General features: G+C 39.0%; 3 protein-coding genes across 5 annotated transcripts; 1 reads left to right on the forward strand and 2 right to left on the reverse strand.

Moving 5' to 3' along the window:
- Window positions 1-3,808: 3,808 nt before the first annotated feature.
- Window positions 3,809-12,198, reverse strand: LOC124290326 (ran-specific GTPase-activating protein-like). The gene is made up of 6 exons (XM_046727036.1): window positions 12,082-12,198; window positions 10,505-10,608; window positions 10,026-10,183; window positions 6,417-6,545; window positions 5,478-5,550; window positions 3,809-4,537 (listed from the first exon to the last, which is right to left on the reverse strand). The coding sequence occupies exons 1-6, from the start codon at window positions 12,094-12,096 to the stop codon at window positions 4,468-4,470; spliced, it is 549 nt and encodes a 182-aa protein (XP_046582992.1). The 5' UTR covers window positions 12,097-12,198; the 3' UTR covers window positions 3,809-4,467.
- Window positions 12,199-12,388: 190 nt separating this feature from the next.
- Window positions 12,389-37,846, forward strand: LOC124290324 (tRNA (uracil-5-)-methyltransferase homolog A-like). 3 transcript variants are annotated; one of them, XM_046727033.1, is made up of 20 exons: window positions 12,389-12,420; window positions 13,890-14,268; window positions 16,730-16,821; window positions 18,236-18,311; window positions 19,253-19,304; window positions 19,759-19,819; window positions 21,446-21,500; window positions 22,216-22,295; window positions 25,555-25,603; window positions 26,922-26,985; window positions 27,346-27,452; window positions 28,959-29,105; window positions 30,038-30,141; window positions 31,826-31,874; window positions 32,477-32,537; window positions 32,868-32,989; window positions 33,590-33,665; window positions 34,961-35,077; window positions 36,109-36,205; window positions 37,120-37,846. In XM_046727033.1, exons 2-20 carry the CDS (start codon window positions 14,002-14,004, stop codon window positions 37,568-37,570), a joined length of 2,127 nt encoding a protein of 708 aa, XP_046582989.1. In that variant the 5' UTR covers window positions 12,389-12,420; window positions 13,890-14,001; the 3' UTR covers window positions 37,571-37,846. The 3 variants fall into 3 exon arrangements, with proteins under 3 accessions (XP_046582989.1, XP_046582988.1, XP_046582990.1); XM_046727032.1 differs by lacking the exon at window positions 12,389-12,420 and adding an exon at window positions 12,427-12,537; XM_046727034.1 differs by lacking the exon at window positions 12,389-12,420 and adding an exon at window positions 12,587-12,787.
- Window positions 37,847-48,394: 10,548 nt separating this feature from the next.
- LOC124290359 (ceramide synthase-like) lies at window positions 48,395-59,363 on the reverse strand. The gene is made up of 5 exons (XM_046727066.1): window positions 59,213-59,363; window positions 54,955-55,038; window positions 53,221-53,425; window positions 50,117-50,212; window positions 48,395-49,090 (listed from the first exon to the last, which is right to left on the reverse strand). The coding sequence occupies exons 1-5, from the start codon at window positions 59,353-59,355 to the stop codon at window positions 48,818-48,820; spliced, it is 801 nt and encodes a 266-aa protein (XP_046583022.1). The 5' UTR covers window positions 59,356-59,363; the 3' UTR covers window positions 48,395-48,817.
- Window positions 59,364-72,089: the final 12,726 nt, after the last annotated feature.

The raw sequence follows: 72,089 nt of genomic DNA on the forward strand, positions 1-72,089 counted from the left end.
CCATGCTGTTGGGGTACGACACACAATCAACTGAAGTCAACTTGCCAACTTGCCAAGACTGCACAATCAATTTGGTCGCTTCCAAACACCACCATAGGTAGCTGGAGACTGACCTGGACATACCCATGGACTTAACCGTGAACCCATGAAGGTCCAGGTTAGAATTGATCTTCAGTAAACCATGCTTGTCGTAAGAGGCGACTAACGGAATCGGGTGGTCAGGCTCGCTGACTTGGTTGACACGTGCCATTGGTTCCCAATTGCATAGATCGATGCTCATGCTGTTGATCACAGGATTGTCTGGTCCAGACTCGATTATTTACAGACTGCTGTTATATTGCTGAGTGCGGCGTAAAACTGAACTCACTCACTCACTTAACCCTGACAAAGTCAACTTCGTAACATGTTCCTGCTGGATAATAAACATTCTCCAATTTTTTATGCAGACTTGCAGACTCAAATGTAAGTCATTCTGTAGCACCATCCCCGTTGTCCTATAATCAAGCACATCGAGTTTTGTTTGACACAGTTCTTACCAGTACTTCTAATACATTAGGGTGTATTTGTAGCTAAAGTACTCACGGAAATAAAAATAAAATGTGTATTGGCACCTACTTGCTTATTACTTCATTAAGATAGGTAATATATTTTTTTCAATATTTTTATTCAATTTTTTTTTTTTTAAATAGGTAATTTTAACAAATATTAAAATAAATGTTTTTCCCAACTAGGCCTTTTAATTTGGCCCTCTAATCATCATCTAAAATACCATTTAACAGGTACAAATAACAAAACTTTTCATATTATCAACTAGTTTAGAAACATGTTATAACTTACGTCACAATGGGTGGCAACAACTACCTGCAGCACTGTTTAGACTGGAAGATGTATTTGCATGTGTGTTCCCATAGCGTTGTGCAATTGACAAAGCTATAAATGAACTTTCAACAAGAGTACAAGCATGAAATATGTACTGAGAAAATCCCTGAATCAATTAAGATAAAAGAAATAAAGGATGAATGGTATATGATGTTTTTTTATCAAATATATTATGTACGCGAACCTATGGAGAGTACATCTCATTTGCTTTCATCAGAAACGTACATTTTGACTTCGATGAAATTTCAAGGGGTAAAAATGACTGTAATCTCATCTGTTTTGGATGATTTTACAAAGAAAGTGATAAAACATAAGTTGGGAAATAAATAGTCATAGAATATTTAACAATCAAACTTTAGTTGTGTTCAAAACTACGAAATAAACGCCAAAAACCATGTGTGGTACTTTATGTGTGACAGTGAAGCCAGAGGTGAGGTGAGGTGAGGTGAAATTGGGTTGAACGTCGTGCTTGAGAATATTTCGCTCATATGACGACATGCATGTGTGAGTATGTGTATGTGCTGCTGCTTGTACTAGCCCAGACTTAAGCTGGTTTTATAGTGCTAGCCCACTGAGATACCATGGCACAGTGAAGCATGAATACCCCACTCAGACACATTATAGTGATTCCGAGCCGACCAGTCCTTGTTGTACCCATTAATGCCGAGAGCCAGGCAGGGACCAACAAGTACCTATTTTAACGTCTTTTGGTGTGACGCGGTCGGGGATCGAACCAGCGACCTTCCGCTCTCCGGGCGGACGCTCTAACCACTACACCACGTAGGCGGTCCAGTGAAGCCAGAGAAGATATATGTCCCAGCTGCTGAAACAGACTATAGTCTGTCAAACGTCACGCGGGAACCATTATTCTCAGCTTCATGCTATCGGCTGAGTGGGTTAGATTGCTGACAAGCGATTAGGTGCCTGACTCTGAGAGTGTGGGTTTGAATTCCGGCTGGGACTTAACCTAACACAAATTACTAGAATCTGTACTTCACTGAGAAAGGGCAATCCCAAATATAACATACACTAAACTAATAACATCATTATTGTGCAATATTTCATATCAGAATTAACATATTTTTTGTATTCATGTAATATTATGATTCCTAACTAAACAGCACACTGTAGTAGCAGCAAGAACATCTCCCACCAATGACAAGCGTCAAACTTGCTTTCACTGGCTTTTTATACCAACAACACTGGTATTCGATAAGAAAACGTTGGGGATATTTATTTGGACATAAAATCTTTTTACAAAACACAGAAATGTTTAAAAATGAAATGTCTGATTTTAAGATCCAAGTTAGAATTGGTCTTCAGCAACCCATGCTTGTCATAAGAGGCGTCTTACGGGATCGTGTGGTCAGGCTCGTGGACATGGTTGGTACATGTCATCGTACAGACATGCCAACCCTTATGCTTATTACGATTAACATTTTGACCATTAAATTACGCCATTACACTTAATCTGCAAAAATTATACTTTTCTACTCGTTTTCCGAAAAGCAATAAAGTGGATAAAATTTCACAGGGAATTTGTTTCGTAACGCACTGGTGCAGGGGTTCAGAAACAGCCTTATACCGATAGGAATCGCTTACTCTTAGCATCACGCTCATTCCAATTAACTTGTATAAGGAATTTAAGTACTTTGTGTCACCTGACCAACAATTTTCTATGTATGGAACTTGATAGTGATTGGTCACGTGTATTTCAGTCTAGAATCTTTCCTATTCATGTGAATAAACCTTTTTAAAAGTAATTTTTTTAAAGTTGTCACCTTTCACTAAGTAAGTGTTTCAAGTATTACACTTTTGAGATCCAAATTACACTTAGGCCCAAAATAGGATTGGCATCTCTGCAACGTATCTCAATTGCGTAGAATGATGCTCATGTTGATCACTGGATTGTCTGGTCCAGACTTGATTATTTACACACCACCGCCATATAGCTGGCATATTGCCCGGGGCCTGTGTTACACAACAAACCAACTAACGTTGTGTTTGTGAAAAATACTGAAGCAGCTATCTTTGTTGATGGTTGCTTGCTTATCTTGTCATGACCACTTTTCGTTTTAACAGTTGAATACAAGTCAACAAATTGCCGAAACGAAAGAAAAGATGTACCTATCAAATGTGTGGTGTTCAACTCATCTGTAGTGCCCAAACTTTATAAGTGATCTACGAACCCATGAAGTTCTGGGTTAGACTTTGTGTGAACGCCGCACTCAGCAATATTCCAGGGGTAAGTAATTGAGTCAGGACCAGACAATCCAGTGATCAACATCATGAGCATCTTTCTATGCAGTTGACATCTGAAGGAATGTCAACCAAGTTGGTGAGTCTGACCACCCGATCCTGTTAGTCGCCTCTAAGGACAAATATAGATTGCTGAAGGCCACTTCTAACCTGGATCTTCACGGATTTGTCTTAGCGGCAGATGACATGTCAATTACTGGACTGTCTGGTCCAGAGTTGATTATTTATTAGACTGCCGTTATATAGCAGAAATATTACGGGGAGTGCTGCATCAAACAAACAAAAGCAGTCACCTTATAATACTCAGGAACAGACTATCCAGGGATTGACATAGCAACGATTCAATCCCCTGACACATGCAATTAACAGTCTTCTAACGACTAGAATAATTTGCTAGGGTTAAACTGCTGATCACGCATAATACCTATCGTCATGGTAACCACACAGCATGGCTGCTGATAAAACAATCTGTCAAAGAAAAGTGCCACTGCCTGTAACCATGGCAACAGTTCATCACAAGGATAATGCCAACAACAGGTGTTAACTATGAGTCAACACCATCAGAAGGTGACAGGACACGACTGACACGCTCCTATTCATCATGATCTACCTTCTACACAGCATTCTGTCACATGCACGGGACTATCAACTACACAGCAAAGACAATACCTTTCAGCATGATGCATTATTTATTCCATTACAAAATTCTGTAAAATTCCATTTAATATTTTGAAGTCAGGTTTTCCTCCAAAAATTGACCATTTTCTTCCTTTGCGGACACAACATTTGACGGAAATCCAACAATGAATCACCAATACTTTCCATGTGCACAAGTAACTAAAACACAAATATTTCAAGTTTTATTCAGATGTGTAATAAATTATCACTTGTGAATGTGCATGGGATCTTTAAAAGCAGGGAATATTTACAATAAACAGCACTGAACACCTTCGACCATCCAGCCAATACACGATTTAAATGACATGAATTTTACAAAAAAATATGATGTGAATGTTTTCACGAGTAATGCTTTCAGAACTGTCCATCCTATCTGGATCACTGGGCTGCACCAAGGTGGCTTCGAGGGTCACTAAAATGTTGGATTAAAATACCCTTTGTTCCACTGCAGAAACTGATCAGTCAGTTCCAGCTCCTGTAATGGAATTGTCTTGACCAGAGTTTGCTGTGGTTTCAACCACATGATAAAAATCTCCTCTCTAAAATCACTGTCCTTATCAATCAGTCTTCGTTTCACTTTTGTTTGAGACATCTGATGCTGCCTCCTCTTTCACTGACATATCACCAAGTTTTTCTGTCAATGTCTCAGCTTCACTGTCCTTGGATTTTTCCTTCGATTTCTCCTGTGAATCTTCTGTTGACTTCTGTTCTGAAACGCCATCTGCAAAAAACACACAAGATAACCATTCTGAGATCTGCAAGGCATGGCTGCGGCCAGTAAATAATTGAGTTTGGACCAGACACTCTAGCCATTGACATCGTGACCATCAACTCAAGCAATACATATGGAATGCAAGAACCAGCATGGGCATGACTGACCACTTTTTCCTGTTAGTCGCCTCTCACCAGGCACCCAGGGTGGGCTGGACAATTCCATAGCAAATCTACATTTTAACTGCTCCTGCATGATGTAAATGTGTAGAGTGATTTCAACCTAAAATAATATCTCTAACATTATCCAGCCAAGAATAGGGTCTGAACCAGATCAATGCCTTTCAGCACAATTAAAGCAAGCCAGCTTGGTCACAATGATTGAAACCAGAGTTTGCCAAAAAACCCGAAAAGCTGCAGGCACTAAGGACCCAGAACCATAAAAAGTTGTGGGTCCTGATCAGAATGTGAAGGCCCTATATTTCAGCTACAATACAAGTGTATGAAGTACGCAATGCATTCAGATAACTTGTTCGAGGTTAAAAGATCACATCCCAGTAACCTAAATTGCTTCCTCTGTTTCACTTACAGACAACAGCTGCTGATCGAGATAAAAACTAAAAGTTACTAAAGGATATTTTCTGAAAAAAATAATACTCTTAGTTCTTGAGGATGAAAAAGCTGTCGGCCACAAGGGCCTGCTGTTGGTCCGAGTGGTTTTCTGCCGGCTTCGGGCCTAAGGACTGACGATAATCTCGAACACTGATTGAAACCACCTCAAACCTTGTAACAGCATCAAATTAACTTTCTTTGTAACAGTTGCCTACCCACATTTAAATTAAAAAAATACCAATGCTTCCGTCCAGTTATAACAATTAAACTTGCTTCCAGTTTTAGTAAGAATCGTGTAAAATACCACAGGAACAAGTGCAAATCCAGCTTATTCTTACTTTGTGCTTTTTTTAACTGTTTCCTCCACTGACTTCTGTGATTCTTCAAATTTCTCCTTGAACTTCTGAGCATCTGCAAAGTTAACAAAACAATCATTTGAAACAAAAGAACTATTACATCCTGCAGACAATGTGTTCATTTTGGGATATGATTCACTAGGGCCCCATGAGCCATCAAAATATCAAAACAGGCCCATTAAAGAAAAGGGTGACCCGACATTTTTTCTGGATTTATGTTGTACAAAGTTAGTTGAACCATCATGGTTTGTATTTCTTTCTCACTTTATACAATGTAAATCAGCCTATAGACATGTTTCTATCCATTTAGTTTGATACATATTCTGACTTGAAATGGAACATAAATTCAGGGCTCCATATAAGGGCCGTATCGGAGTATGTACGGATAAGAAATATGCACGATACGGTAGGAAATAATTTGGAAAACGTAGCAGATACGCAGCATGACAATGGTCCTAGAATCATTTACAGACGTATTTATCTGAAAGAGTATTGTTTTATTGTTTATTGACCTGTTTACACAAGACTAGCAATGTTGTGGTGCATATACGACACAAAACACAAGATTACTGATACTCCATTACATTCCATTCAGTACTATAATTATTTTCCAGTACTCCCATATTGAAAAAATAAGGAGTACGTACTCCTGATGTTGAAAAATTATCTGGAGCCCTGTAAATTGGATTGTGCTACGCTTAGGGTCTTGCAATATAACTTTTCATAAAAATCAAACCATTCAAGCAGGAAAGCCTTTCTAATCAATGTAAATTTTCTTTAAAGGATATTTGATGAGAATTGAGATTGAAAACATACAGCTTTTCCAACTACTGTGCAGCTAAAAGAGTGAGTGAGAGTGATCTGGTATAAACAGTGTATAGAATAAGTGTTGTGTACGTTTCCGTTGTTTCAGGCACTTACTTTCAGCATTTGCAAATCTTATTGCTAGCAATTCGGGTTTGGACTCCTCATCTGCGAAATCTGCTGGTGTTGACCACACCCACGCCCGATCACTGCCACAGTTTGGTTTCAGTTCCATGAGAGGTGATACTGAAACAAAGCATTAAATAGTTGTGAGGAATCAGTTGTAAGCCCTTGATTTAGGACTGGATCATTCCATATGATAGCACATCAAAGCTACTTGGCAAGCATTATTTTGCTGTTTTTCAATGTTAAGTTCAGTAAAACTATATCACTCCCAACACACTTAGTTCAGCACTACATTTTTCAATATATTCACTGACCTCCCTCAATAGAGGTGACGATACAGAAATTTCACGATACGATACGTATTGCGATATCTTGGAACCATACGATTCGATACATCTCACGATATGCTAACCCTAATTTAGCTCAGTATTTTGGCCAAAACTGATGCAATAATTAGTATTTTTGGGGCCAAAATTAGCATTAATTTGCCAAAGAATTTTCAGATTCAATAAAGAAATATATAGGTATTCTTGTAATTAACACATAGATCTACATATAGTTTGATACTGAATATGTGGTCGAAATTTATTGTGTATGGTACGTATGCTACTTCATAATTAATGGTTTTTTCAAAATTCGTATATTTTTACTGCTATCGTAGTCACGTATTTCCTGTTGTTTTTTCATAACGAATATGATAAAATCGTATGGGTTGGCATCTGATAACTGTCAATTTCTAGTGAAAATTCAAAGTTTTTAGGCCAACGATACTTATCACGATATGAAAAAAAGCATCACGATTAGCGATACTATGATATCGTCACAGCTCTTATCACTCAATCCTCGCTATAGCTCTAAGTAGTATCAATCACAATATATGAAAGATTATAATGAGAGATTGGTTGTCATCTACATTACATGTGGGGAAAATGTCCAGCTGCCTGGTAGTTTGGACTTTCTGACCAATCTATAATTATTCTACCTCAATTATCACTATTAACTCTTTCAACACCAGTCAACCAGAGGCATTTACTGCCATGACACCGAGTTCCCAGAGACTCTAAGGTCATAGATGAAGCCTATGTTTATGAAGGAAATTATAAGCTTGTAAAACGTTATTGCTACTACATCTCATACACCATTTAGAAGATCTAATCCCACTGTTGATAAATATGAAGTTTATTTTATAATGTTATTCAAATAATACAACTACAACTTAAATAAATTTATTTTTGTAATGAAAATGCAAGCTTACATTTATGATGTCCAGATGAACCATGAAAGAAGCAAAAACTATGGCGATTTTTTTCCCATTTGTGACATGTCATAACATGCCCGTGCCTTTTTCGTTTAAATTTTCATTTTTATGTGATCACAAAATTAATATAAAAAGATTTCTTAAATAATATATATGGTCGCCTATTTCCCGATATCAGTGGCTTTTCGCTCGGTAAAATGACAACGGAAAATACCTCCGTTTTCGAAGCTTCGTATGAATAACATATAACATCGTTTTAGATTTAGACGAAAGTTTTGGGTAAAATAATGCTATTTTGAACACATTAAGCAAGAAATCACTACCTATACGGAAATTATGGAACTTATTGGACGTATCGTGCTAGGTTATGACCCGTGGCAAAAATGCTTCATGCATATATTTTCGCATTAAACATCGTGTCCGAAGCGTGAAGATTGAGGCGGCGAGAGCCGAGATGACTTACATTACATGATCGCACAAAGAGATGGAAATAGTAATTTTATATGTACGTTTGACAACTTTTATGAATGCTGTTGTTGATTTTATTCATTAGTTTATTCAATTTATTTAATGATTTCCTCGAAACATCGTTACTTTGCTCTTTGACAATGTTATTGTGGACCCGCTGCCGAAGCATGTGTCCGAGACTTTTTTCAATAACATTGCGAAAAATAGTTTATAATTCTAATCCTGTCGATAATATATGGTCATTTGAAATTTAATAAGTGTTTCCAGACATTGTGAAAAGTGATAGATTTGATAAAAGAATCATATGTTAGTTAGGTTTCTAAAATTACATAATTTTGATGCGACTACTGCCTGGCCAGTTTACCGGCCTACGGTGTTGAATGAGTTAAGAAGTGGATTCCAAATACATTTCCCTGTCAAGTTAAAACCTCTCTTACACCCTGTCACAAGACTTTATTTATATTAGAAGAGTATGTCGAGTACAAGCCTGTGTATTTAATTGATATGGAAGCAAAACAATGATCAGTAGGCATGCAAGGATGCCACCTCTCACTAAATAGAATGGGTTTGTAAAATTGGGTAGATGTGTAGAGTAACAGTCTGGAAACATAGGCAGTGCTATAAAAGCAACAAACTGCTAAATTTCTCACAATACTAGCATATCATTTAGGGACAGAAATGATATTTGTTTCAAAGGGTGCCTTTGGGCACCTGACAGATAATAAGCGTGCCCATACCTTTTCATGATCCAATTTAACTTAAAACATACTTATGTCAATTAAAGTTATTGTTTAATGAATCAGTAAACATGTAATTTCAAAGCTGGATTTCCTGACCACTATCATGACTAAGAACAGTTCAGTGTCATTTGCCGTGGACTGTAAACAAACCCACTAACTGTTATCATCCAAAATGGGATTTCCTGTTATGCACACTGGCATTCAAAATATCCATGCCCATGTCAAGCTGTGAATTTGAGAGTGCTAATGATGAATAGCATGATGGGGTGCAAAAATAGGTTTTGAATCATTTGAGTTGGTCAAACTTATTACATTTTCAATTAAATGAATCATGGTATTATTTTTATAATTTCATCTGTGCCAAATATTTGCATGCAAATTAAGCACTATTTCAATCCCTGTCATTAGACTGCAGAGTGCATGTAATGAATTAAAAGTACTAATCCTTCTTAAGATATACAATCTGTTATCAAAATGCTTATAACTAACTATATTATACAGTCAGAGGCCCAGATAAGCTGCGTATCCAGGTAAAATATGCATAGAAAATTTCCAATTACGCATTGTAAAAATAATTGTTGCGTAGCACTAATGCATGTAATGAATTAAAAGTACTAAATTACGCATTTAAAATGTTAGATCATAAAAAGTTTAAAACAAAAGTTTAAAACAAATGCGTACGGAATATATTTATAAAAATCGCATGCGTAATGAAACAGACATCGATTGCTATCAAGTTGTACTGTTAGCATAGGACTAGTGTTGTACTGTCAGTATAGGATCAGTGATTTTTTATGAAATCATTTCCATTATATCTAAGTTGGTTTTGATTAGGTATGACATAAGGCAGAACATACCTGCTTAGTCAACTTACTCAATGACATAATAATTAGGTAAGTAAAATGACTGAAATACGCACATATTTCAAAGCTGTGGGTAACGGAAAATGAAATACCCACTCAACATTCATAATACCCACTCCAAAAAAATACAGTGGGTAGAGTACCCACATGAGCTAAATCTTATCTGGAGCTCTGTAGAGTTTAATTTTGTTTCTTTCCTTTGTGAAGACTCATCCAACACAGGACACCTGGTACACACAATACAACAGCAACAAGGTATAATTTCACTCACTATAATGATTTGCACATATCTTCAGTGTTTTATCTCTCCTCATCAGTACTCGTATCAAATGTGTGGCTTTGTGTTTCAGAATTTTCACCTCTCCTGTACCTCGCTCCTTCCATTCGGCAGGCTCTGATGTGTTGTCAAAGCGGAAAAGTTTTGCTCGCCTGTAAAATTAGAAGGATAACTTTAACATTAAGCTCTCAAGTTTGCATAACATTTAAGACCAGTCCAGTTTGAAAGTAAACAGTCATTGGATTACCTGGGGTACATATTTTGATGACCCTTGGGAAACAAAGCCTTTATTAAAGGGGTCTCAGGTTTAAAACAAGGGCTCCCAGAAAAATGAAGATTGAATTTACAATTAATGCTTGACTTGTACTGAAGTTCCAAGTAGTAAAGAACAAGAAGCGTGTAAACATGTTAGCTGTCAATGTTAATTCTCAAACAAAACAACAGATGAGCCCTGCACATTCATCTACCCTTACAGTTTCAATATTTCTTCCTCTTCCTCTTCTAACGTCTTTATTTCCACAGGATTCAAGGTCACAACAGGTTCAAAATGAAGTTCTGGAGACTCTGGAGCATCATCCTGAAAAACATGTCCAATTTAGTCAAACAATCATTATGCAATAGCGACATAATAGCTGAGGAAAGTGAACTAACGTCTTGAGCATCAAGTGGTGTGGACTCTGATGACTTCTAATGTTGGTTTTCTAACAATAAGCAGATCGATAATCAGAGCTCAGTAATCGAACAATAATCAATTGCAATCATATACCCCACCAGATTATGGGAGATAACTCATGTTGGCATTGTTAACAGGACAATCATAAACAAAAACGAAACAGGAACGGTTAACACTATGATCAAGAGGTTTGAGGATACTTCCTCCCGAGCCCATCAATAATCATTGAAGCAAGCAAGAACGATTCCAGCACTAATAATTTTACTGATGAAAGTCCACATCAAAGTCTGGAATGTTTATGAAGGAAAGACTTCTGCCCGTATCCCCCCTTAAATTTCATTCACATCAAATCATATTACCTGAATATGTACATATTCTTCTGATAAGGAGTTTTAACATGTTTCTTTAACTGTATCTGAACATACTGAAAACATATACAACTTCTAAAAATGCCAGTCAAAGGTTTTCCTCTTTGTTAAAAATGTAGGGGGGATACAGGCAGAAGTCTTACCCAGCCTTTGGATTCACTTTGCCATCAAGCATCCCATTCCAGTTATAAGGGTTAGCCCCATCTCCCTAATCCAACAACCTTCACGATGCTTGAGTTTGAGCATCACTTCCAATCTTACATCCATTTATGAATCTTATGGTCTGTTGTGAGTATAGGTCAGCTGTGTCAATATGAAGGCCTATGAATCTGGTATTGCTATAAACGCTTTGTTGAGAGGGCTCCTCATCAATGGAATTTGCCTCACTGACTTGAATTTTGAATTTTTTGTTTGTTGTATGCATTCAGCAATATTCTTCCTGAATGGTTAGTATATTTTTATTTCTGAACCAGTTAATACATATGATCAACCAAGTAAGCGAGCATGTGAATCTCATGCTGTATGTTGTCAATGCATTACAAGCTCAATAACCTAAAAAATGTTTTGTCAGTGCCCACATAATTGGCACCTAACATATTATCTCCTCAAATATTAACAAATGATAATAAATGATGGCTTCACATAGCATTCAAAATCGCAGCTGAATTAAAATCTGTATCTTTTTAAAGAAAAATAATGATTTCTACTAGTTCGCACTTTAAATGAATATACATCAGGTACACAAAAGATCAAACCCCTTGACATAAGAACTTTGCACAACGAAGTTCAGGTTATAGCAATTAATGCTCCAATTAACATTTCAGGTAATTATTACCTGCCGCGACAAAATCTAAATGTTATCTGTGATATGTAAAAGCGGTCAGCACTCACAGGTGAGGGGAGCTGTCAAACAAGCTTGTTTATTTGTACTTGCTATTACCCCGTAATCCATCATCTGAAAATTAACGTTGTTAAATAAAATTCAAAGCAACTTAAACACAACAAATACCTTTTCATCTGCCATAATTGAACGTAGAGCGACTGATTGACTTGGATTTCTCTCTTGATCCCTACTGTCAAATCAATCCAGCAAATATAGCCGACTTCCCGCTGAATTCAGATCGAGGCTGTTACCTTATTCCTAATATTCTTCCGGTTTTATAAGTTATGATTTTTGTATTTGTACGTTCTATTAGATTTAATATTTTTTGGTTTTCAATATTTAACACACCATTATGTTTAATTTCACAGACATATAAGGGACATCAATTATTATTACTGAAAATGATATATTTTACCATGTTCTTAGAAATAATGATACAAAATGGCTGCCCCTATGTAGCATGGGGTGAGATCTGTTACCTTTCCTTGTTAATGGGAGTATTTCAAACAGATTTGCTTTTCAACCTGACGACTCTAGTACCATTTCATCCCGACAGCATCGAGGACAGCCTCGATCTTTGCTGTCAGTTTTCCTTATACTGTATAACACAGTTTTCCGGGCTACGATGATATTGGTTCTCATGGGGCGTAAAACAACATGCATATACTTCATTGCATGAAACTAACTTTACGGCGATTGGTCTGAAAAAAAATGGGACTTTAAGGCTTTATATTAATTAGGTTTGATTTAAGTTTTGTACTCCAGGTTCTATGTTGAATCTAATGTATCGTCAAATTACATGTTTTCGCACGTGTATTCGCGCTATAACGAGGTATACATGTTCAACATAATGTTGCATCACACACAGACATTGTAAATATTCAGATGGTGGCCCGTGTTTAACATAATTTGACTTTTATAAGTTAGTGACATGAATTACAGTTGTTCATTTAATTCGCCAGAACAGTGGATCTGTTCTAAACGTCCAAAAACATAATCATGATAATACAGGGTATGACAGGATAACCTGTTGTCCTTTCAAAAATCTCAGCAAGCAGACAATCCCAGCTGCAAATAGTGTGCACAATAGCAAACTCATATTTTTTAATGCACTAATAATGGTAAATTTAGCATCAGATTGTGCAATAAATGCATTTTTCACTGGCCTTATAAAGCTGTTATCACTTTCATTTCAGTTGACATTTTAACAGTCAGTGTCCAAACGATATCCCACGAGAGATCACAAAAGACTTTTATTGTTGGAATTTCATTCACATATATATATTGATTTGAGAGGAGCATTTTGCTTTTATTGCTTTTATTATTTTTAAGTGAACTGTTTGTGGCATATGTCATGTATGAATCATGTATGAATCATGTAGTTTTCTGGGGAAACCAGGGGTGGAAATGACCCATTGCCCGACGCCCGAGTCCAGTGGTTTTTTCTGTCTGGCAAGCAATTTTGTTTATGACACTGTACCGGTGTCAAGTTGACTTTCCAACGTTAATTATGTTGTTTATTTAAAAATTAGCAAGAAAACGGTCGGTATAGTGGACAAATTATCAGGGCAAGTGACTTTACATGTGCCACTGTACTGCAGTACACTATCAATTTTAAAGTTATTTCCACCCCTGGAAACATTCCTGCAGAAATTCTTCTTCAGTAGATTCTCGGTAAAAGCATGGGAAGCTTATATTCTCAAAACAACATGCAAATCGAAACAGTTAAGCTGTTAACCATAACACATTCTTACTTTTAGCTTTAGTTAACTAGGATGTTATGGCTTAATTTAGATGTTAAACTATCAAATAATGCCTCTTAAAATTAGCATCAAGAGATGGATATCTTTGTGATGTCATGACTATTTTTTCCTTCAGATGACGTTACGATTGCTGAAACTAAAATTTTCATCTGCTTTTAAAATCTGCTTCAGATTTGGAGATTTTCATGTGAATTTGCTGAAACGTCATACCTGATTAACAAGACAGATCAAATTTCAATCGGTATTGGAATTGCAGTTTTGAAGCACAGTGAAGCATCATAACATGGAGACTCAGTGCACTGAGATAAAACAGGCTCCTTCAGATGCCCCTGATCCCATGTGTGTCATTGAGAACACTGATGCAGGGGACGTGATGGAGGATAAACTAGATATGCATCAAACAGGTGACAATTCTTCAAACTTATCTGAAGATGGACAAACTGTTCCCATGGAGACTACAAATCCTTACAGCTACACGCAGAGGAAGGAGTTTACGTCAGAGATCTACAAAGTCGAAATTGAAAATCTGCCAAGGAATTATGGATTTGCTGTAAGTGCAAAAGGATGATTATAACTATAATTATTTCTAGGGGATGAGGGCGGCGGGGTAGTCCAGTGGTTAAAGCGTTGGCTCATCATGCCGAAGGCCTGGGTTTGATTCCCCGAATCCAGGAACTTTGCCCACAGGAACTTTGCCCACAAGGAAGTTTCCCCACAGGAACTTTGCCCACAACAAATTTTACAGGGGAGGAACTTTGCCCACAATATAAATTTTAATACTCAACCACCTCCCGAAAAGAGATGAAACATTAATTGCATTTCACCAAGGCTTCTCTGTTTGTTAGTATTTCCTTTTCTAAGTAGAATAAAAACTTACCTTACTAATCACACACTTCGTATTATATTATTTAACATTATTTATAACATCTTGTATTATTAGAATGTATTAGAATGAACAATGAAGTGCTATTCATTTTTTAGTTATTAATGTGCTGTATTGGGCTGTAGTTTAAAAAAATAATATATCATTTATATCATCTTGTATTATGTAAATATCATTGTGGGCAAGTTCCTCCCCTGTAAAAATTGTTGTGGGCAAAGTTCCTGTGGGGAAAGTTCCTTGTGGGCAAAGTTCCTATAGGCAAAGTTCAGTACACCCGATTCCCCACATGGGTATAATGTGTGAAGCCCGTTTCTGGGGTCCCTCGCCTTGATATTGCTGAAATATTGCTAGAAGCGGGTGTAAAACCATACTCACTCACTCTACAGGATGACATGACAAGTGTTCATTAATTGTTCAGTCAATCAATACACTAAAATGACCATTAAGACAAGTTTTTAAAAATTTGACAGTGACAGGCAACTTTTAATTTCTTTTCAACAGCACAACAGATAATGACAGTTTTCCTAATGTTACAATATTTTCTTTGTTTTGCAAGAATGTGAATATAGCATTGATTGGTTCTAGGACTGTAAACTATTAAATTGTCCATGGTTGCAGCATGGGGGATGAAAATTGTTTTCCAAAATTCAAGAATTATGTTGTATATTCACATTTAACATGTAATTTTTCAGGTATTCTAACATACATTTAGTATTTAGAACAATTATGTCAATGTGGTTAAACCAAGTGAAAAGTGCCTTGTATGCAAATCTGTTAAATAATATCAGGGTAGTAATGAAGATAATCTCAAAGTGAATATCTTTGATTCCAGTTTGGGAAAGTTTGCCAACACTTGCTGCAGACTTTGTGCCGAATATCGGCCCCGATAATGCCTAGATTTGTCTTATAGAGTGTGTAGTATTTAGTCCATATCATAGCTTCAGTACCAATACCTGGTCTTGAATGAATACATTTTCTTTCTTTCTTCCATTATTAATTTTTAAAAATATATCTATTTTATTGAATTGACATGCCTGCAACATGGTGATGCTTGTCATGTGTTCTGGGATGCTGTGAAGGGGCCACAGTGTATACAGAGGCCACTTTCCCTATGCTGCGTCCTGATTTATTAAGTCTCAGATTGCATCAAATGTCGTTAAAAAAAATAAGAAATTCTCAAATCAAATTAATATAGTTATATCCAATTTGTTGGCTTGGTCAGGTTAACTTCTATTTCTCTGATATGAGAACAAATAAAGAGGAAGAGGCCTTAATTTCTTTTTACATTATTAAATATAATGTTGACAGACAATGTGAAAAGGCATCTGAAATCAAGAAACTACAAACTATATAATAAAAATCTGAATTTAAACAAACAACTCTTTTTCCCCAGTATGCCTGCCAGAGGACCATAGTTTGAAATCTGAGATAAATTCCGACATTAATCTCATTAATGATACCACTACAATACTGCTCTCACACAAAAGCTCTTGTTGGACTTTCCCTGTGCACGTTGAGCTGCGATTCCAGGATGTATCTGAAATGTTTGAAGTGGTGGTTGTTTCTTGTGACTGTATTCCTATGCTGGGCTACACATATATGCATACAGGCTGTAATGTACCTCAAAATCAATTAAGTACTTAACGTAATATAAGATTTCAAAGCTTATCGTATGCACATAAATACCTTTCAGACGTCTAACATTTAATTTCCGTTTCTTATCGTGTAAATGGAAATCTATTTCGATAAATACTTGATAAGTTTCTTTTTCAAGAAACACGATTTGACACATAAGGAAACCCTGATAGTAGGAATCCCTTTGCGCTGCCGCAACAATATGCGCCACTATTTTTCGATTGGCTAAAAGCGACACTGTTCCTATTTATATCCAATCGGACCTGACATTTCGCATCACACAGTCGCCCAGTTATTTCTCACGCGTCTTCAAATACAAACACATGGTTGGAAATAGTGAGAATCGTCCAGACAAACCACATCAACTTGCTCACACACAAAAACATGTCAGTACTCCTTCAAAATTCTCAGTACACCTCCACTTGCAATATGATGTAAGTACACTCACACCCCAAAAGTTATCTGCAGCCCTGCCTATGTTTGTTGTTTTCAGCAACTGAAGAAGAGATTGTCCACAGCACTCAAGCTGAATCCCCACAAGATCAAGGCCATGCCACAAACCAACTTTGCCTTTGTTACATTTAAGTGAGAAACTTTCAGTAATATGATCATGATGATATTCAGTAATATATAATGAATTGGATGTTTATTTAGTGGAGGGGTAGCCTAGCGGTTGATGCATTTACTCATCATGGTGAAGGTCTGGGTTCGATTCCCTACATGAGCACAATGTGTGAAGGTCATTTCTGGTGTCCTCCGCTGTGATATTGTGGGAATATTGCTAAAAGAGGCAGAAAATCATGCTCACACCATTTTTATTTGTCGTGAAGTACCACCGTCCTGACAATGATTCATCATGAATAGCTGCAAGATTGCTGATGATGCATTAAACAATACAGTGGAATCTGTCAAATCCGTACTCTGTGTAATCCAGTTTTCTCCATAATCAGGAATACTCTCTGAGTCCCGGCAAAACTGTTCTTGTTTTGTCATTAAAGCATGCTTTATAATCCAGACTCTCTCAATTATGGATTATGGACTAAAATAACAGTCCCGACAATCAACTTGCTATGAGAACAATGTTGAATAAACATCTCAGTTACTTCTGTTCACAATGGTTAATTAATTCTATAAACACACATTAATTAATGTCAGTTAAATCAGTGTCAGTTTGCAGTCTTATTAATGACAGATTACTTGCTTGTTTCACATTCACTTTATAATTATCGCAGACCAACCAGCGAAACATAGGCGGACTGATTTGTCACTTGCTGACAAAGTGAAACACATATTGACGAGTCAGAGAGGTCAAAATAGAAAGATCTTGCTGAGAAATACAAAATAAGTAAACATAGTGTATTAGCTAATATAACATTACAGTCAGAGTTTTTAAAAGAACGTAAGTGAAAATAGCATAACTCATCGTGGCAGTGTCTACAGTAACGGACCAAAGTTGTCTAATCCGGACTGCTTTACAAACCAGACAAATGAGTCGGTCCCAAGCCAGTCCATAATAGACAGATTGCACTCAGTCAGTCAGTGACTCACTCACTCATGGAATAAGGTGATAGTTGAGTGTGAGTAAATGTAAGATGCGTGGTGGCGCGTGGTCCTGTACTCAAAGCTCAGGTCACAAATCGGTGAAGTTAAGCAGCGTCGAGCTCGGAGAGTCCTTGGATGGGTGACCGTGTTTGGCAGCTTGACTCCTGAGAGTTTCTAGGACTTGAGTCCTGCCCCACAACGAAGCACATGTGACACATGTGGTCTCACCTTAGGCAAGTGAGTTTGTTCAAAATTGTCTCTGTTCACCCAGCAGGAAAATGGGTACCCGGTGGAAAAAAGTCATATGACTATAACCTTCTAGCGTCTAACAGGCAGCTTGGGTTATCCGGGGTAATAATGTGATGTGCCTTGATTGTCAGCGCTATGAGCATACCTAGTGTGGAGTTTGGCGCTATATAAATGGACACATTATATTATTATTATGATTGCCCCATAGAAATGCTGAAGATCGGGATGCTGCACTAGCGGGGATTGAAGGTCACGTGTGGAAGGGCAAGGTCCTTCGTGTCAGGGTAAGTGACTGGTTCTGTGTGGTAACACTTTGTCTAGCTGGGATTCCAGAGTCTTCACTTAATGCTGTCACTCGCCGTGAATAACTGCAGAATTGCTAATGTGCCATATAGCAATACTCACTCACTCAATAAACACTGTTTCATATATGTGAGTTAGCATGGGTTTTAGCAATATTCCGGCAATATCACTAAGGGGAAACAAGAAATGGGTTTCGAGCATTGAACCCATGTGGAGAATGGAACTAGGATGTTCGACGAGACAAGCGCTTTTAACACTATAACCACTGGGAAATATCACAAATGTTGTTAGCCAGTCAGGCTAGTTTTGCCTGAACGTTACTAGCCCACATAATAATTCACTTGCCTGACATTTGAATGTAGAAACTAAGCAAAAGATTACAAAAATAAATGATAATAAGATATTGTCCACATGACACAGGTTTCCTTATAAAGCTGCTAATATGATGACCATTTTTATCAGGCCATTATCAAGTGTATAATAACTTAACAAGTCGTAGAGAGTGATATATTTACAAAATGACCCCATAAAAATTCACTAGCCAGTCAGGCCAGTGTCTGTGGATTTACTGTCCCAACTGGATTTTTACTAGCCACGGGCTACCGGGCCAGTGGCTGTTTCACACACTGCTATCCCACTGCCTCGTTGCCTTTAGGGATGGTTGGAGAGCTAAGTTGTTAACACATGGTCTTGTCATGGGACGGTGGGGTAGCCTAGTGGTTAAAGTGTTGACTCGCCAGCCGGCTAGCTCTAAAAGCTGCTGCCAGGGTTCGAATCCCCACATGGGTACAATGAGTGAAGCCCATTTCTGGTGTTCCCCGCCGTGATGTTGCTGGAATATTGCTAAAAGCGGCGTAAAACCAAACTCAGTCAGTCAGTCAGTCCAACAACATACAAATATCTGAATACATTTCTTCTTCAGAAAGCCCAGCCAGCAGCTGATCCTCTTCTGAAGAAACGGAAGTTGCAGGAAGGTCAGTTCAGCATCTTGTTTTACACTCTTACATCACTGTTACTCTGAACCCTAATACAAACATCCAGATAAGATTTGGTCTTCAGCAACCAATGCTTGTCATAAGAGGCGACTAACGGTATAGGGTGGTCAGACTCTCTGATTTGGTTGACACACATCATTGTATCCCAATTGCAAAGATCGATGCTCATGATGTTGATCACTGGATTGTCTGGTCCAGGCTCAATCATTTACAAGACCGAACCATATAGCTAGAATATTGCTGAGTGCAGTGCACCCGCCCTGAGTTCAGAATGTTGTTTTATTATAATTTCAATGTCTTTATAACTAGATTGTGGAGATTTTGGTGAATATGGTGATTCTGTGTCTGTATGGATGTTACTGTACATTGGTGTGAATCAGTTGTTATTTTTAAACCCTATTTCCAGTTATTCTGTATGCAAGTGATGTTTCAGAGCAGCAGGGAGAGAAGAAGCTACGAGTGGATAAGGAGGACGACACCCCCTCTAGTGTCAGGTAGGGACGTGTCCATATACTTGTCCATTACCCAACATTCAGTACTGTATTCAAGGAGATACTGGGTAAAGATTTTCTCAGCGACCTTGTTGTAAGAGGTGAGGATTTCATAGTAGGTTGATTGCATTGTATGGTATTATTTATCTGTAGTAACATCACCTATTCAAAGACGGATCTTAACTAAATTTCGAAGTGGCAATGTGAACATTGGAGTGATGAAACTAAAAGAGGACAGAGCACCTTAGATGACATCGATATATTGTGTACGACCTGTTTATCCCTCGAAGATGAGAGTCATATATTGTACGACTGCACCATGTTTACGGACATAAGAAAAGAACTAATTCCAAAGAAAAACGATGGACATTACATATCTATTTATTCACTCTTCAATTCTCGAAACTCGAAACCATTAATAATTTAGCTAAATATATTTTCCATGTGTTTAAACAACGAGGAGAACTGTAAACTCCAACTTACTGTCAAATTGCTTTGAATGTTTAATGAATATGTACAATGGGTCATATGGCCTTTAATATGAATAAACATACTCGAATACTTGTATCATGACATCAATCATCTGTTTGTTTGGTCCAGACTTGATTGTTTAGACAGGTGTCAGACAGCTGCAGTTTGTCAGCTTTTATCAACCAACAAACAAAACGTGAACTTCAAGCCTGATGATGTGTTTGTAATTTCAAAATTTAAAGAAATTGCATTTAAAGTGATGTACTCATTCTGCTATATTTTCTTCTCAGTCTTTGATGTCTATATGTATGTGGTAAATCAGTACTTACTGGTTATGTCAGATCACCAGGTAGACTAAACAACCAACCTTAGTTGATCGCAGACAACTTTCAAATATAACAGGTGAGGTGAAATTGGGTTTAACGTCGTGCTCGAGAATATTTCGCTCATATGACGACGTGCATGCGTGTGTATGTGTATCTGCGGCTGCTTGTACTAGCCCAGACTTAAGCTGGTTTTATAGTGCTAGCCCACTGAGATACCATGCCGCAGTGAAGCATGAATACCCCACTCAGACACATTATACTGACTCCGAGCCGACCAGTCCTTGTTGTACCCATTAATGCCGAGAGCCAGGCAGGGAGCAACAAGTACCAAATTTTAACGTCTTTTGGTATGACGAGGCCAGGGATCGAACCCGCGACCGTCCGCTCTCCGGGCGGACGCTCTAACCACTACACCACGGAGGCGGTCTTAAAATATAACAGACCTTTAAGCACTACATATAGCTTTGTAAACATGTAAACCTCATGCGTATGACCAGTGCAGATAATGGCAGTGTATTATCTACGTCCGTGTCGTGAGTTTGATTCCACTTTAGGACACACTGTGATTGGTTGGTTGTGATTTGATTGTGGCCTAGCAATAAACAGATTCGTTAGTCATCACTGGGAAATGCATTGGTATCTTTTATTTTGTGACTAAATATCATTTTGGGTCAATAATTTGAACAAGCATTTTTTGCTTGCAGACAAGTGTCTGTTGAGTGTTTACTTTTCAGGAACACGTTTACATGGAGATATTACTGCTGGCATCGGTGTGGTGTGGGCCCCAGCTTTCATTAGCTGCACACCGTCATTAAACATTTGTTTGTTATAGGCTCCTGAAGTGTGTTGTACCCTACTGGGGGGTTCCTTACGAAGAACAACTGAAGGTCAGTCAGGCGTCAACAAAAGTTCTTGTTCATGGATGTTCAGAAACAATACTCTCAAATATTCTTCCTCTTTTGCCACTGGTATATGACATTAATATGTTTCAACCATTTTGTCTTTAATGGTCAGATATTTGTCTTGTATGTGATGCTGTTTCACCACTTTGTACGTAATGTCTTCCAATTTAAATGGGGCAGTAGGGTAGCCTAGTGATTAAAACGTTCTCTCGTCATGCCGAAGACCCTTGTTCAATTCCCCACATGGGTACAATGTGTGAAGCCCATTTCTGGTGTCCCCCGCTGTGATATTGGTGGAATATTGCTAAAAGCTGTGTAAAACTACACTCACTCACTCATTTCCAATGCAAATGCCTTTTGGAGGGGTAGAAGTAATTGGCATGGTTGATGCAATAGTCTGGATAAGGTTTGAATCAGGTATATCACTCATGTATACATCTTGGCCTATCAACACCATCTTTGGTTTTACGACGCTTTTAGCAATATTTCAGCAATATCACAGTGGGGGACACCAGAAATGGGCTTCACACATCGTACCCATGTGGGGAATCGAACCTGGGTCTTCGGCATGACGAGCAAATGCTTTAACCACTAGGCTACCCCACCGCCCTCAGCAAAATGTAAATCAAATGTGAACCAAAGTGTTAAGCACAGTCTTGGTCTGTCAAAATGAAATCAGTACTAATGATTATGTTTCCAGAGGAAGCAAGCTGATATTGCAGATGTGCTAAAGTGGCTCGGCGGAAATGGAGAGACCAGAAATATATTCCGTGAACAGAGGTACCAGTAGTTAGTGTGCACAGTGTCAAGAGGCTAGTTTATTTTCAGGAGCGTAAATAATCCCCAGTATCATTTGCTTCTACTATGTGCACAGGCCAGTCTGATTTTCTAACGCACAGCAATTTGTTGTCAAGAGTTTATCCTTGGCATGTGAGAAACCTGTTGTTGGTATGAGTTTGCCCTGATTGCTTCTTGGTTTGCCCTGATTGCTTCTTGGTTTGCCCTGACTGCTTCTTGGTTTGCCCTGACTGCTTCTTGGTTTGCCCTGACTGCTTCTTGGTTTGCCCTGATTGCTTCTTGGTTTGCCTTCTTGGTTTGCCCTGATTGCTTCTTGGTTTGCCCTGATTGCTTCTTGGTTTGCCCTGATTGCTCCTTTGGTTTGCCCTGATTGCTTCTTGCCCTGATTGCTTCTTGGTTTGCCCTGATTGCTTCTTGGTTTGCCCTGATTGCTTCTTGGTTTGCCCTAATTGCTTCTTGGTTTGCCCTGACTGCTTCTTGGTTTGCCCTGATTGCTTCTTGGTTTGCAACAGTTCTCACTCGCCATGCTCTCTCGGTGCAACTAGTAGTAACAACTTGTACTACTCGCTCATATTATTTACGCAGTGTTTTGTAAGAGTGTACGGGACTGTAAGACCCATGTCAATTCTGTAGTTCCTGAGGGGAATTTATTTACCCTTAAGATGTTTTTATTTTGTTATCTTTAAACACCAACATTCAATCATCGGCAGAATGAGATGCAAAATGTTTAGCTATGATTTTTCCTGAATGGTCATAAAGGGAGATAACTTGGGATGGCTTAGTTTATGATAAAATTATCGAATTTGAGGTTTTGTTAAACGACAAGTGAAATGCAGAAACATTATATATTTTAGATATATTTATTGACACAAACAAATAAGAAATTATGGCAACAATTTTATTACTCTGTTTGTACTCAAAATTGTATATGCCAACTCTAAAATTTCGAAGCGATCAGCCATTTGGCAGCCACATTCCATCTCATGTCAAGGTCATTCGTACAACCCGTGTAGTATGTCATATGACAGATTTGACAGGGTGTACGGTTCCGTATACCCTGGCAAATCCGCCTACATGGTTTGGTATGCTTTGGCTATTGACCAATCAGAATTTGACAAATTTATCTAAAGGGTAATAATGGATGATACTGCTGTGTAATATTAGACCATGCTTGACTCACGGAAAGCAGAGAGTCATCACATTGTAAGCAGTTTCTATCAATTTCTGTTGGAGAGTAATAAACAGAATACTAAACTCGTTTCCGTGAAATACCATTTTTGTTAAACTTCGTGAAAGATTTAGTATCAAACTTGCTTTTACTCGTTTGATACCAAATCTTTTTAACTTGTTTAATAAAAATGGTATTACACAAAAGGTCGTTTAGTATCCTCTATGTAGCATATGACTTGTAGTAACAGTAGAGATCATAACAACTTTGGTTTTGTGTAGATTTTAAGTAGCATATACTTGTATCTCACAAGATTCTGGTGTCCCTCCACATGATATAGCATCATGGATTCTTCAAGTGAAGAAGACATAACGCTTTAGTGTTAATGTTAGTAGATATATTGCAGTTACTGAAAAAGAAAGCCTGGAGTTTGTGAAGAAGAAGCTAGTGGTGTTTAGATATATTGAAATAATGAAAAAAGAAGAAAGTCTTAGTGTTGGAGTTCACAGCTGGGTTCTCACAGATCAGTTTTTTTCTCTGGTAAGATGAAGTTTCTTCAGTCCTGTGTCAGACAGGGCGGTGGGGTATCGTTGAAAGTGGGCCTGAAAAGCGTTTAATTCTTAGAAGACCCGGTTACTGACTCCCCACATGGGTACAATGTGACTCATGATATATTAGTCATCACTTTGAAGCCCATTTCTGGTGCATCCCTGCAATAACAACCTGATGTTGCTGGAATATTGCTAATGAAGGAATCATTAATTGTGAGATTTCAACCAGTTCCCAACACTAGTGAGTTCACAAAGACCAAACTCGCTTCTCTGGTAAGATGAAGTTTCTTCAGTCCTTGTGTCAGACATGATGTGACACAAACAAAGGGACATCATTCTGAGGTGGACATAGATCTAGACGATTTGATTGGTCGAGAGTCTGTAACTTGCAGTAGGAATCAGGGCAAGTCCTGTGTCTTACAACACGGCTGCAACTATAGTCCGTTTGGGTTAAAATGAGAGCGACAAATGATTAAATAACTCAATATAGGGATAAGTTCACAAAACATAAATAAGACACATGGTCCTGAAACCTCTGTACCCAGCGGGATCTGAAATCTGACGTTTTTCGGTTGATCATGGAATTAAGAAACTATCATATAAACTTGAGCTATGTTCATGCTTCACACCAGGGGGTGAGAAACGGCTGGTGGAACAGTGCCTGACTAGCTGGGGTCATCTCACCTAGCTGTGCTGAGTTGCTCCTGAATGTATGATGGTGCTGTTCCACCAGCCGTTGTCACCCCCCAGTGTGAAGCGTGAAAATAGCACAATATTACATGATGGTTTCTTAAACCATTTCAGATCCTGTTGGGTAGAGGTTTCAGGACCATGTGTCTTATTTATGTTTTGTGCACTTATCCCTATTTGAGATATTTAATCATTCATCATTCTCATTTGAACCCGAATGGACTATACCTAGTTGTGTGGGATTTATCATTTAAAATGGTTACATTTAGGTTGTTGTCCCCAGCTGCAACACGGAAGACTGTTGTACCCAATGTCTTCAAATTTGGTGACAGCCTACATTGGGGATTACCCAGACACCAGTCGATTTTGGTGACCTTGACCTTATTTTCAAGGTCACCACGACACTTTGACCACTTTTGAAACTCTTGTTAACGCGTGATATCTCATGAACTGTTGTACCCAATGTCTTCAAATTTGGTAACAGCCTATGTTGGGGGATTATGCAGACACCAGTCATTTCAGGCATCTTGTATGTGACCCCCCAAAAGTAGGAAATGTGTTATAAATATTCCATTCTTTAGCGGCCGGGGACATTGCCATATCAGTGGCAAACACTTGTTCTGTCTTGCAGTTGTGTGGCATGCTACTAGTTGTTGAGAAAGCAGCTTAATGAGTATTGGGTGAATGAAGACATGGAAATTCAAAGAACTGAGTGAGTTATGTCAGCCTGATGGTCAGAAGTGGTAAACCAAAACGTTAGAAATAAAACAAAAACTCTCTCACTCTGTGAGAGGAGAAACCACGTCACTCTGTCCTTACTTTAATGTTTCAGGAAGGTGAATGATGGCCTGTGCTGTAAACTGTTTCCAATCAAGCCATCGGTGAGTTGAACAAAATACTGTATAAAATATGATAAACGTTCAAACAAGGATTAAGTATGATTACACAATGCCATTTAGAAATATGTTATATTTGGGATTACACTTTCTTAGTTAAGTACAAATTCTAGTACTTTTTTGAGTTGAGCCCCATCCAGGATTCGAACTCACACCCTCAGAGTCAGGCGTGAGGGTGTGAGTTTGAATCCCGGATGGGGCTCAACTAAAAAAAGTACTAGAATTTGTAATTTACTAAGAAAGTGTAATCCCAAATATAACATATGTTACAAGGATTAAGTACCCTCACGTGAAATGCTTTGGACCATTAGCCATTTTGTGCCCCAAACCCGCATATGACACCTGCTTGATGACATCATCAAAGTAGACATCAAAGCTTACCAAAGACATCAAACTTTTGCCACTGAAGTTATGTTTAGATTTAAGCTAATGAGGTAAGATAGTCAATAAGTAATGAAAATTAACGGAATTGTATGATTTTACTTACTGCTTCAAACCAGTGTCAGCAATTGCAAATTAAGAGGAACTAAGACACAACATATATTTGTCAAGTGAAAACACAAGTTGTCAAACTTCTTAAAATCTTATGCCAAATTTCAGAAGTTGCTCGATGTTAGATATATTGGAATATTGGACATGTTCATAAAAGAGGGACAACAGGTGTTTTTCTTCAGTCACTGTCAGTCGCATTTTGCAGAAAAATTTGAAAGTTGTCAAAATGCCAATGATAACTAACCATATATATAGCGCATCCATGATCCGAGATGATTAAACATGTTTAAAGGAGTATCCCTGAGGTGAGGTGAAATAGCGTTTACCATCGTACTTGAGAATATTTTGCTCATATGACGACGTGCATGCATGTGTATGTGTATGTGTGGCTGCTTGTACTAGCCCAGACTGAAGCTGGTTTTATAGTGCTAGCCCACTGAGATACCATGCCGCAGTGAAGCATGAATACCCCACTCAGACACATTATACTGACTCCGAAGGTCGACCAGTCCTTGTTGTACCCATTAATGCTGAGCACCAGGCAGGGACCAACAAGTACCATATTTTAAAGTCTTTTGGTATGACACGGCCGGGGATCAAACCCGCTGAATTTCCTAACTCCGAGCAGACGCTCTACACCACGGTCCCTGAGGATGAGAGAAAACATTATTCTACTGGCCCTCAGCCCAAGAAGTTTCATAACCTGTCCCTGATGTGTTCGTTTTCTAGCAAAAATGTACATTAAATGAATGTCCTGAAGGTGATTAGTTGACACATGAAGTTAGTCATGGAATTATTGCTTCTGTTACAGCCTCTGCTTCTCGGCTACAGGAACAAGTCTGAGTTCTCCATTGGGAAGGGCGTCAATGATGAAGGTAGGGTAGTGGTGCTTGAATGTTTTCTTTGTTTTTGCCACAGGAAAATCCCAGCACTATCACTGTGGATAATCAAGGGCAGAGTGACTCGTGTAGGACAAAGGCGTTTCTTTGGTACACCTTCTTTGTCTCAAGTTTTATGTTATTTTCAGCAATGTGTTACAGAAATATCCTGACAGCGAATGCCAGAAAGTGGCTTTGAAAAAAGTACCCAGGTATATTTGTTTCTTATTAAAAGCATAGAATTTCAGTTACTGTCTGAACTGAATACCATGTTGAGTGACTTCTTTGAGTGACATTTTAGAAGTTGGGAGGTACAATATAGACGTAAAACCATACTCATTCACTCTTTGTTGACAGATGCAATTGTTGGATTCCGCTTCGGTCTTTACAAAGATGGACATTGTAATGTGGGACCCCCTGACGACATCCCTATCATTCCTGACTCCATGAAGAAAGTTGTACAGGTAGGGGGGTTATGTAAGACAGGTGTAAGGAGTAAATGAGTTTAACACTTCAAGTATTTCAATTGTGTCATGTCATGCCAGCTTAATCTGAGAGTAAAACCTGAAACCTGTGAAGATCTGGGTAAGAATTTGTCTTCAGCAACCCATGCTTGTCGAAAGAGGCCACTAACAGGATTGTGACACATGTCATCATATCCCAATTGCAAAGCTTATGCTGTTGGTCACTGGATTGTCTGTTCCAGATTCAATTATGTACAGACTGCCATCATATATAGGTCCGTCTCCTATTCTCGCGGGTTTCCTATTCTCGCGGTAAACACGTTTTCTGCCGAAATCGCCGATGCGCGACACTTAGTGGTTGTTTACATCACCGACTGGTAACTAGGAAGTGGCCCAAGTCTGTGAGTGATCAAAATCTTGCAGTGTCACGAATATTGGTAAGTTTATACCTGGACATCATTACTTTTTCCGCAGAATCCGCAGAATTGCTCCTACACTCAATAACAATGGCTGGTAATGGAATTGTTTATCAATGGCGGATGGCATTGTTTCTCACCTGTGTCACAAGTGGTAATTCACCGATGGATCTGGCAGCTGATAGATGTAGATGTTAGAGGAGAAGGCCCTTCATTTAAAAACAACAAGCATGAATACGATAAGAATTGTTTGTGTTATTTTTTCAGCCGATATCCTTAAGTACCGCGAGAATAGGAAACGCCTTCCTAACTGGAATATTGCTGAGTGTGGCGTTAAACAATAAACAAGCAAACAAACAAACAAACAAAACAGTGAGGCAGTTATCAGAAGTCTACCACCTTGACATCCAAGAGGGCTGGTATGGAGCCTTCAAACCAAGAAACAAATTAGTGACAGACCAGCACTCAAACCCACGTTCATATAGTTTTAGTGTGCCCAAGGGGTGTCACTGTGTGCAGGAATCATAAATAATGTAGGTTTAGTATATGCCTCATTTTCATGGTTCAGATGACGTGATATGACTAGCGCTTCTTGTATCCTTCCCTTTTGGACTTGTGATTTGTCTGTAGACTATTATTGTTTTCATGCTTGAATTTCTAGTGTATTATATTTCCAATTTAATGTGATAAATGCACTGGCCAGATTTGCTGTTTTTGTTCACTTCATAAATTTGAAACAGCAAAACATGTGCAATGACCCTGTGAAAGGGGGTTAATTGGTCATCAGTAACTTGTCATTGTCATGGCAACTGACAGGGTTGCATGTTATGCAAGTCATTGTATACAAATTGTGAATATCGATGCCCATGATGTCTGTCACTGGATTCTCTTGTCCAGGTTTGATCATTTGCAGACTGCTGTCTGGACAAGAGAATCCAGTGATAGAGTGAAGAGATAGCTATATGCTTGAAGAGTGGTCAGTGCTGTGTATGAAACAATACAAAAAGATTGCCACTGTGTGAATATTTCAGTATAAGACTTCAAAAGTTAACTTCATTGCATCAGTAGAACTTACATCTCCTCCCTCCAGGCCTTCCAGCACTATTTGACCACAAGCCAGTACTCTGTGTTCAACCCTGAGAACCATTCCGGCCACTGGCACCAGCTGACAGTCAGAACCACGACAGGGAAGGACGTCATGGCCATTGCAGAGTTCCATCCTCAGCAACTCGCCAAGGTTTGAAGAGTTATCTCCCTTGTCATGTGCTCTCAGCTGAGTGTAAATCACATCCCTGAACAGCTACCCATGAAGATCTGGGTTAGAATTGGTCTTCAGCAAACCATGCTTGTCGTAAGAGGCGAGAAACAGGATCAGTTGGTCAGACTCGCTGACACACATCATCGTATCATAATGGCATAGATTGATGCTCATGCTGTTGATCACTAGATTGTCTGGTCCTGATTTAATTATTTACAGACTGCCGCCATATAGCTGGAATATTGCTGAGTGCAGCGTTAAGCAACCAACCAATAGCTATACTTTAAATGTGTTTGACCTAATCGTCGAATATTTGAGAGAGACACAATGTATGAATTTTCTGAGTGCATCATGATCTTATTTAGAACTTTATTGCATACTAAAGAACTAAACATTGCTTTGCACATTGAATGCAGTGTTTGACAAGATCAGGGTTAGAATTGGTCTTCAACAATCTATGGTTGTCGTCTATTCTGATAGGGTGGTCAGGCTTACTTGGTTCATGATGTCTTTGGATCCCAATTGTGTAGATCAATGCTTTAATCCATTATTTACAGACCTCAGCATCCATATCACTGGTATACTGCTGAGTGTGTCGTTAAACAATAAACAGGAAACAGTGTTAAACAAGAAACCTGAGCATTTATGGTTGTAATCCAGTGTGTTGCAACACGGAATTGATGTTGTGTTGAAAGAATGTTCCTATTTGAGATGCATGAGAAATCCAGTTGGGTAGACACCGTTATGTAGAGTTTGGAGCAAGAGTCATGTGTTTGAATCCTAGATGAATCTCATGGTTTGTCTACACCACTCCAGGGCTGCAGTACTTTTAAACCTCAAACTCAATGTCTGCGATTTAACTGAAATAATGTTGGAAGTGACTTTAAACCCAGTTCATGCTTCCCTTGTAGGAGGCATTGGAGGCAGAGAAGGAATTGATCCGAGTGTACTTTACTGAGGGAAAGGGAAGGGAGTCAGGAGTAACATCCATGTACTTCCATCAAAGCAGGGCCAGGTAAAAAGGAGATATAGAGTAACATCCATGTACTTCCATCAAAGCAGGGCCAGGTAAGAGGAGATATAGAGTAACATCCATGTACTTCCATCAAAGCAGGGCCAGGTAAGAGGAGATATAGAGTAACATCCATGTACTTCCATCAAAGCCAGGTAAGAGGAGATAAGATGTACTCTCCATCAAAGCAGGGCCATAAGAGGAGATATAGAGTAACATCCATGTACTTCCATCAAAGCAGGGCCAGGTAAGAGGAGATATAGAGTAACATCCATGTACTTCCATCAAAGCAGGGCCAGGTAAGAGGAGATATAGAGTAACATCCATGTACTTCCATCAAAGCAGGGCCAGGTAAGAGGAGATATAGAGTAACATCCATGTACTTCCATCAAAGCAGGACCAGGTAAGATGAGATATAGAGTAACATCCATGTACTTCCATCAAAGCAGGGCCACCAGGGAGATATAGAGTAACATCCATGTACTTCCATCAAAGCAGAGGTAAGAGGAGAGATAGAGTAACATCCATGTACTTCCATCAAAGCCAGTAAGAGGAGATATAGGTAAGAGGGAGATATAGAGTAACATCCATGTACTTCCATCAAAGCAGGGCCCATCCATGTACTTCCAAAGCAGGGCCAGGTAAGAGGAGATATAGAGTAACATCCATGTACTTCCATCAAAGCAGGGCCAGGTAAGAGGAGATATAGAGTAACATCCATGTACTTCCATCAAAGCAGGGCCAGGTAAGAGGAGATATAGAGTAACATCCATGTACTTCCATCAAAGCAGGACCAGGTAAGAGGAGATATAGAGTAACATCCATGTACTTCCATCAAAGCAGGGCCAGGTAAGAGGAGATATAGAGTAACATCCATGTACTTCCATCAAAGCAGGGCCAGGTAAGAGGAGATATAGAGTAACATCCATGTACTTCCATCAAAGCAGGGCCAGGTAAGAGGAGATATAGAGTAACATCCATGTACTTCCATCAAAGCACCGCCATGATATTGCTGGAATCCATGTGCTTCCATCAAAGCAAGCCAGTGAGTAAGATAGAGTAACATCCTGTACTTCCATCAGAAGCAGGGTCAGGTAAGATCATAAGCAGGATCCATGTACTTCCATCTAAGAGGAGATATAGAGTAACATCCATGTACTTCCATCAAAGCAGGACCAGGTAAGAGGAGATATAGAGTAACAACATCAGCAACATCAATAATAACAAGCAATTACCTTAGAATCTTTTTAAGTGAATGAGTTTGGTTTTTTGTCGCCCATTGAGCAATATTCCAGCAACTTCAATGCTGGGGACACCAGAAATGGGCTTCACACATTGTCCCCATATCTGGAATATTGCTGAGTGTAGCAGTAAACAACAACTAAACCAAGCCATGTGTGAAGCCAGTGTCTGGTGTCACCCCTGGGATGTTGCTGGAATATTGCTGAAGCTGTGTAATACCATTCTCACTCACTCTTAAAGAGCTTGTTATCATAAGCCTGTCAGCCGACTGAAATCACAGTCTAGTCTCCATGGGAAGTTAGCAGGGAATCTACGGAGCGCTCTTGGTTATTGCGTAAAATTGCCTTGAACAGGATGGATAAATAGAGTAACATGATTTGTGTATAGATTAAGTCTTTTAGCTATTTTAAGGTGATTGTAATCTTGATTTGTAAATATTTTTCAGAGCATCATCTGAGAAGAATGAACCATATGAGCTTGTGTTTGGTGAAACTGTGAGTATATGGGTTTATGTATGTTCCTTCACTTTCATCCATCAGAAATTCTTGTTGTGTAATGTTTCAGACTTTCAATGGTGACATGATTTTCATGGACATAAAACAAGTAAGGCCAGACCAATTGTATTTCTTGTTTTACAGATTTTTGTCCTCAGAAAACCTAAAGGCAGGAGGGAAGAAAATAAAAAATAAAAATCACCAGTCAAAGTAATATTCCTTTTGCATACTAAAAGTATTTTATTTTTGGCAAGTTATGAAGTGTATATGGGCCAAAAAACAATCAAAAATTTTTGGGGTAATTTTACATATTTTGCCAATGAAAACATGAGGATTTTATTTTTTGGAGCGTGGAAATTTTTTATTTTATTTTTTTTCTTATTCTTGAAAAAATGCGATCGGCGGATCCGTAAAACAAGAAATAAAATTGGTCTGGCCTAAAGAGAAAACATTGGGACAAGGTGTTTATGCTAAAGCATCTCTAAAATTAAGAACACCAAGACCAGAGTGTTAAAACCAGTTCACTCACTCACTCACCAACCCAAAAACCAAAACCAACTCTCCCACCCATCAACTCACTCGCTCACTCTGATATTTTTCAGCATATCTATGAAGATGTCCTGGGACTGAAGTTCAGAATTTCCCCTGATGCTTTCTTCCAAGGTTGGTTTACTCTTATGTTGTTTTTGTAATTTGTTTTAGTAGTTAAATGTTGCTGAGTGTGGCATAAAACAACAGACAAACCTACAACATAAGGGGTGGTGGGGTAGCCTAGTGGTTAAGCGTTGGCTCGTCACGCCAAAGACCAGGGTTCGATTCCCCACATGGGTACAATGTGTGAAACCCATTTCTGGTGTTCCCCGCCGTGATATTGCTGGAATATTGCTAAAAGCGGCGTTAAACCATACTCACTCACTCACTCACTCACTCACTACAACAGATGAGAATAGAGATATCTACCATGCCATTCACTCAGGTATGTTTTGGTTTCAGTGAACACTAAAGCCGCTGAGGTCTTGTACAGCCAGCTGGGCGAATGGTGTGGCCTCACCCCGTCAACAACTGTCCTGGATATATGCTGTGGGACAGGGACAATAGGTCTCACCCTGGCTAAGGTAGGACACAGGGATAAGGTAGGACACAGGACAACAGGTCTCACCCTGGCTAAGGTAGGGACACGGACTATAGGTCTCACCCTGGCTAAGGTAGGACACGGACTATAAGTCTCACCCTGGCTAAGGTAGGACACAGGGACAATAGGTCTCACCCTGGCTAAGGTAGGACACAGGGACTATAGGTCTCACCCGCTAAGGTAGGACACGGACTATAGGTCTCACCCTCACTAAGGTAGAACATGTAGATCTAACCCTGGCTAAGCCTGTAGGTCTCACTTGGTAGGACACCAGTCTCACTCTAGCTAAGGTAGTGTGGAGATTAACATGTAATTTAGGGCATGCTAAGATCAGGCTATGCCAAGATCACTATTTAACTCAGGTAGTACTAAGATCACTGTTTTACTCAGGTAGTACTTTTTTAACTCAGGTAGTACTAAGATCACTATTTAACTCAGATAGTGCCAAGATCACTATTTAAATCCGGTAGTACTAAGATCACTGGTTTGCTTAGGAAGAGCTAAGATCACTGTATGACTCAGGGAGTCCTAAGATCACTGTATAACATGGGCAGCAGGTCTGATCCCAGTCCATGTGTTCCAGAGAGTGGAGAAGGTGCTCGGGGTGGAGATGTGTCAGCAGGCTGTCGAAGATGCCAAGGAAAATGCAAAGTTAAATGGTCAGTATGAGGTCACGTCGCTCTTTTCTTCACTTGAACTAAATATTACCAGAGCTGCCTGAAGAACAGTTCACAGCCAGATATCCATAGTCACATCCTTGTTTATGAGAAGTCCATTGATGGTGTTCCACACTGTCATGGGCTATGTGGAGAGTCTCGCTGAGTGCATGCTTGTTGTAAGAGGCAGCTAAGTGAACCAGGTGTCAGGCTTAATGATATGGTTGCTTATCTGCAGTCAAATATCATTGGGTAAAATCAACCACCTCCGTGGTGTAGTGGTTAGAGCCTTACCGAGAGCGGAAGGTCGCTGGTTCGAACCCGGTCGCGTCATACCAAAAGAGCGTTAAAATATGGTACTTGTTGGTCCCTGGCTGGTGCTCGCCATTAATGGGTACAATGGGTCGGCTCGGAGTCAGTATAATGTGTCTGAGTGGGGTGTTCATGCTTCACTGCGGCATGGTATCTCAGTGAGCTAGCACTATAAAACAAGCTTGGGCTAGTACAAGCAGCCGCACATACACATACACACGCATGCACGTCATCATATGAGCGAAATATTCTCAAGTACGACGTAAAACCCAATTTCACCTCACCTCACCTCCTTTACAGGCTGCACACATACTCAATGCAGCTTTACGAAAACGAACAGCATGATGGCTGAAGATATGTATAAAAAACAGCTTCACTTACTTGAGTACCAGACTCGTGAAGACCCGGGTTAGAACTGGTCTTCATCAACCCATTCTTGTCTTACAGGTGGCTAATGAGATCAGGTGGTCACACTCGCTGACTTGGTTGAGACATGCCATCGCATCCCAATTGTGTAGATCGATGGTCATGATGTTGATCACTGAATTGTCTGGTCCAGACTTGATTATTTACCGCAGCCATATAGCTGGGATATTGCTGAGAGTGGCATTAAACAACAACGCAACCACTAACCAACCACTTCAGTGTTGACTTTGTAGACTGTCAACTCCTAAATACTCATGTACAGGGGTGGAAAGAACCCATTGCCCGACGTCCGAGTCCAGTGTTTTTTACTGTTGCCCAAGCAAATTTGTATATCACACTGTACCGGTGTCCAGTTGACTTTCCAACGTTAATTATGTTGTTTATGTAAAAAATCAACAAGAAAACGGACGGTATAGTGGAAAACTTACTTAGTGATTTTACCACCCCTGTACATGCAATTTTAAAGTTGTTTCCAGCCTTTATTTGGATGAAGATGAAATTATGAGGCCTGATGGCTTATCAGATTGTGTTGCTGAGTATAATCGTGTTGTCATCGCCAGGTGTGACCAATGTGAGGTACTACTGCGGCAAGGCAGAGGACGTCATCAGTCACATGACGTCATCGTTGTGGTCAAAAGACGTTGTAGCCATTGTAGACCCACCAAGAGCTGGGTTACGTAAGTTGAAAATTCTGTAAAATATGACCAGCCCTGCATCATGGAAAGATGTGTGTTGCTTTGAATTCAGCGATTTGTTCTGAAATAATTCTTTTTTAATGACATTCATTTGGTGGAAGTCATGCAGTACTATGACATCGCAAAACAAGCTTACAATCCAGTGACATAATACTTAAAGAACTATATATAACTCTGTCCAATCCATGTTTTTGTGTTATATACTTGACTTTCAATTTATCATTCTCTTCTGCATCGCTTCTGTTTGGAAATATAGGGACTTAAAATATGTCACAAGTTGTGCAGTGAACAGAAAACATTCTTTACCATATGTGTTCCTCCCAACAGATAGCTACCTGTTAAGATCAGCGTTAACCAGGGATCTTCAGTAACCCATGTCATAAAAGGCTGAAACGAATCGTGGTGGTCAGGCTGCCACCATACAGCTGGATTGCTGACTTGGTTGACAATCAACAGACGCCATCGTATCCAGAAACCATGCTGTTTGAACTAGATGCTCACTGATGTTAGATCCATAAGCTGGAATTGTCTGGTATTATTAACCAGATCTCGATTATTTACAGTCCGCCACCATATAGCTGGAATATTGCTGCATGCTTCGTTAAACTAAACTCACTCACTCAACAGACAGCTTACATACACCTAACATTCTGCATCATTGAGCAGAAACCTTTAATCATGGTTTGAATAAATGTTAGAATTGATTATGTTTCTATTTTTCAATGGCATACAACTGCTTGTGGAGTTATATAAAGTGGTTAACATCTTAAGCTTTCATCACCCACAACTGAAATAATGCATTGCATGTAACCCACAGCATTGTGATCTTTTTTTGTGTAATTTTGTCTAAATTCAAATCATATTTTGCAACTGAAGTATAATTAAGTATCAGTTCAAGTTACATCTGCTGATTAAATTCATTCATAGTGGATGAAGCGGCTGATTGTTTCTGCATTTGAATCTTGTCTGTTGTTCATGCTATCAACCACTGTAAATGAATCGTGTATTTTCAGACAAGAAGGTTATCAAGGCTCTCCGAGGGTGTCACAAGCTGAAGAGGCTCATCTATGTTGCATGCAACGCCAAGTCTGCCAAAACAAACTTTATTGAGTAAGTATCATCACTGATGTATTAGGCAGTGAGACACAGGTGGCCCAGAGCCTGTGCAGTGCTGTATCAGTCTAAAAATATATCAGTCTGAATCCAGATTTGCCATGATCATATTTCAAGCTTTGTCAACACTGTTCCTCTACTCGAAGGTTTAACCAAAGTATTTCAAAGGCCTCCGTCACCTTGGGTTTTCTTTCCACATGAAGCACACTTTAAATATAACTGAAATACTGTTGGAAGGGATGTTAAACTAAACTCTCCGGTCAGTCCAGGAATCCTCATTGTCACTAAAGGATTGGTGGCTGCCATGGTCAGTTGTCTGACTTACCAGAATTTGCTATGCAGAGTAGCCTCCCTTGGGCATGCCAGAATCCTATGACAGTTGATTTGCACTGATATTGCTTATACTGGGATGTCTTGTCCAGACTACATTGATCACAGGTTGAGCAAAGAGTTGGAATATAAGTTGCATGCTTCTCTAGTAGGTAATACAATATTTTTGTAGCAATATCCCTCAATGAAATTTAAAGGGGAGTATTTAAAGCAATACTCAGTTGGTAGGTCTTTCACAAGCTTGTAAACAATAGAGTCATCCCAGTGAGTAAAGGGTGACACAGAAACTTGTTAAAGCGGGACTGACCAATGAAATTAAAGTATTTGACATGAAGGTAAAACCATATTGCTTGTTGACGCATTATACAGTAAATAAAAAGATGTTCAGAGGTCCTGCTGTTGTTGATTTGCCCTGATACTTCTCATTGCACTCCCTGGGATGACTACATTGTTTACAAGCTTGTGAAAGACCTAGCGAATGAGTATTACTTTAAATACTCCCCTTTAAATTCCATTGAGGGATATTGCATCACATTTGGACACTGATAACCTTTTTCTCACCATCTGCATTCACATTCCAGTCTCATTCGCATGGAGAGCAACAAGCATCGAGGAGGGCCCTTCCTGCCGGTCAAGGCCATACCTGTTGACCTGTTCCCCCAGACTCCCCACTGTGAACTCATCATACTGTTTGAGAGGGACATGGACAACAGCAGCAACAAGACTGACCAACAGACTAGGACAGAGATGGGGGATGACACTTCAAGTCAGGCTCGGAGTGCCCCAGTTAGTGCCCCAGACGCTGCTTCGAGTCAGACAGGCAGTGGGCTCCCAGACACTGCTTCGAGTCGGACAGACAGTGCCCAAGACACTGCATCGAGTCGGACAGACAGTGCCCAAGACACTGCTTCGAGTCGGACAGACAGTGCCCAAGACACTGCTTCGAGTCGGACAGACAGTGCCCAAGACACTGCTTCGAGTCGGACAGACAGTGCCCCAGACACTGCTTCGAGTCGGACAGACAGTGTCTAAGACACTGCTTCAGGTCATTCTCAGTCTGCCGCAGACACTGCCTCGAGTCTGACCGACAATGTTAAGCACACTGAATTTGCCCAAGATGATGAGGTTTCCAAAGATGAGACGGAAGGGGAGGGCAAACCTTCAGTCAGTGATGAACTGAAGGAGGACAGTGCTGGAATGGGTTCAAACAAATGATTGAAGTAGAAACAGGGAAAAATGTTTTATTATATTCACAGATATGCCTTGTAAGATGATATTCATCTTTTGTAATAAATATTTCAAGGTAAATATTGTCTTTATGGTGTTATAAGGGTTTGATAAGGGATAAGTCAAGGTGAATTAAGTGAAATTAAATCAAGCAGAGCAGGATGGCAAGACCTTGTTTGGCCAGAATAGAACTTCTTAAGGGTTTCAAGCTTGCAAAGCCATCTCAGCTGTCTCGATGCTACGATCAGTGATATTTCTATTCCATCATGTCAGAAATCCTGTTGTCATATCCCAACAGTGTGGGTCACATAAATGGGAACTAATGCATATATATTGTTTTCATTCAGCAATTTGCATTATAATGTAGTGGTGGTCCGATTAATTGAAATAATCGAAGATTGGTCGCAGTGACTAAACGACCAAGTTTTCTCATAATCGAACACAAACAATTCTGGAACACTTGTTTTCATTAACAATATTTTTCTCAAGGTTGGTAGGGGCGGTGGGGTAGCCTAGTGGTTAAAGCATTGGCTCATGATGCCAACGACCCGGGTTCGATTCCCCACATGGGTACAATATGTGAAGCCCATTTCTTGTGTCCCCTGCTGTGATATTGCTGGAATATTGCTAAAACGGCAAAAAATCATACTCACTCACTCCCTCAAGGTTGGTTTGGTCTGATACATTTCAAAAGCACTGCCTCTTAAACATGTTCCTAACATACTAGCTTTCGCTCCAAGTCATGATTGAATTTGTCTTAAAGACTCCAAGAAATTTATGTTCCTAACATACTAGTCATCCTTTAAAGATGTGAAATTTTGCCCAACACCCCCCCAAAGGACTTCATTTTATTTTTCTTATTTTTTGTGTACATTAACAAATTTCATAAATGATGCTAACCAATTATTTTCGATGACTGATCGGTTGTAATGAACCAATCATCAATTATGAGATTTTAACCAATTCCCAACACTATTATAATGCATAGGAATGTTTACTGAGTATAATAATGGAAGCTACTGGAAAGCACTGGATGTCAACCGCCACACCTATCTTCATGCACACTGTCTTTGGTTAATATACAGAATTGCCAAGATACTGATGTGAAAATTATTGGAGCCTAGTTGAATCCATATTATTGTGTTTGCTTATTGCATTAGATTTGGAGGATGTCCGAGTTTGATCACAATTATCACACTGTTCCTCACTTGGGGGCGGTGGGGTAGCCTAGTGGTTAAAGTGTCTGCTCATCACGCCTAAGACCCAGGTTCAATTCCCATCATGGGTACTATGTGTGAAGCCAATTTCTGGTGTCCCCCACCATGATATTGCTGGAATATTGCTAAAAGCGGTGTAAAACCAAACTCACTCAGTCACTTCTATTGTTACAGTCCCAGTTGAGAGGCACAACTTGTCCATGTAGCATACAAAGTTAGTCTTTTCATATTTCTGTTCTGTTTGAGAGGCACTTCTATATGCAGTATGATGATTTAATCCTCTATCATGTGAGTTCCATTTGACAAGCATAGCTTGTTCATGTAGCAGACAAAGTCTTCTGATCTTTTTGTTCATGTTGAGAGGCATAACTTCTGCAGGTGGTTTAATGAGTAAGTGTTCTCCAGTTCAGTTCCAGTTGAGAGACCCAACTTGTTCATGTACTATACAAAGTTAGTGTTCTAATCTTTCAGTTCCAGTTGAGACATGCCCCTTTCTAATGTATTGAATGTTGTTTAAAATGGTTCAGGTCAAGTTGAAACACTTGACTTAGGAAATACCGATTTATTAGCCAGACACAATGGTTTTCAGTGTTATGGTCTAAACATGCTACTAGCTTAAGACCTCCTCCGTGGTGTAGTGGTTAGAGCGTCCGCCCGGAGAGCAGAAGGTCGCGGGTTCGATCCCCGACCGCGTCATACCAAAAGACGTTAAAATATGGTACTTGTTGGTCCCTGTCTGGCGGCATTAATGGGTACAACAAGGACTGGTCGGCTCGGAGTCAGTATAATGTGTCTGAGTGGGGTATTCATGCTTCACTGCGGCATGGTATCTCAGTGGGCTAGCACTATAAAACCAGCTTAAGTCTGGGCTAGTACAAGCAGCCGCATTACATTACGCACGCATGCACGCCGCCATATGAGTGAAATATTCTCAAGCACGACGTAAATCCCAATTTTCACCTTCACCTCACACCTCACTAGCTTAACTCGATAGTTTCTGTAGTCAATTGAGATGACTTTGAAGGTTGTATGTTTGGATGCTGGTATGGTCTTCAACCATACTGATTTATACCTAGATGACCAAGGTTAGCCAGGACATGGGTTACACGCAGAGTTACAACTGTCCGTGGTCACCATTCCCAGAAAGCCATATTATGCTGGACTTTCCCTGTGAAGTACATGGTCAGTAGATATAGGGGGTGTATTTGGCTTGTCCAGCTGTTCCAAGTAGCTGGAAAAGTATAACCTTCCGCATGTATGGTGAAGTGTAAGCATGACTTGCGGGTGCTGTCCAGACAGAATGGTTTTGTGTGTTATGGTCTAAACATGCTACTACCTTAACTCAATAATTTCTACAGTCACAACAACTATGAAGTTGTATGTGCTTCAACCACAACTTGTTACTGTGTAGGATATGGAATAAACAGAATCTGTACAGGACATGTTGATGATGTGTGGGACACAGAGTAAATAACACTGGAATCTGCACAGTAGAGGGCTGACAATATGCAGGACACAGAGCAGAGAACAGCGGAATATGTACACGACAGGGATGATGATGTGTGGGACACAGAGCAAATGGAATCTGTACAGGACAGAGTTGATTATGTACAGGACACAGCAAGTATCAGTAGAATCTGTACAGGACAGAGTTGGTAATGAGTGATACACGGTAAATAACAGTGGAATCTGTTCTGTGCAGTCAAATCAGTCCAGAACAATGTACAAAACATCAGGACAAGATGTAGGACTGTAATTATATATTTTATTTATAAAGTGCTGAAATAAATAGAAACAATAATATAACAAATAAACTTGAGCATCACTTGACTATGTCAGCATCAAAGCATTATTCCTTGGGAATAGAGACCGGGACTGGCTTTTCAGAGAGGGTTGGCTTCAAATGAACAACTTGGACAAAGCAGACAGCGACATTTGAACGTAGATTCTTACACCATTATCAAGCTGAAAGTGACTGCATCCAGGTGATGAGAAGTATATATGCACATTGTGTAGTGACAAGCAGCAAATTTTATATAATAAAATGTAATTTATGACAAGTATCACATCATTTGATATGGCAGGTAGAGAGTAAAAACAGAAAAAATATATTATAAACAAGCATACTGGATGGTAACTGAATGGTATATTGATAGTCTGTCACATACTAACTCTGTGTAGGCTGATGGCGATATATGTAATACCCTCTGTGTTGGTCCAAGATTTGTAGAGGTGGATTTCTTTGGCTTCAAAGAGTTTTCTTTTTGTGAAGTCATAATTTTCTAGGCGAGAGGATTTTGACTTTGTCAACCAGAATTTGAAGGCAAGGAAACTTTAGTTTGTAATCTGACAGGGCTGATTTACTGTCTGCTTGGTACTTAAGTAGTCTGCTGTTTTGATGAGAAATCTTGCCATGCTGCTTTGTGGTGGAAAAAGGCCCAAAGTGATACAGGTTGAAGTAATCATCACATGAAAGCCATGACTAAGCATGGTCCCGCCACATGTTGGGATTAACACTGTTTTACGTGGAGTGACCACAAAGATATGCACAAACAAAAATCCCAACAACCTCTCCCTTAATAATAACAAATTTTCTGGATAATAATGTTTTATATTTTCTAGGTGTGACATTTCAATACAGATTTTTGTACCGTTGTCACACATCAACATGAATCTGTATTGAAATGTTGCACCTATGAAATACAAGAAGTTGTTATCTGTAAAACTTATCAGTGTACCTTCAAACTTCCTTTCAAAGCAGTTACCCTCCCCTTCCCTAAAAATACATCCTCGATTATCTCCAGGGTATGCGTTCCGATAAATCTCCACCATACCCTGGATGCATCTACGGCTCGAGCCGATTTTATTACCTCCCTTGTTTGGCTTTTTATCCAATCAGGTGTCTACGCTGAGAAGTTGAGCACACAACTCACTTTCGCTTTTTAAATTATCTAACCGAGTAAACTTGGCAACACAATAATATATTGATGCAGAGGTACTCTGAAAGAGGTAGAAGGAGTTCTTGCATATAGTATTTTCAAGATTTCAGACCTGTCAATTTGTCTGTATGTTTTCCCCCTAAATCTGAGTCGCACTGCGAACAAACTTTCGCTGCTGCGACCGCTATCTTTGTTCACACTGGCGAGCTCGGTTGTAATGGAGGCTTATCTGATTGGCTACTGTGAGAATGCGGAGCCAGCAAAGGGAGGTAATAAACTCATCGGCTCGAGCCGTAGATGCATCCAGGATATAGTGGAGATTTATCGGAATGCTAAAAATATTAAATACCGTATTTCCTGTATGCGACACTGACTTAAATACTGTGATTAATAACCTCTTTTTCTTGCAAATGTACACTTTGTATGACTGTATGGAATGATAAGGTAGTTAGTGCAAGCATTATACAGAACAGAAGCCATCTCTCATACACTCTAGGTTAACAAATTCCCTGATTGTTCAATATGGCATATACTATACAAAGCCTCTTCAGCACCTCTGATTTTTTTTCAACAAAATGAGGTACACTATTCTTGGGAAAACACAGTGGACACACAAACATGTTTTAGAGGAAATACAATATGCAGTCTCATATTTGGCAAAGTATGGGATTCTCATACTAGAAGATACTGGAAGCTCTAAACATGTTATACTACTCAAAGAGTTAAGGATCTTTCGATTCTTCAACATATGTATGGTTGATATGTAATGCCAGGACAGATATGACAAGTAGTACTGAATGAATGAGGTGATCCTTAACATTTTTTGAGTAGTATATACAGCTTCTAGATCCTGAACTTACACACTGACGCCATAAGTCAACAGCTTTACACATCGATGACAACACTTGTACAATCATGGACACAATGGTTCTGGAATGTTGGCGGGTTGTAAGACATGTGGTCAAATGTAACATATGTTATATTCAGGATTACACTTTCTTAGTAAAGTACAGATTCTAGGGTTGTAAGACACTGCTTGACTTTTAGTAATCAGATATATCAGTCGATGATGTACCTTGATACTAATTATAGTAAGAAAATCATCTGTGTATCAAGTGAAGATAGAAATATCCCTATAAAAATTGGAGAATTGGAGTAGTACCTATACAGGTGAGTGAGTGAGTGAGTTGAGTTTTACGCCACACTCAGCAATTTTCCAGCTATATGGCGGCGGTCTGTAAATAATCGAGTCTAGACCAGACAATCCAGTAATCAACAGCATGAGCATCAATCTGCGCAATTGAGAACCGATGACATGTGTCAACCAAGTCAGCAAGCCTGACCACCCGATCCCGTTAGTCGCCTCTTACGACAAGCATGGGTTACTGAAGGCCAAAATTCTAACCCGGACCTATACAGGTGAAGGATTGTACACACACACACACACACACGGACACAATAACACCACTACACGTCATCAACAACACCTGTACAATCACAGTGGACACACAAACATGTTTTAGAGGAAATACAATGTGCAGTCTCATATTTGGCAAAGTATGGGATTCACATACTAAAAGATACTGGAAGCTCTAAACATGTTATACTACTCAAAGAGTTAAGGATCTTTCGATTCTTCAACATATGTATGGTTGATATGTAATGCCAGGACAGATATGACAAGTAGTACTGAATGAATGAGGTGATCCTTAACATTTTTGAGTAGTATATACAGCTTCTAGATCCTGAACTTACACACTGACGCCATAAGTCAACAGCTTTACACATCGATGACAACACTTGTACAATCATGGACACAATGGTTCTGGAATGTTGGCGGGTTGTAAGACATGTGGTCAAATGTAACATATGTTATATTCAGGATTACACTTTCTTAGTAAAGTACAGATTCTAGGGTTGTAAGACACTGCTTGACTTTTAGTAATCAGATATATCAGTCGATGATGTACCTTGATACTAATTATAGTAAGAAAATCATCTGTGTATCAAGTGAAGATAGAAATATCCCTATAAAAATTGGAGAATTGGAGTAGTACCTATACAGGTGAGTGAGTGAGTGAGTTGAGTTTTACGCCACACTCAGCAATTTTCCAGCTATATGGCGGTCTGTAAATAATCGAAGTCTAGACCAGACAATCCAGTAATCAACAGCATGAGCATCAATCTGCGCAATTGAGAACCGATGACATGTGTCAACCAAGTCAGCAAGCCTGACCACCCGATCCCGTTAGTCGCCTCTTACGACAAGCATGGGTTACTGAAGGCCAAAATTCTAACCCGGACCTATACAGGTGAAGGATTGTACACACACACACACACACACGGACACAATAACACCACTACACGTCATCAACAACACCTGTACAATCACAGTGGACACACAAACATGTTTTAGAGGAAATACAATGTGCAGTCTCATATTTGGCAAAGTATGGGATTCACATACTAAAAGATACTGGAAGCTCTAAACATGTTATACTACTCAAAGAGTTAATGATCTTTCGATTCTTCAACATATGTATGGTTGATATGTAATGCCAGGACAGATATGACAAGTAGTACTGAATGAATGAGGTGATCCTTAACATTTTTTGAGTAGTATATACAGCTTCTAGATCCTGAACTTACACACTGACGCCATAAGTCAACAGCTTTACACATCGATGACAACACTTGTACAATCATGGACACAATGGTTCTGGAATGTTGGCGGGTTGTAAGACATGATTACACAATGCCATTTAGAAAGTGGTCAAATGTAACATATGTTATATTCAGGATTACACTTTCTTAGTAAAGTACATATTCTAGGGTTGTAAGACACTGCTTGACTTTTAGTAATCAGATATATCAGTCGATGATGTACCTGGATACTTACTATAGAAATATCCCTATAAAAATTGGAGTAGTACCTATACAGGTGAGTGAGTGAGTGAGTTGAGTTTTACGCCACACTCAGCAATTTTCCAGCTATGTGGCGGCGGTCTGTAAATAATCGAGTCTGGACCAGACAATCCAGGGATCAACAGCATGAGCATCAATCTGCGCAATTGGGAGCTGATTACATGTGTCAACCAAGTCAGCAAGCCTGACCACCCGATCCCGTTAGTCGCCTCTTACAACAAGCATGGGTTACTGAAGGCCAATATTCTAACCCGGACCTTCACAGGTTACCTATACAGGTGAAGGATTGTACACACACACACACACGGACACAATAACACCACTACACGTCATCAACAACACCTGTAATCATGATGAACACATTTCTCGAATGATACGCTTGTGTCAGACCACATTCCGTAATATTCCACCTGCATGATAACAGACGTTAAATAACCATGTCTGGACCAGACAATCCAGTGATTGACATCATGAGCTGTGATCTACACAACTGAGATATGATGATGTGATTCCACCAAGTCAACATGTCTGTCCACATGATTCTGTCGAACACCACATACAACCATGGATCACCATTTGTAAATTGTTGTTTGTGAATATATATATATTGTATAAAACATAACATGTCACTGACTTCCTTAGCACATATTAGAACACATTTCACTGTAAACCAGATGTTGCTAAATATTTATCAAATTATACAAGACAGTTCTAGTAGAAATTATTAGCTTTAAATACTATTTTAGTATCTTAAAGAAACTATCGGAAATAATGTATGAAAAATCATTCTAAAGTATTTTTGTACACTGTAACCCCAAAGACACTATAATAAACTAATTTCAAATATGTAATGAAAAGTTTGAAGAAATAATAAAAGAGTATTGTTTCCACCACAATACCAAAGGAAACAAACATAAGGCAAAATATTGATATTATCTACAACCAACAATCAGCAGTAAATCAACACAAACAACAGATTGATTCATGGCAAAACAAAAATCTTGTCTGTATATACTACCCATCAAAAGTTTAGACTCACTAGCAAATGTAGCCACTTACTTCAGTCAACTGTTCTAGATTTTGCAAAATATTCCACACTGTTTATAGGTACTGTTTACACATGAACTGATGTACTGTAAAACAAATTCGTAACGTTGGAAAGATTATTGTCATGAGTTCAATAAATGATGAAACTCCGTGAAAATTGGCGAATTCTTAACAAAACTTTACACCAAACCGCAGCTGTTCACATGCACAATATTTGCACATGATTTTCAGCAATTTGATGCACGATCCTCATGCAATTCATCTGCATAAGGTTTGCAGTTGGTTCCCCCAAGTTAGTGGACAAATTCATCTTCGATGTAACCATATATATACATAACATATAGTGAGTCTAAACTTTTGATGGGTAATATATATTACATCAATGTCTTTGTCACTTTTCATTTACCCAGGGAGCCTAGCAAAGCCTCACTTACTCTCACTTACAGCCTTCATGAAGTCAAGTAGTAATCTCATAAAATACTGCTTTCCCGATCACTTATTGGGTGACTTTAAAAACAATTCATTGTTATTACAAATGAGTTTGTGCAGCAATTAACTGCAATGTTTACAAGAGAATATATCTTCCTTGATTGCTGATTGGTTGACCATAAATCAATATCTATTTTGTTGTTACAAATGTGACTGTACAGCAATTTATCACAATATTTACAAGGAAATATTGCTTTTGTTATCACTGTTTGGTTGACTTTTCGGTCATCACAAGTAAGGCTGTAACGATTCACTCGCATATTCACTGAATCGAACCGTAGCCCTTCATGAATTCAATTCGTTATTCGTGGTCACCAGAACCGAATATTAACGAATATTTACAACATTTTTAAGGGAGCATGTTTTACTTGAACCCTTATGTCCTTTCCAAAGTGAGATATGCAAGAATGGAACATGTACTAGCATTGCAGTAGTGCAAGTCATGTTAGTTTGCCAAGGCCGCACATGGTACTGTCGACTATAACTATTACATACCAAATTTGAGTGTCATGAGATCACTGGTTATTGCTGTGACAAATCAAAACTGTCAACATGGGCATTCCATAAAGTACATCAATCACTTAACTACAATATTGTATTCGTGAATAATTATTCATATTCGTTACCCAAAATTCATGATACGTATCATATTCGCCACATAGTGTATTCATTGCAGCCCTAATCACAAGCGTGATTGTGCATCAATATACAGACAGATATATTGAAAACAATTTCATTTATTTGTGAGTGCGAGGTCTCGATACAGATTCTTGTGCCGGTGTACTCACAAAGCTTTAAAAAAAATTATCCTTAAATTCGTCTTATTTTATGCTTCTTAATGCCACACATCGAAGTACTCCATCATAATACGTGTTCAATACTTTCAGTTTATATTTTAGACTGAGATTGTCATCAACATGATAATACTTTTGCTTGATATACACACGTACAATAAAATAAAAAATCCAGGTAGATTTAACACCAGATGAACAGAGAAGTCCATTTTCATTGCTTCAGACAACTTTTAAGAATTAAGAATGGAAAAATAGTAAGTGGATTCTTAAAATACCGGGTTCAAATCCCAGACATGAAAGTTTAACCAAACTGATCTTAATACAAGTCTTGAATCAAAGGGAAATAATTTGCATGAATAATCTTTAGAAGGCTGAATGAGCATAGATTAGGTGTATCTTACAGTACAATAGACCTTGAGTTAAATTGAAAAGTATTGCAGCAAAGAGATCAGAAGTGGGGAATGATCTTTAATATATCATTCCATCCAAATCACTTAACTTTAACAAAGTGCCAAGGTTGTGAATCCTGGTACCTTCGGGACAGTGCTGATACTGTGTTTCATGGTAAATCTGAATTTTTCACTATACATGTCTCATTAAGTTTCAGTACATATACTCTCCCACTTTATTTGCTGCAAACAAAGGGATATACTTCTAAAAACATACACAAGTTCAACGTGTTGAATTTTTTCATGTTCTCGTTAAGTTTCAGTGGATATACTCTCCCATCAACAGAAATTACTGTATTCAAAGAGGGATACATCTATAGAGGACCAGATAAGCTGCGTATCTGGGTAAAATATGCATAGAAAATTTCCAATTACGCATTGAAAAATAATTGTTGCGTACCAATTACGCATTTAAAATGTCAGATTTGCAAAAAGTTTAAAACAAATGCGTACGGAATATATTTATAAAAATCGCTTGCGTAATGAAAAAGACATCGATTGCTATCAAGTTGTACTGTCAGTATAGGATGAGTGATTTTTTATGAAATCATTTCCATTATATTAAAGTTGGCTTTGATTAGGTATGACATAAGGCAGAACATACCTGCTTAGTAAACTTACTCATACTTAGGTGAGTAAAATGACTGAAATACGTGAAATATGTGAAATACGCACATATTTGAAAGCAGTGGGTAACGGAAAATGAAATACCCACTCAAAATTCATAATACCCACTCCAAAAAAAAATACAGTGGGTATACAGTACCCACATGAGCTAAATCTTATCTGGAGCTCTACATCTAACCAATGTACACAAGTTGAAGTTGTTGAATTTGGTTAAAACTCTGATGAAACTTTGATAAAACTTATTGGATAAGATGGAGGAGTATACCCCCTCTGACATGCTTTTATCTGTAACAACCTGTAAAATACACATGGACATATGGACTGTTGTGCAGATATGAGGTCTTATACACTGGCTTGTACAATGATTACTTTCAGACTGGTCTATGAGAAAGTCAGGAAGCAATATGACAAATACCGTATATGTTTATACAACTGATCAGTTATTCCTTATGAGATGGATGAATAAAAGATGTGATGTTTCATCATCAAGGGTAGAATTATCTCCCTGGTAGGGTCACATTGATGTATACATCGTCTAGATTCTGTATACATCAGGGTGTAGCCATCAGCTGCTTTTCCTTTGAAGGTAGATCTTATAAAACACTCTAAATGCACCCCGGATCATTAGGTACAGCCAGTAGAACTGCAGAAGAAGGAGTCCGAGGCAGCTGACGTTGCACTTGATGGGGATGGTGTAGGGGACGTGGCTGATGGGGATGTCCTTGTAACGAGCGTACGACCAGTACAGATATGGGAATATCAACACACGGCTGATGAAGAACATAGCAATCATCATCAGCCCCACCACGATGTACAGGACGGTGTGTTGCAGCTTCAGCTGAAAGACAACCATTCACAAATAAGGAAACTACAAATATTATTAGACGTAGCAACTTTTCCATGTAGATTCTTACACTGTTACCAAACCTGAAGTGCTCCATATTTCACTTGATATACTTGATAAGGATGTAAGAATTTGCATCTAAATGTTGCTATATGCAATAAACAAGACGTTGTTACCCATAACATTGTATGTATCGTTATTACTTCCCAAACTTCTACAATGCCAGTCAAACAATTAGTTTACAAATAATCCAAGAATATATGAACATATTTATATATCTGTGAATATATTTAGCTGCAAGATGACTGGTTCTGTCACAGGTCACTGATGCACTGCTTTTGGCCAAAATACAAAACATGATACACTTGTGTATCAAACCATGTTTAATCATGTTTACTATTATCAGTTTGATTTACCATTAATGATATTTATCAAGAGTCAGGTCTTACTGATTGGTTAATACTACGGTAACAAGCCAACATTAGCTATCATGTAAGTGAAAGCAAACTCAGCCATACACTGAAATAACAATAATAACAATAATCGGCTGGGCTGTTTCAAATATTGAACCCTTCGTGCAAAAAATCACCCATGTTAAGGGAACGTTCATAATTTATTGGGGGGGGGAAAGAGATGATGATTTTTATGGAGAAGCATGTACAATGTGAATGACCCCCCTAAAATTTATGTACAAAGTAAGTGACCCCCATGCATGTCATGTACAAAGTCAATGACCCCCCCTTTCAATATTTTTAATCATAATTTTAAAATATTTTTATGTACAAAATTGCTGATCCCCCTAGAAACGTGTACAAAATCCATGACACCCCCTACCTCCCCAGAACAAAATGGGTGAACCACCCACCCCACCCCACCCCACCCTTAAAATCATCATCACCCATCCTAGCCATAACTTATAAACGGTCCCTGAGGATCTTACTGTGACTCACTAAGTGAAACGCGAGTGAATCGTAACAGCCTTAGTACGCACTATAAACAAGAAAATATGGTAATACAAACCTGCACTAAGGCAAATCTGGCAGCAATAAATGGTACAGCCATTTCAAAGAGATAAAACACTCCAACAAAGAAATCACCCTTTCCTTCTCGAAAATACTGCAAAAAAGGACGGACTTGAATATAACATGCTGACAGGATTAGTTTTACTTCTAAAAAATATCCAAAATTTCACAAAGCCAACATGAAAAATAACAACAGGTAAAAATCTGATTGGGATTTCAAAGCTATTGAGATTTGTTTTTTGTCAGGTTGTAGATTACATAATGTATAACGTCATTCAAGTGAATCTTGAGCTACCACTATAGGTGTACTCTAGGTCAGTTTGAGTAGTGAATGAGTGAGTCTAGTTTTAAGCAACACTCAGCAATATTCCAGCTATATGATGGCGGTCTGTAAATAATTGAGTCTGGACCACACAATCCAGTGATGAAAAACATGAGCATCGATCTGCACAATTGGGATACGATGTCAGGTGTCAACCAAGTCAGCGAGCCTGACCAACCAATCCCCTTAGTTGCCTCTTATGACAAGCATGGGTTGCTGAAAACCAATTCTAACTCAGATCTTCACAGGTTGTTAGTCTGAGCAAGTCAGGTGAGGTTTAAAGTGGTTGGCTCTGGAGGAGAGGGTAGTGACGCAGTTACTGGGCATGGAGGTGATGGTGAAACTTGTGTGTAGGTGTAGAATGCCACCACACCATGTATTCAACTAAATGGTTTGGATTTGGATTGGATTGTTGTTTTATGCCTCATTCAGCAATATTCAAGCTAAATGGCGGCGGGATACAATAAAACCAGGGTCTTACATCTCCAGCGGCGTGTGCTACTTAAGCTCGACTATTAAAATTGATTTACGTCTACATCAGTCTATGTCACAATGAAATAAGTACAATCAATACAGTTCTTTGTTGTGAGTAAGGTGAACACAATTCTGTCTGAGGCTTCACGTGGAATGCAAATCAGCCTGGAAAAGACGCTTTTCCGGACCCTATATATAACCAGAAAAGTCGCCACCCGTAAAATATGTATCTTTGGTTTGGTTGGTTGTTTTACGCCACACTCAGCTTTCATCCGGCGGTCTGTAAATAATCGAGCCTGGACAAGACAACCCCGTGATCAACAGCATGAGCATCGATCTACACAAATGGGATACGGTGACATGTGTCAACCAAGTCAGCGAGCCTGACCACCCGATCCTGTTAGTCACCTCTTACGACAAGCATGGGTTACTGAAGACCAATTCTAAGCCAGATCTTCACAGGGTATTATAGGAGGTGGAGATCTGTTACTACAACTAGGGCTGCCTAAAAGATTGATAATTGTTAGAAAAATAGGAAAAAGTATTAATGATTAACGATATGATAATGGAGTCATCGAGAATATCAAACATAAACTTTCATGATAGAATAACGTTTTGGCAGTACATGTCAGGGTCCGTCTCAAAATATCAAGTGTCAGTATCACTGCTGGTCTAGGACTCGAGCGGAATTACAACAGGTGCAACTCGGCTGACGTTAACGCTGTCCCGCAGACGGTATGCGTCCTAGATTTTGAGAACACGGTCTTCAGCCTTTTGCCACACTTCTGGGGTAATGCAAGATGATCAGGCGTCTACCTTTGCCTGATGGTAACACTGGTGCCTTAGAACAATCTGAAGGAAGCCATATCCGATCGGTTGAGGTGATTTTTATTACACCATGTTTCATCAAGGTATATAATTTGAAACCCCAAATTGCGGTTTTCTTCAACTGTTCTGAGATAAGCTGATCGCATGGACAGGATTGAATACTTTTCTCTAAACACAGCTCTGTCATCTCCCCTTTTGGTGTACCTGAACCCCATTTCTACCAGAGCTACAAAAAGTGTTGTTTTCGAGACATTTATTGTATCCTTGATCTCATCTTGTATTTTAGCACACGTCGGTGGGATTTTGCGTTCATACAGTTTATAAACTGCGTGGCGTAGGACACCCTTATCAAAGCTGTCCAAATTGTGTTTCCTACCTGGTTTTGATTTTGACACGACCTCTGAGGTGACTGAATTGTTTACAACTTTATAAACCTGACTATATGTCAAATTAAGGGTTTTACACATTCTACGGTAAACCCTGTCATAGCTGACGAGAGGTGTCCCCCTTTGTTTCTCCAGTATGAAATACTGGTATAAATTTGAAATTAATTGTTCTGCAGAGATATCAAGTCGCATGTTGCAAGTTCAGTGCTCATACACAAAGTGAAACTTCTATGGGTGAACAAGATTATCTATGCGATTTGAATTAAGACTTTTACATAAGTATTTTGAATATGACTAATACAAGAGTTCCATCTTTTTCACATATAGATGTTAAAAAAAACACCCAAAACTTTTTACAATCAGTTATGTAATTTAATTAGTTGAGGCTATATGAATAATTATAGTCTGTATTTCAAAACTACAGTTTGTACTTAGAATATTTATGAATGTTGTTAAAACGTCAAAATTTCTCCTGTGAAGTCATCCCTCAAGTGCATTTTTGTCATCTGAGCTTTAATATCCAACTAGGTAGAGTCGTACATGTATCATATATGTGCTTTTATCTTGTGTCAAATTCATCATATTGATATTGAAGCCAAAGCATTTCTGGCCTTACTTTAATACCATTGTGACAGAGGTATTAGCATTGTGACGTCATAACTGTAAACCACTTTGACGTCATACGTACAGCATCACGCGATGTTATTACACAATATATAATAACATTGTAAAATTATGAAACAGTGATATCTTCAACGGGTGAGTAATAAATTGATTTCTTTCAGGGTGTTTTTTGTTGCTCAAAGTTACATCTTTTGATATTTATCGATATTTACTTGTCATTCTCTATAGATAGCCAGCCCTACCTACAACCCACCGTCATCGGTGTTTTGACTCTGATACAGCTCTACACACTGAAGGCTGAGGATGGAAAGTGAAGTTGGAGAGAAAACATGGGAAATGCACCGGTAGTTTTTAACTTTAAACTGTTTGTTTTGACATTTCTAAATATCTTGAGAATCCACACTTTGTTAAGAGCAAACACTTTGATCATTATGTTTCTAGTCAGCCAGACAACACTAGACCACCTACCAGCACTAAAGGGAAAAACACCAGGGGTAGTGCAACGTGGTGGACCATCATCATGGCGTTGGATTGCAGGAAGTGTTGAACCCGCTGTCCTCTAGTCATCGTCTGCACCCCAGGGTACAGGTACCAGTGAGTTCTGTACATGGCCCAAGTGTCGTAGTAGAAGTACGGCACCACAAACTTTGCATAATTGTTGGTGAGCCAGCTCCTGAAAAACACAAAATGAGCTTTAGAATAAAGGTAGAGTGGCCACTAAAGTAACCCTTATATTTGTTTGTTAAATGCTGCACTCATTAATACTCCAGCTAGCTATATGGCTGCAATCTGTAAACAATCGAGACAATCCAGTGATCAACATTATGACCATCGATCTTTGCAATTGGAATACTATGAAATGTGTCAACCAAGTCAGCAAGTCTGACCACCGACCCCATTAGTAACTCTTATGTATCTGAGTATGGTATAGACTATTTGTTTGAGAATGATATCAATGTAGAGGCCAAAATGATCAGTAAATATTTTACTAGCGCATTATGTGATTTTTCTCAGCAAACAAGGGAGATCACTCTGATTCAATGGAGTAGAATGTAGTGTCACATGCACATAAAGCTCGTGCACCATAGAAGGTGAAGTGAGGTGAAACTGGGTTTAACGTCATGCTTGAGAATATTTCGCTCATATGACGATGTGCATGTGTGTGGCTGCTTGTACTAGCCCAGACTTATGCTGGTTTTATATAAAGCTTGTTGTACCCATTAATGCCGAGCGCCAGGCAGGGACCAACAAGTACCATATTTTAACGTTTTTTGGTATGACGCAGTCGGGGATCGAACCATTGACCTTCCGCTCTCCGGGCGGACGCTCTAACCACTACACCACGGAGGCGGTCCATGCACCATAGAATGTTGAATGTAGACCATGTGTGTAGAGGTGATAAAATGGTATGTAAACAGTTTAATTTCTTTACATATACATGTACATTTACATTTTATTTCTCATATTACGATAAGCAACATTTGTAAACATATATCTGTTGCAGTCAACCATCTTTGTCTTTGAAAGTATAGTCTTTAAATCATCTGTTCGCAAGTTATCAAATCTATCATGCTATAAGATGTATTCAGAACATGAATGTAGAACTGGAATGAATGATGGAATAAATGAAAGAAAAGATTAATTGACTTTATTTCAATATACAATCAGTACAGTATGAAGACTGACTGACTGAGTTTTGGTTTTACGCCGCTTTTAGCAATATTCCAGCAACATCACGGCGGGGGACACCAGAAATGGGCTTCACACATGTACAGTATGAAGAAGCACTGATAGCCTTCTTCTATCAAATTTAGTGTTTCTTATCGATGAACAACTTTTAAAACTATTTTATCCCACAAAATTACAGCAACAGCAACTGCTGTTGGATAATAACGACTCAGATATATAATAATAAACTCTTTTGATGGAAATCAACAATCATCACACGTATATGGAAGATTTGGAATTGATTTCGATTGTTTCCTTGTAGTTTAATGCTGCTGTTATATTCTGGTTATGTGATGGTCATGTGTAAGGAATCAAACCTGGACCACACAATTACGACATGATGTGCATGAATCAAGTCAATGTGCCTGTCTACAGAATCCTGTTTATCTCATCTTACAACCAGCACAGGTTGCTGAAGATAAGATCAATTCTAAGGCGCATCACAACAGGGATAATGTGGACAGCAATACTCACTGATCATACATGATATCTTGGCAGGATGTGATGATGAGCACTCCCACCACACACGATATGAGTGCTTGGATACTCGAGACACATCTGAAACAAACATTATTGATCTTGTTTTATAATATTAATTCATAAATTTTGTTTATAAAAAATTGGTCCATTTATAGTTTGTTTTATTCCACCCTCATCAATAAGAATGAATGAGTAAGCTTAGTTTTACGCCGCACTCAGCAATATTCCAGCTATATGGCGGCGCTCTGTAAATAATCGAGTCTGTACCAGACAATCTAGTGATCAACATCATGAGCATCGATCTGCACAATTGGGAACCGATGACATGTGTCAACCAAGTCAGCGAGCCTGACCACCCGATCCCTGTTTAGTCGCCTCTTACGACAAGCATGGGTTACTGAAGATTAATATTCAAACCGGACCTTCACGGGTTCATCCATAAGAAATATGATGGCAGCAAAGTAATGTGTCATGGATAAGTCACCAGTAAACAGACATCTGTGTTGTGTTTGTTTAATATGCTTTTGGCTTGTTCATATATTTGCAGACCATGAAGACACAAAATCTATGAAATCTTAATTGTGGTGGTAACTGCATATAAAGTTCAGGTAATTAGACCAGAACGCAGGGACCACAGTTTTTCTACACATATTGTTCTGTGGTATCTGATTGTTGGCAAAACCGTTTTCTCAAGGGTATTTGTTTAGATGTAAAATACCCAGGCAAATGTGAAGGATGTATCAGTTTCTCAATACACTTGTGTTGATTCCAGGTTAGAACAGGGTCCCAGCAACCTATAAATGCCACACTGAGTAAATAACAGATCAGATAAACTTGGATGATTATGTATTAACAGAGACCATAAAAATACAAAATATGTTTTCCGGTCTCTTGCATCATTAAAAAATAAACGTTTGGGACTGTTTAAAAAACCAAAAAGAACCTTGCTTGTCTGGACTTGATTAAAGGCCTGGGTCCTGATCCACAAAGTGTTCGTAATTTTATGACCTGTCGTAACTCTACTGGCTAGCGAACAGTTATCGCTGCGTAACAGTTATCGCCAATACATCAGTATCACACGTGCGCAGTTCCAGTCAATTACTATTCTGGTATTTTTTCCCCACGGTATTTGACAACTATAAAACACAGCAAAAGAAAATTCTTCACGTTAAGTAACATAAGAGAAATATTAAAGATAAAGTAATGAACCCTATAACAAAATTTTAAGCTATATAATAGCAAGTTCAAGTTCACAATTCATTAATCATTTCATTCCCTATCAATTGACTGTAAAAGAAACACTCAAATAGTCACACAACCAATTAATCGAGGTTACTGTATGATATAAATATATATATATATATATATATATTATTTCACGAATGGCATGACAAATTCTAAATGGCGATAACTGTTACAGTTAGTTGTGAGAAAACATCTATTTATACTGCCATGATTCCCTTCCGCCGCATCAAAACATGATCAGCAGCAGCGAAAGGGCTGGACACATCGGTGAATAGCTAATTAAGAAACTTTATTAATTTTGTTTCATTAATTTAACAAACAACAGAGTAATTTTGTAAATGCCACTAAAATATGGCGATAACTGTTTGGTGGCCAGAACAGTTTATCACAGCCTTACGGTTGTTATACATTTAGTGGATCGGGACCCAGCTTTACATAATTACAAAACCTGATTTTTATGAGTCTGGCCTTAAAACAACAAACAATGGCCTTTTAACAGAAGTTAAACATACATCAAACAAATAAAAATATATCAAATGCCTACTTCAAAATCAACTGGAGATGTAAAACTATATAAGAGACGATATTACTTCATTCTCAATATTTGTGATGGCCCTATGATAATTATTATGATAATGATGATGATAATGATGGAATGGTTAATGTTGTTTTTTTTGTTTTTTTATTCCAGTATAATGTGTACAAACACATGGGTACGAACAGGCATCAGCTTGTTGTACAAGCTTCATAACAAAGTTCAAGGAGATGGACATTGAAAAGTGTAATGAAGTAATTCTATGGCTGTACAGATATAGAGTATTTAAAACTGCTGTATAAAACCAGATATACTCTATCTCCGGCTGGTACAATCCGGTTCAAGATTGGCACAATGTTTGACAGAGAATGTAAACTTCAAGGTTGTATGCCAGTGATACATAAAATCAGATATAGACAGACAATCTGACTGTTTGAGATGCAAAGTTCAAGAAAGGCACATATGGCTATAGGCTTATAGCAAACCAAAAGGCCAATAGTGTACACGATCAGATGTAATTTGTCAGCTTAGAGATGTACAAGCATGTTTGAAAATACAATAATTGAACAGTGGCAGAAAGTCTGCAAGAAGAGTCACTCTATGACTATGAGCTAATAGGCTACCATATCAGGTGTGATTTATCTGACTATTGATGTGTATACATATTGACCTGAAAAGGTTCAAAAAGGCATAGTGTTTGCACATGGAAGTAAGTATATAACTGTAAGCCAATAGTAAACACCATCAGATGTAGTTTATCTGACTAAAAATCTACGGGTTATGGATCCTAAGACTCAGAAGTGGTACAAAATTCTCAGAGAGAAGACAGTCAGTAGCTGTAGTCACAGTAATATACAACAATCATACATAATTTATCTGATTAAAATTGTACAGGTTTGTTTGAGCAACAAAGTTCAGTAATTGTACATTGTTTACATCGAGTAGTAACTGTGGCTGAAAGCCAATACTAAATAACATCTATATGTAATACATCTACTTAATATTAAAGTTTAAAACTATTTGTGAGTGGAGACTATTTTTTTTCAAAGGCATTATATTTGTTGTTCTTACAAGCAATGCCTTTCAACGGCATAAACTTGTCTGATGTTATTTATAACCTTATCCATTGCTAGGGTGTTGCCCTTTAGACTGCAAAGAAAAATATGCCTTTTGCTCAGTAGGCTTAGGTGATTCAGCAATTTATATTGGTCTGGATAGCCAAAAAGGATTGCATTGGTATCCAGAGTTATACCCATATTAATGTGGGTATTCAGAAATAGTTCCAGAGTCACTCAAAAATGTTTTACATATTCACATCGAAGGAAAACATGAGCTAAGTCCTCCTGGTCAGTTTTACAAACAGTGCAGATATCATCGTTTACTAGGTTCATAACCTTTAGTTCCCTCTTAGTGTAAACTATGCAGTGAAGAAATTTAAATTGAAATTCGAAAAGTTTTACATCTTTTGTACAACCCCTATACTAAGAGTCAAGATTAAAGTTTTCCTCCCATTTTTTACATACTGTGGGGCACGTATCACAGGTGATGATATTATCATAAAAATATCTGGAGCCCTTTCCAGGCTTAAGCAAATCGAGTAAACTGTTTCCAATTGTCAGGTTAGATTTTATAATACACATTTGCTGGTTGATGCACTGTTTCCACTTAGGACGGATGCTACATAGCTTGCTGTGATAATCTAAGAAAGTTCCCCTGATATCATATATGTTTTTCAGTTCATTGAAAGTCATTAGGCCGCTTGTGTTACAAACATCCCTAACACAATGCAGCCCTTTGTGGTACCAGTTTTGTATAAAGAAGGATTTGTCTTTAAACTGATGATTCAACCAAAGGGGTTGAGATAAGATGTAATTGATATTATCAGGATGTTCTTTCTCGATTCTTAGATAGTTTGACCATGCATCCAGAACACTTCTCCAATAAGGATTTTTACAGTTATTTCGGATATTAATATTTGCTCCCAATGAGAAAAATTCAGACAAGGGAAACTGGCTTGGGTTCATAAAGTTGTGATTTTGGCAGCATTTTCTTAAATGAGAAAGTTTCAAGGCTTGAATAAAAGAATTGATATCAATCATTCTTAGACCGCCTTCATCATATTTCCTGATCATATTATTCCTTTTTATTTTGTCCCTTTTCCCATTCCATAAAAAAATAAAAAATATTTGATTTAATTCTTTAACAAAAGCTTCAGGGGGAGTAGGCAGGGCTAAAAATATCTGAAATAAGGTAGACAACGCTAAGGATTTAATGAATGTTTAATGTTAGTGTCTATCCACTGCCACAAAAATGTGCGCGTAATACACAATAAGGGTTATGACAGAGCGCACAGGAATAACTTGGAGATGCATCAGTATCTAAGATCACTAGTTCGTAGTGATACTACGATGGGCGATCCACCTAGGATACCGAGAGCTCTATGATCACTGATGACAGAATATGACAACATACCGTAAGCTCAGTTCGAAAATGTCACACACAGACAATCTCTGTTTCCATATACGTTGTAAACCTTTCCTCAGCACGTAATATAATGAAGGATAAAACAAGGAACCGGCGAGTAGGAGGCACACATCCGTGGCCACAGTCGCCATTTGACAACAATCTGGTAACCTTCACCTTCAACGACCAATCAATATCGCGCTTACAAATCTTCTGTATTTACAAAATATGGATTCAGGCACCTGTTGGATAAATACGGAAATTGATTGTTTTCTGTTTAGTGAAGATATTACTCATACCTATTTGCAAACCGTATGCATAATTTGAAATTCTCAAGATAAATAAATAGATTATGTTGTCTTCACTTCTTGTAATGTGCTCAGTAATCACTTCACTGCGTGATACAAATCATGTCTTTGAAACAGATGCCGTATCGACATTAATGCATAAATTTTCAGTAAGTATTATTCGGTCATTTCGCAGTGTGTTTCCTTCCTGATTTACAGTAAATTAATATAACACGCACGCACACACACCCACACACAATTTTCAAACTTTTGGGTGATGTTGTATCAAGAGACTGCACCCCTTGATATTATAATCTAATTTCAAACAATACTATCAAAAAAAGGAAGAAACCATATGCGTTTTGTATTTTTCAAAATCTATTAATTACCTATTGTGTTTAAACAATCGCCAAAATATGTAACAAAAGTGTTGATAACATGATTTTACACAACTGCGCAAGTAAACCTTGACTTTTCCTGAAAATGTTGATTTTGATGAGATTTCTTTATATACAAGGATTAAAAAGACATCACCACAACGCAACAGAAATCACCTTCCAGTTGAAATTGTGCAGCACAGAGCATGCACTGTCTGGCTATAAAAATCCAGATTACTTTCGGAAATCGGCATTCGTTTTGAAGGAGTTTCATGGTCAAACAAGTGTTTGCCACTGATATGGAATATTTATTACACATTTACTACTTTTTGGGGGGGTCACATACAAGATGCCTGAAATGACTGGTGTCTGCATAATCACCCAATGTAGGCTGTCGACATAATTGAAGACATTGGGTGCAATGTTTTAGTAGCTATCACGTTAACAAGAGTTTGAAAAGTGTTCAAATTGTCGTGGTGACTTTGAAATTAAGGTCAAGGTCACCAAAATCTGGTGTCTGGGTAATCCCCCAGTGTGGGCTGTCACCAAATTTGAAGACATTGGGTACAACAGTTCATGAAATATCGCGTTAACAAGAGTTTCAAAAGTGGTCAAAGTGTCGTGGTGACCTTGAAAATAAGGTCAAGGTCACCAAAATCGACTGGTGTCTGGGTAATCTCCTAATGTAGTCTGTCACCAAATGTGAAGACACTGGGTACAACAGTTCATGAGATATCGCGTTAACAAGTATCGGGACGTACGTACGGAAGGACGGACGGACGCCGCTGAATACACAGTCCCCCGTTCCGCGTTGCGACGGGGGACAATAACTACGCCACGTCTTGACGCTGCGACACGGAACATCGCCATGGAAAGAATGCTCACTGGACACTACCAATCTTCTGTTGTCAGGCGTCTGAATGTTAGTCTGAGCAAGATATCACGGCTTGCAGCTCGTTACAACCAAACAGGTATAACAAATGACCGTCCCCGTACAGGCAGACCTCGAGTCACCACTGCAGCCCAAGATCGGTACATCCGGGTACTACATTTGCGTGATCGTACTGCCGCGGGTGAAGGCACAGTAACCAGGGTGCCTGGACTTCGGCGGATATCCGGTCAAGCTGTACGGAACAGGTTGAAAGAGATTGGACTGAGAGCCAGGAGACCCGACGTCGGGACCGTGCTACGTCGTCACCATCGCGCTCAGCGTCTCCGTTATCTAAAATTATCCACTTGGTTGCATAGACATTTCCTTCTTTTAAACTGATGTGAAAATTCATGTACTAAAGTCTATTTGTTGACGAGTTATGCACGTTTGGAAATACAACATTTTGCAACAGTTTTCTGGGTTATGCGTTTCCTTTTTTGAATAGTATATTTGAAATTAAATCTACATGTACTTGAATACCGGAGCCGGGCTGGCCCAGTCACCAAAGGCACCGGAATCCACTGTCTAGGGCTGCGTCTCTGTTGCGTATTCAACCATGAAAAGTATATTTTTCCTGCAATTGTTTTTCTGCGCTTTGATTGCAATTTATTTTTAGCACAGATACTTTTCCATCATTCATTATTCATTTCAATCCTACGAGTTAGAAATGTGTTGCGACGTGACAATCAATTATTCCCTCTTTAATATCTTTGCAAAATTAAAATTAAATAAATTTATTTTACTCAATTAGCCGAGGAGGCATATAGTTGTTTCATCATATAAATACTTCTTTATTTCCTCCATTACTGAAAATATACAACAAAGAATGAATATGGATTATGTACAACAGACACAAACATTGTGTCATCGAATCGCAATTACACAGATCGATGTTCATGCTGTTGATCACTGTAATGCCTGGCCCAGACTCGATTATGTACAGACCGCCACCATATAGCTGGAATATTGCGTTAAACAACAAACAAACATGTAACAAATCAAACAAAATCTTTGGTGAGAACATGTTTAACGATGAAAGAGTAAGAATATAATCCGAAGCCTCGTGTTCCTCATTATAAAGAAGTTGACATCAATAAATTCCCAGCCTTTATGTTTCCGTTTGATAAAAATTATAAAATATGATGTGGTGTTGAGCAGCTACTTTTCATAAGCTACTAAACTTATTAAACGTGTCTTCGAGTTTTAAGCTGTTGGTTCGTAACAACACATCCGCGTCACCACGACATATCCCCTCTCTCAAACATCATTTCCGGATCTTTGCATATTACTTCAATAGGTCTGTTTATGAGATGCAGTTTGAAATACGAGTGAGTGAGTTTAGATTTACGCCGCTCTTACAAATATTCCAGCAATATCGATAACACGGCGGGGAAAAACCAGAAACGGGCTTCACACATTGTACCCATGCAGGGAATCGAATCTGGGTGGGGAGTTACCAGCCAACCAGCTAACAAAGTTTTGGTACGAATCACAATGGATCATCATCACCATCACCATCACCATCATCATCATCATCATCATCATCATCATCACCATCATCATCATCATCATCATCATCATCATCATCATCATCATCATCATCATCATCACCATCATCATCATCATCATCATCATCATCATCATCATCATCATCACCATCACCATCACCATCACCATCATCACCATCACCATCATCATCACCATCATCATCATCATCATCACCATCATCATCATCATCATCATCACCATCCACCATCATCATCATCATCATCATCATCATCATCATCAAAACATTGATATAGCGCCAGTTCCTGTCCAAAAGTACTGCTCAGTAGCGCTCTTGGTTACGGATTGTCGAGTTCCCGAACTTAATGTTTAAAGCGATGTTCAACCTCACTCATTCACACAAACACGCATGCGCCGCCCCCCGCTGTGCCTCCCACACATGGTGTCCGGAAACTAGATTCTTGAAATTGAAAACATTAAAATAAGCATCATGTGTTTTAAAGCTGAAATATATGTTTTATAGCACAGTATTACAGTAGGTTTTCGACGAAATATCTGTTTATACATTCCTGTCAGCTAGATCATGTTTTTGTCGGGCCATCTGGGGTGAACTGCACGTAAATGAAGATTCATGTATTTGACAGCTCTGGGGATCGATATTCGTTGCACGACTGCATATTGGTGTTGTTCCTGGTATGTTTCGCATTAGCAGTGTTTACATGAGTATTTCAGTGCAAGCTAACATTGTTTATTTCGCTGCGCTTTAATGGGCAGTTTGATCAAGCTTGAACTACTTTGCTGTTATTTTGATATCTTCGAACATGATATTGGTTCGCATGTAGAAACGAACTTGATCACCCTTCTTATGCTGCTTTGACGCATCACACTGTACCTATCATAAGTAACACTGTTTCCCTGCCTTTTACGGGTGCATGTACACTTCATTCACATAAAATACGTGATCAAGGGTTTCCCTTCCCATTAACTGATCAGTCATTGGGGTTGGTGAGTTTGTTTTGATACATCATTGAACAGTGTTTCGGTAGGATCACGTCGGAGGCGGGAAAGTGTGAGAGGGAAGTCTGACGTGAAGCGGGTTCCAGACAATACCTTGGCGTGTCACCCTCATGATCACGGCCCCGTTCCCCACAGGGATCGTAACCCTAAAACGATCGTAACCCTAACACGACCGTAACTCCCATACTTAAACATTGATTTACGACAGTCGTAGCATTACGATCGCTTTGTGGAACGAGGCCCTGGGTCTCGATTCACAAAGTGTTCGTAACGTTACGAGCTATAGTTTTTCATGGCTTACGAACTCCGTAGCGCTACGAAAGCTTTGTGGATCGGGACCCTGGAGCGGGGTGGGAGTCGGAACCTAGCTACCTCATAAATCAGCACGGGTTACAGATGACAACCCAGAAATTGTGTGCCCTGATTGTCTGTCATTGTTACACTGTGTGCTCTGATTGTCTGTCATGGTTAAAATGTGTGCCCTGATTGTCTGTCATGGTTACAGTGTGTGCTCTGATTGTCTGTCATGGTTATAATGTGTGCCCTGATTGTCTGTCATTGTTACAATGTGTGCCCTGATTGTCTGTCATTGTTACACTGTGTACAATGTGTGCCCTGAATGTGTGCCCTGATTGTCTGTCATTGTTACAATGTGTGCCCTGATCATTGTTACAATGTGTGCCCTGATTGTCTGTCATGTTACAATGTGTGCCCTGATTGTCTGTCATTGTTACAATGTGTGCCCAATTGTGTGCCCTGATTGTCTGTCATTGTTACATGTGTGCCCTGATTGTGTGCCCTGATTGTCTGTCATGGTTACAATGTGTGCCCTGATTGTCTCAATGTGTCATGGTTACAATGTGTGCCCTGATTGTCTGTCATTGTTACAATGTGTGCCCTGATTGTCTGTCATTGTTACAATGTGTGCCCTGATTGTCTGTCATTGTTACAATGTGTGCCCTGATTGTCTGTCATTGTTACAATGTGTGCCCTGATTGTCTGTCATTGTTACAATGTGTCATTGCCCTGATTGTCTGTCATTGTTACAATGTGTGCCCTGATTGTCTGTCATTGTTACAATGTGTGCCCTGATTGTCTGTCATTGTTACAATGTGTGCTCTGATTGTCTGTCATTGTTACAATGTGTGCCCTGATTGTCTGTCATTGTTACAATGTGTGCCCTGATTGTCTGTCATTGTTACAATGTGTGCCCTGATTGTCTGTCATTGTTACAATGTGTGCCCTGATTGTCTGTCATTGTTACAATGTGTGCCCTGATTGTCTGTCATTGTTACAATGTGTGCCCTGCCCTGATTGTCTCTGTCTGTCATTGTTACAATGTGTGCCCTGATTGTCTGTCATTGTTACAATGTGTGCCCTGATTGTCTGTCATTGTTACAATGTGTGCCCTGATTGTCTGTCATGGTTACAATGTGTGCCCTGATTGTCTGTCATTGTTACAATGTGTGCCCTGATTGTCTGTCATTGTTACAATGTGTGCCCTGATTGTCTGTCATTGTTACAATGTGTGCCCTGATTGTCTGTCATGGTTACAATGTGTGCCCTGATTGTCTGTCATTGTTACACAATGTGTGCCCTGATTGTCTGTCATTGTTACAATGTGTGCCCTGATTGTCTGTCATTGTTACAATGTGTGCCCTGATTGTCTGTCATGGTTACAATGTGTGCCCTGATTGTCTGTCATGGTTACAATGTGTGCCCTGATTGTCTGTCATTGTTACAATGTGTGCCCTGATTGTCTGTCATTGTTACAATGTGTGCCCTGATTGTCTGTCATTGTTACAATGTGTGCCCTGATTGTCTGTCATTGTTACAATGTGTGCCCTGATTGTCTGTCATTGTTACAACGTGTGTGCCCTGATTGTCTGTCATGGTTACAGTGTGTGCCCTGATTGTCTGTCATTGTTACAATGTGTGCTCTGATTGTCTGTCATTGTTACAATGTGTGCCCTGATTGTCTGTCATGGTTACAATGTGTGCCCTGATTGTCTGTCATTGTTACAATGTGTGCCCTGATTGTCTGTCATGGTTACAATGTGTGCCCTGATTGTCTGTCATTGTTACAATGTGTGCCCTGATTGTCTGTCATGGTTACAATGTGTGCCCTGATTGTCTGTCATTGTTACAATGTGTGCCCTGATTGTCTGTCATTGTTACAATGTGTGCCCTGATTGTCTGTCATTGTTACAATGTGATTGTTACAATGTGTGCCCTGATTGTCTGTCATTGTTACAATGGGTGCCCTGATTGTCTGTCATTGTCACAGTGTGTGCCCTGATTGTCTGTCATTGTTACAATGTGTGCTCTGATTGTCTGTCATTGTTACAATGGGTGCCCTGATTGTCTGTCATTGTTGTTTTTAAACAATCATTTTCTGTCTTGCTGGAAAGGACGAAACAAATCAGTTGTGTAAAATGCCCACTCGCGAAGATCCGAGTTAGAATTGGTCTTCAGCAACCCATGCTTGTTGTAAGAGGTGACTAACGCGATAGGGTCGTCAGGTTCGCCGACTTGATTGACACATGTCACCGTTTCCCAATTGTGTAGATCGATGCTCATGCTGTTGATCACTGGGTTGTCTTGTCCAGGCTCGATTATTTACAGACAAGCCGGATGAAAGTTGGAATATTGCTGAGTGCGGCGTAAAACAACAAACCAAACCAAAGCTACATATCGTACGGGTGGCGACGTTTCTGGTTATATATAGGGTCTGGAAAAGCGTCTTTTCCAGGCTGATTTGCATTCCACGTGAAGCCTCAGACAGAATTGTGTTCACATTACTCACAACAAGAACTGTATTGATTGTACTTATTTTATTGACTGAGTTCTCAGGTCCATTGTGACATAGACTGACGTAAACGTAAATCGATTTTAATAGTCGAGCTTAAGTAGCACACGCCGCTGGAGTTGTAGGACCCTGGCGTTCAAAACTGTTCCACAGCGAGATATTCCGTGCCTCCACTCTCGGGTAAAGAGTACAAACGATTAAATTAATGAATCATGTGTTCAGACGCAACCGTTACGAGTGAGTTAAGATTTAAAGTCATATCGGCAATATTTCAGCCATATCGTGACTAAAACTAGTTCTAAATTCATAATACATACATATAACATATACAGCCCTGTCAACGAAGGACAGTAAAACCACCAGATTATCACAGATTGAGTTAAAACTAGCTAGCATATATCTTTAAAAGTAGACAATTATTTCTGGACAATACAATGTAAAAATGGGCTATAGATCGCCAACAACTGAAGGTAGATCACCCTACTAGGGACCATGGGGACTTACAGTGCCTTTGCTACCTGCATGGACCCTAGATGGATTTACACTAGCCGAAATGTAAAGGAACAAATATACTACGTTTAAAAATCGGGTTAGCAAAAATTGACTTTGAAAGTATCGGACTTACGTACCCTCTCAGGAGGACAATAATTTTACGCTACTTCAACCCCCTTCGAGGATACAGCCACTAACAATCGCAGTTGCAATTTTATACTACCACGTTTAAAATACCATTTATCTATTTACAAATCATTTAACAAATCTAATTCTTTTAAAAATGCAATAATTAAATGAGAACTAACATTACTAAAAAGATCCTTCATAGGTCGTGATTTAAAATATATATCCCTTGTGATGGAATATTCAACACAGTCAAGCAGGACATGCTTGACCGTGATTCTTTCATCACAAGGGATACAAAACGGAGGATCCTCACCTTTCAATAGGTACTCATGAGGATATCTTGTGTGGCCAATACGACATCGTCGCATGATGACCTCTTCAAATCTGGACTGACAACCCAAGTAGGTGTAACCGATAGTTGGTTTTATTGCATGTAATTTATTGATACCTACTTGGGCGTCCCACTTCTTTTGCATCAGATCACGGACGTAAGTTCTAATGCTAGCTTTGTAATCAGAGTATGGGATCAGAAGTGGTGTCACAGATTTGTTAAGTGCTGCCTTAGCAGCAAAATCGGCCATTGTATTCCCAGAAATGCCAACGTGGCTGGGTAACCAACAGAGGACGATGTCGTATTGGCCAGTTGCAAGATCATTATATAATTCTATAATTTCTATTAAAAGAGGATAGTTACAAGAAATATTTTTAATCGTCTGAAGGCAAGAAAGAGAATCAGAAAATATTATAAATTGATTATATTTAGAGTATCTATTTATATATTTAAGAGCTGTAAGTATTGCGTTTGCTTCTGCTGTGAAAATTGAACTGTCATTGGGTAATCTTGAAGATATTGTTTTGGACCCAGTGACAGTGGCACAAGCAACCGCGCCACCATCTTTGGATCCATCTGTAAATAAGGATTTACATGTATTATATTTACTTTTTAATTGATTATATTCTTGTTTATATAGTAAGTCATTAGTTTCTGATTTTTTAAATTTAGTGAGTGTTAGGTCGACTTGTGGCCTAACCAACTGCCAAGGAGGAGAAGAAAGAAGACGGGAAGGACATATATTTTCCAGCTCAATGCCGGCAGCAGTAATGAATGGCTTAATCCTGAGCCCAAGAGGCGGAACAAGAGAAGATTTCTTGTTGTACAAATCCTCATAAAGAGGATTAAAGATGCAGTGAAATGCAGGTTTAGACTCGTTAGAATATAGTTTGGTATTATATTGTGATGATAATTTAATACGGCGTTCGGTAAGAGATGGTTCATCTGCCTCGACGTAGAGACTGTCAACAGGAGATGTTCTGAATGACCCAAGACAAAGTCTCAGACCTTGGTGGTGGACAGAATCTAATAGTTTTAGGTTGCTTTTACAGGCTCCACCATATACAATGGAGCCATAATCAAGCTTCGAGCGGACCAGTGATCTATATAGGTGTAGGAGGGTAGTTTGGTCCCCTCCCCACTTTGAATTAGAAACGACTTTCAATAAATCGAGTGCCTTCCGGCATTTAGTTTTTAGGGATTTAATATGCGGAAGAAAGGTTAAATGGGAGTCGAAAATCAGACCCAAGAACTTGGCCTCTTTTACAATCTGGATGGGAGTACCATTTAAAAACAGTTCTGGGTCTTTATGTGGTTTATATTTACGGCAGAAATGTATGCAATTAATTTTGATTTAGAAAATTTAAAGCCGTTCTCAAGACACCATTTATTTATTTTGTTTAAACACAACTGTAGTTGCCGTTCAATAGTATGCATATTTTTGCCGCGACAAGAAATGTTAAAATCATCCACAAAAAGTGATCCATCGAATGAATCATTTAGAACCTTGGATAAACTGTTGATCTTAATACTAAACAATGTTACAGACAAAATACTGCCTTGTGGGACACCCTGATCCTGATTATAATGGTCAGACAGGGTTGAACCCACTCGGACTTGAAATTGCCTGTCTGTTAAAAACTGTGATATAAAAAGAGGTAAACGACCCCTTAAAACCAAAATCATGTAAATCCTTTAAAATGCCATGCTTCCAGGTGGTATCGTATGCTTTCTCAAGATCAAAGAATATCGATACTGCATGTTGTTTATTTACTATTGCATTTTTGAGAAAGGATTCTAAACGTACAAAATGATCAATGGTACTACTATGTTTCCTGAAACCACATTGAATATTTGTTATAAGGTTGTTGGTTTCAAGATACCAAGTTAATCTATTGTTTACCATTCGTTCCATGGTTTTACAGACACAACTCGTTAAAGAGATTGGTCTGTAATTTGATGGATCTGTATGATCCCGGCCAGGCTTTGGAATAGGGACAACAATGGCATTACGCCACGAAGGTGGGAAATTCCCTGAAGTCCATATTGTGTCAAAAATATTTAGAAGTGTTTCCAAACATGATTCAGGTAAATGCTTCAAGAGCTGATAGTGTATATTATCAGCTCCTGTTGCTGTATCATGAGCTTGCTCAAGGGCGGTATGTAGCTCATGTAGTGAAAACAATTCGTTGTAGTCTTCACCATTGTCTGTTTTAAAGTTAATTCTTTTCTTCTCCTGTTGTTTCTGGTGTTTCTGAAATTCAGAAACATAATTGGATGAAGATGAATTTTTTGCGAGAGTTTCGCCAAGTTTGTTGGCAATGTCGGTTTTATTAGTTAATATATTGTCACCATCCTTCAGATGGTGAACAGTAGATTTGGAACCTTTGCCCTTAATTCTTTGGATCATGTTCCACACCTTTGAAATCGGTGCGCGTGAATTTATTTTAGAAACATATTTCCTCCAAGACCGACGCTTATTCTGTTTAAATGTACGTCCAGCCTTGGCATTTAACATTTTAACTTTATTTAAATCATGGACAGTAGGATGTCGCTGAAAATATTGTTCAGCTTTCTTCCTGCTCTTTCTGGCCTGTTTACATTCATTATCAAACCATGGCTTACGAATGTGTGGAACTGCAGAGGACTTGGGTATAGTTTGGTCAGCAATGTCATTGAGTAAATCGGAAAACAACTGTATGGGATCTTCACTGTTTGCAAATGCATCATGTTTTAAGGTATCAGAAGATAGTGTCTCATATAATGACCAATCAGCCCTGGCAAAGTTCCTTCTTGATAAAGGTGGATCATCACCAGGGTTGATTGTTTTGGGAATGGTGGGGAAGTGATCACTCCCACATAGGTCATCATGGACCATCCATTCAAATTCATTATATAAGTTGGAATCGATGAGTGACAGACCCAGGGAAGAATATGTTCCCGTAGCTGGATGTAAATAAGTGGCTGAATCATCATTAAATATACATAAATTATTATCGGAAATGAATTCCTCGAGGATTTTACCTTTAGTATTGATATGAACACTCCCCCAAAGCGGGTTGTGTCCGTTAAGATCGCCCATGATAACACATGGCTTAGGAAGTTGATCGTACATATTTTGAAGATCCGCCTCACGGATATTAGAAGACGGGGGAATATACACGCTGCACAATGTCAGGGCAATGTGCAGAGTCAGGCGAACAGCAACAGTTTGAAGATTCGTAGTTAGAGGGATACGGCTATGTATAACGCTCTGATGAACCAAAATAGAAGCGCCTCCAGTTGCTCGATCTCCCGGAGGAGAAAAAGAATGATAATCACTATAGTGTCTCAGATTAAATCTATCTATATTTTTAAGATATGTCTCTTGGAGACAGAATGCTGACGGGTGGTGATCTTGTATCAGTAATTGTATCTCATTAAAGTTGTTCTTCAATCCTCTGCAATTCCACTGCAATAAAGTAGACAATTGAGTCATGGCGGCTCAATTGGAGATCGTTCACGTGAATGTGAGGAGGAAAAGCTCCTCTGCCTGTCCTGAGAGGACAGAGTGACCTCCATATCAAGAGGTCCAAATGAATTTTGGAGAGGAACCTCCGGAGGTGAAGGGGCAGAATGTTGGTTTCTATTTAATTTTTTCCTTTCTTTTCCTTCTTTTTGGATTGATCAGCTGATTGGGAATTTGCTGGTTGTGAAGCAGAAGTTTGTGAAGTCTCAGGCTGAAGTTCAGTCTGAGACCCTGACGTAGACTGACTGACTGGGGAAGTAGATTTTAAAGAAGTAGTTTTTGTGGCTGAAGAGACAGGTTTTTCTGACGTCAAGTCAGTTTGACAAGCAGTACAGGACACTGCTACAGAGCGGGCAACTGCGGCGGAATATGTTATATTTGGTACAGATGAAGACTGACTTGTAAAAATGTTTTAGCCTCAAGGTACGAAACGTTTTTTTCACACTTAAATTTCATGATTTTTTATTCCCTTTGGAACACAGGGCAAGACCTTGATGAAGCTGGATGTTGGCCGTCACAATTTACACATTTGTAGTCATTTGTACAATCTGTACTTTCATGGTGATCACCACAACGATGACATGTAACAGAATTTCGACAGGAGTGAGAACCATGACCGAAATGTTGACATTTATAACAACGGAGTGGATTGGGGACATACACATCCACCCCGATGTTGAGATAACCAGCTTTGATCGACTGCGGAAGGGACGATCTAGCAAAAGTCAGTAAGTAAGTATTGGTATTGGTGATTTTGCCATCTTTCTTGAATGTAAAACGTTTCACCGCCGTAACGGCCTGATCATCAAGCTCTGTAGCTATGTCCTCCTCTGACATGTCAGAGAGACAACGAGCTCTGTCTCGTATAATGCCACGGCAGGAATTGAGAGTCCTGTGCACGGACACAGCAACCTCAACATTAGCAAATGTTCTGATAGACAAAAGATTAAGAGATTGCTGTCTCCGTGCGCATTTCGCCAGAAATGAACCACTACGTAGACATGTTACATTTTTCACTTCCCCACATATCCCATGGATAGCTTTGGAAATAGCAAATGGGTTTAGTTTAATGGGTAAGTAGTCAGAAGCTTCGATCACTAGAAATCTAGGCCAGGAATCAACGTTTGAAGAATTTGATTCAGTTGGACAAACAAGTTCGTCCAAACGTCTCTTTTTTTCATAGCGAGATGAACCAGCTGGTTGGGGTAACATGTTGAAAGGAAAATGATTCAACACCCCTGCTCCTCACCCACCATGGAGTGTCAACAAGGACAGTGTCAAATGGCACCGGATATCCAAGATGACACCAGGGATACAGGGGTGTTATACTCCAGCGAAAACGACACAAATAGCTGCATTTATCTACCAAAAGACTGGTTCAGCCCATTGGATACATACATCATTTGGAGGTCTTTATCACCAGATTGGCCCATGAGCAACCGCCTTCTGGCATAGGACTCTAGGCAATTTAATATAATAATAATTTGTACATTCAGGCC

Source organism: Haliotis rubra, unplaced genomic scaffold (assembly GCF_003918875.1).
Source record: "Haliotis rubra isolate DU_JTF1 unplaced genomic scaffold, ASM391887v1 Scf462, whole genome shotgun sequence".
Lineage (NCBI taxonomy): Eukaryota > Metazoa > Mollusca > Gastropoda > Lepetellida > Haliotidae > Haliotis > Haliotis rubra.

Coding starts and splice junctions, on each gene's coding strand:
- LOC124290326 (XM_046727036.1), bottom strand. Junction 6,546..10,025: donor GATATGTGCAAATCATTATA/GTGAGTGAAATT, acceptor GCTTTGTTTCAG/TATCACCTCTCATGGAACTG. Junction 4,538..5,477: donor ACAGTTAAAAAAAGCACAAA/GTAAGAATAAGC, acceptor TGTTTTTTGCAG/ATGGCGTTTCAGAACAGAAG.
- LOC124290324 (XM_046727033.1), top strand. CDS start 14,002: ATGGAGACTCAGTGCACTGAGATAAAACAGGCTCCTTCAGATGCCCCT. Junction 19,305..19,758: donor GAAACGGAAGTTGCAGGAAG/GTCAGTTCAGCA, acceptor GTGATGTTTCAG/AGCAGCAGGGAGAGAAGAAG. Junction 35,078..36,108: donor CCCACCAAGAGCTGGGTTAC/GTAAGTTGAAAA, acceptor GTGTATTTTCAG/ACAAGAAGGTTATCAAGGCT.
- LOC124290359 (XM_046727066.1), bottom strand. CDS start 59,355: ATGGCGACTGTGGCCACGGATGTGTGCCTCCTACTCGCCGGTTCCTTG. Junction 53,426..54,954: donor CAAGATATCATGTATGATCA/GTGAGTATTGCT, acceptor TGTGTTTTTCAG/GAGCTGGCTCACCAACAATT. Junction 49,091..50,116: donor CCAGATTTGCCTTAGTGCAG/GTTTGTATTACC, acceptor GTTGTCTTTCAG/CTGAAGCTGCAACACACCGT.